Source organism: Pinus tabuliformis, chromosome 4_1 (genome assembly GCF_031772625.1).
Source record: "Pinus tabuliformis cultivar Carrire ecotype Pingquan chromosome 4_1, CPIR1, whole genome shotgun sequence".
Classification (NCBI taxonomy): domain Eukaryota; kingdom Viridiplantae; phylum Streptophyta; class Pinopsida; order Pinales; family Pinaceae; genus Pinus; species Pinus tabuliformis.
The window spans coordinates 373,422,094-373,494,182 of record NC_142303.1 but is presented as its reverse complement, the minus strand read 5'-3'; the positions used below and the strand labels follow the sequence as shown (position 1 = coordinate 373,494,182).

At 38.2% G+C, this 72,089-nt stretch overlaps 3 protein-coding genes across 4 annotated transcripts; 2 read left to right on the top strand and 1 right to left on the bottom strand.

Moving 5' to 3' along the window:
• Positions 1 to 32,268: 32,268 nt before the first annotated feature.
• Positions 32,269 to 35,796, bottom strand: LOC149175866 (putative flavin-containing monooxygenase 1). 2 transcript variants are annotated; one of them, XM_089419761.1, is made up of 5 exons: positions 35,244 to 35,796; positions 34,137 to 34,377; positions 33,861 to 34,039; positions 32,818 to 33,167; positions 32,269 to 32,680 (listed from the first exon to the last, which is right to left on the bottom strand). In XM_089419761.1, the coding sequence occupies exons 1-5, from the start codon at positions 35,739 to 35,741 to the stop codon at positions 32,341 to 32,343; spliced, it is 1,608 nt and encodes a 535-aa protein (XP_089275887.1). In that variant the 5' UTR covers positions 35,742 to 35,796; the 3' UTR covers positions 32,269 to 32,340. The 2 variants fall into 2 exon arrangements, with proteins under 2 accessions (XP_089275887.1, XP_089275888.1); XM_089419762.1 differs by having other exon boundaries at positions 33,861 to 34,036.
• Positions 35,797 to 54,863: 19,067 nt separating this feature from the next.
• LOC149175865 (uncharacterized) lies at positions 54,864 to 55,376 on the top strand. The gene has a single exon (XM_089421268.1). The coding sequence runs from the start codon at positions 54,864 to 54,866 to the stop codon at positions 55,374 to 55,376; it is 513 nt and encodes a 170-aa protein (XP_089277394.1).
• Positions 55,377 to 55,433: 57 nt separating this feature from the next.
• On the top strand, positions 55,434 to 56,243 carry LOC149175864 (uncharacterized). Its single transcript, XM_089421267.1, has one exon. It carries the CDS (start codon positions 55,434 to 55,436, stop codon positions 56,241 to 56,243), a length of 810 nt encoding a protein of 269 aa, XP_089277393.1.
• The last annotated feature ends 15,846 nt before the right edge of the window (positions 56,244 to 72,089 follow it).

The window sequence follows — 72,089 nt, the reverse complement described above, 5'->3', positions numbered from 1 at the left end:
GGTAGAAGAAAATTGTCGTTATTTATGTCTTCGTTTAGCTCTTGGTAGTCCACACAGATACTCCACTTTCCCTTTTTCTTTGGAACCAGCACTAGAGGAGACACCCACTCACTGTTCGAGATAGGGTAAATGAATCCTACATCCAACAACTTCTGTAGTTCTTCTTTGACTATATCCTTGAGGGCTGGATTCATTCTTCTTTGGGGTTGGCAGACTGGCTTGCAATCTTCTTTGATGTAAATGCGTTAAGTACACACCGAAGGGTGCACTCCCTTCATTTTTTTGTAATTCCAAGCAAAGGCATCCAAATGCTCTCTTAACATCTTACATAAATCTTCTTCTTGGTGTACAGAGAGATAGGGGTTGATTTTCAATGCTCTTTCAGGGCTGAATTCTATTGTCTTGACACGAGTAGGGTTTGAGTCAACTAAGCATAAATCAATCTGATGGTTATCCTTGGCTTCCTTCACTACTTCCTCTAGAGACATGGTCTTGGGAGTTTGATTTTGGAGGATGTGTTCAATCAAATCATCTTCATCAGGTTGTCCCCCTCCTATGGTAGTTTCTAAGGTATAGATTTGGGATGAGTAGACTTCATCTTCTTCCTCTTCTTCTAGCCATAAAGGTAAGTCATGTTCTAGGGATGGTTGAGTAGGAGGGTACAAGACCAATTGTTTGGATATATGCCCATTTTTCGTAGTCATATTTCTAGCCCTGCAGCTTATCTAGGCATCAATAGTGGATAACCAAGGCCTCCCAAGGATGAGAGGATAACCATTGAATTTGGTCTTAAGATGGAGAACTAAGAAGTCAGCAGGGTATTCCCAAGAATCAATGGAGACCATCACATCCTCAAGAATCCCCTCAAGAGCTACTGTGGATCGATCTACAAGTTGCAAGTCTGTCATGGTCTTCCTTAATGATCCTTGGAGATTCAGCTTGAGCATAGTGTCCTTAGTCATCACATTGATGGCAGCCCCAAGATCAATCAAGGTATGGGGAACAATGGTGCCATCGATGTGTACATCTACTACAGGACTCCCAGGATCTAAATACTTCGGGAAAATTACCCACCCCAACATTAAGTCAGATAGTTGTCCAATGACATTAATGGTAGGGGTGTCTCTCTTTCACCTCCCTGGATGTTTGAAACACTTCTCTTTGATCATCTTGTTGTAAATGGGGACATCTTTGATAGCTTGGAGAAGCGGGATTTTGACACACATATTTTTCAACTCACCCAGAAGTTTAGTCTCTTCTAGGGTGTGTTGGACTGGATGGGTTAACCTTTCAAGAAAGGGGGGTGGATTCATTCTAGGCACACTTTCCTCTCTTTCCTCCTCACTCTCCCTAGGTGGAGATGGAGGTTGGTTATCTGGGAGCACTCTCCCAGACCTAAGGTTAATTTCATGAATTTCCACAACATAGGTAGGGTAGGATACTTCTCCATTGTAGACCTGTTATGCCTGTCTGTTGTTCGGGTTCGGGTTTGTTTGGGCAGGCATCTAAGGTTGTTTAGGTGGAGCAGGGTGTAGGAGCTGTGGTTGAGATGGAGGTGAAGTCAATAAAGATGGAGCTTGGTTGTATAGGGGCCTCAAGCTCTGGCGTGGTGCATTCCACTGAGGTTGTGGAGGAGTATATGGCTGAAATGGTTGGTTGGCCGATTAAGAATGGTATTGAGGTGCAAAAGACCAAGGAGAAGGTGTAGACCAGGAAGGATGAGTAGGGGTCACCAAGGGGAATGTATGTGTTTTGATTAAGGTTGTAATATGAATATGATGACCCTTTCATGCCCTGCTGGCATGTTCGAGGTCCATGGGGCCTCCTTTGATTAATGCAGTAGATTTTTTCATTCACCCCTTCGGTTCGCTGATATACCTTTTAATCCAGGCAGAGAATGGAACTTGTCTGTGGAGTGGTTTTCCTAATAGACCGAGAAGATTTCTATAAGGTTCAATGGACATTCATTCCTAGGGTGCCTCCTTGTGCACTTAGGGCAGAAGATGGCTAATGCTCTCTCTGATTCCTCCTTCTTCCTTTTGATTTGCATAGTGTCTATTTGCAAAGCAAGGGTTTGCAACATTTCACTCTTAAAGTCTTCCAACATGTTCTCGATTTAACTTTTTATGGATGTATTAGAAGAGGATGAACTGACCACTGCTTGACTATCCCTACCCTTCTTTCTAGTTACCCTAGAATGATTCTTGAAAACTGTCTTGATATCATCATAGGGTAGCTGGTAGAAGTCCCCTCCTGACATCAAGTTTAGGGTTTCTAGAAGATCTTCCTTGATCCCTCTGAGAAGGAATAACTTAAGTGACTCAGGATCAAGTGTGCACCTGGCCCTTTTGTAGCTGAGCTGGAATCTTCCTCATAATCCTCTAAGGTCTCATCATGTACCAAGGTCATTCTAAAAATTTCCTCTTTGGTATCTTTGGGCCTGAAGTAGTCCCTGTACTTGTTGTTCAAAGCTTGTTCATATGAGCCCAAGTGGTGATATTATCCCCAGATAAACCCATGAACCAGTGCAGGGCTGCATCCTTGAGAGTGGATGGGAATAATTTCAACTTCTGATCATTAGAGGTGTAATCAAAAGTTTTGCGTATGACAAAAAATTCAAATGAAAAAGTATTTGGGTCTTCTAATGTCAGGCCATGGAAGTGAGGAAGAGCAGAGGGGCTTATGTTTTTCATCTTGGCATCCCCATTAGTTTCTCTGATGAGAAAAGCACCCTCAACTCTTTCCATGTCTACCATTTCATTTCTATTTTCATCTATTGTGTCAGTTGGAATGGTCTCTTCTTCTTCCCCTATAGGCTATTAAAAAATCTCTAGTTGCTCGCCTAAGAGGTCCTCCAGCTCACAACCACCGAAGAAGAGGGAAGGTTGGTTGTTTGAAGTGGTGGGGGTATTTGGCAGAAATTTTCCTAAGTTATCCCTATTCCTACGATGCATGAAATGAGTGTTTTTTTCTTTTTGATTTTAAAACTACTTACAGAATTGAAGAAAAACAAAACTAAATTGCAACTATTTACTGAATGGAACAAATTACAGAATGAAAGAGATAAGAAAAGGAAAAAATAAAGTAGAAATCACATCTACTCAGACACCTCCCCGGTAACGGCACTAAAAAGTGATGAGCACCAGTATTGCAGCAAGGATGTTGCAACTCTTAGGGCTACCGACTTTACTTCATCAACCCGGGGTTCATACAAACTTGGAAGTGACAATGTTGTATACACAAATAGATGTAATTGGTCTACTCTTTGTCACTGCTGAGCTGGGGCGATAGACCACTAGGGTTTCTCAAACCAACCTTCTATTGACTAGAAGAAGTCTAATTACCAACTTGTAGAGGGGAAATATACCATAATTGGAAGAAAATAGATGTTGTCTATTGCATGAAGGAAAGACTGAAAGAAATGCTTGCAAAATAACATAAAATCCTCTCTCTACTTGCTAACATAATTTGCTTGCAAAAGAACCCTACTTTGACAAATGTGAGGTTTTAACTAATAACAATGTAAACTTTGAAACGGGAACTGTAAACTCAAAACGAAAACCTAGCCAAAAAACCCCTTAAAAACATCAAAAACAATGCTAAAAACAAAAAATGTTGATGCTGGAATAACACTTTTTTTTTCTAGGGTAAATTTTGAACATGTTTTAAAAATGGCGGTGAAAACCAATTTTTTATGCAAAAATTGTCCCAAAAATGCCCTCAAAACAAAAAGTGTTAACGTTGGAATAACATTTTTTTTTCCCTTTTTTTTTCAAGGGTAATATTTCAACATTTCGAAATAATAGCGTAAAATATTTTATCATGACCCTGAAAAAGATTAAAATTTCAAACAAATAATGAAGACATAAAATAAAATTAAAAATAAAAAAATTAAAACAATGAAAAAACACAAAAAAAAAGTTTAAAAATTAACAAAACATAAATTAAAGCATATACTTAAAAAAAAAAAAAAAAAATATATATATATATATATATATATATATATATATATCAAGCATAAAAATGTAAAAAAAAACTAAATTAAATAACTAAAAAACAGTTAAAAATTATAAACAAATAAATAGTAAAAAAACATATTTAAAAAAAAAAAAGGGAAAAAAATAATAATAAAAATAAAAAATATCAAAAATCTGTAAACAATAAAAAAAATTGTCAAAAGAAAAGAAAAGAAAATATATATATATATATATATATATATATATATATATGGAAAAGAAAAAAATATATATATATAAACTATAAAATTTAGGTAAAAATATAAAAAATAAATAAAAAAATTAAAAAACATTAGCAAAAAACTAAAAAAAAATGAAAATTAAAAACAAACTAAATTTAATAAAAACATAGAAAATTAACAAAATAATAATAATTTAAAAACTATTAAAATTAAGATTAAAATGTTAATTACTTAAAAATATATATATATATATATATATATATATATATATTAAAAAGACAAAAAAAAAGTTAAAAGAAAAATTATCTCATAAACCATAAAAGAATTAAGAAAAAAAAAATTATATATATATATATATAATTAAGTAAATAAAAATAGAAATAAAAACATTAAAAAAACCTAGGAAAAAAAAATAAAAACAAACAGATTTAAAAATAAAAATAAAAAACATAGAAAATCCACAAAAATAAAAATAAAAAACTAGTAAAACTAACATCATAAATATTAAAAAAAAACTAAAAAATAAAAATACACTGAAATTAAAACAAAACAAAACAAAACAAAAAAATTTAAAAATATGTCTTTTCAAATTAAAAAAAAAAAAAAAAAAACAAAACAAAAAAAACAAAAACAAAAAATTTAAAATTTTAAAGAAACATTTATTTATCTATTTAAAAAATTAATTTTTTTAATACATATCGTTTTTTATATTTAAAAAAGTATATATTAAAATTTTTAAAATTAATTGATAAACAAATTTGGTTTTTTTTATTATTATTTAAAAAAAAACAATTATTAAAATAATTATTTTTTTTAAACAATGTTTTTTGTTTTTTATTTTAATATTTATAAAAAAACAATTATTAAATTTTTTTTTTAAACGGTTTTTTTATTTAAAATGTATATATTTAATTTTTTTTATTTAAAAAAAAAATTGTTAAAAAAAAAATTTCTTCGCCCCCCGGGCGGTCTGCGGCGGCGCGGCCCGGGGCGGAGGGCCTGCGTGCAGGCCTCCGCCCGGGGCCGCGCCACCGCGGCACGCAGGCCCTCCGCCCGGGCCCACACCGCCGTGGCACGCAGGCCCTGCGCCCGAGGTCGGGCTGCCCAGAGGGTAGAGAAATTTTTTTTTTTAATAATTTTTTTTAAATAAAAAAATTAAATATATTCATTTTAAATAATAATAAAAAATCGTTGTTTAAAAATATTAAATTTTTTAATAATTGTTATTTTTTTTAAATATTAAAATAAAAAACAAAAAAACGGTGTTTAAAAAAAATTAATAATTTTTTTTTTTAAATAATAAAAAAAAACAAATTTGTTTATAAATATCAAATTTGTATAAAAAAATTTATATTTTTTTTTTGGGTGTTTTAAATAAAAAAAATGTAAGTTTAAAACATTTTGAATTTTTTTTTTTTTTTTTTTTTTGTATTTAATCAATTTTGTTTTTTATTTTTTAAATAGAAAATACATAATTCTTGAAAAATTTTAATTTTTAATTTTAAATACATGTTATTTTTTAATTTTTTTTGTTTTTTAAACATATATTTCTTAAATTTCTATATTTTTATGGTTTTTTTTGGTAAATTTCAGTGTATTTTTGTTTTTTTTAGTTTTTTTTAAATATTTTTAATGTTAATTTTACTAGTTTTTTAATTTTATTTTTGTTAATTTTCTATTTTTTTTTTTAATCTAGTTTGTTTTCATTTATTTTTTATTTTTTTCTTCTTGTTTTTGTTAATGTTTTTAAAATTTTTCTATTTTGGCTTACTTAATTTTATATATATATATTTTTAATTATGTTTTTTTTTTCCAAATTCTTTTATAGTTTATGAAATAATTTTTTTTTAATTAACATTTTTATTTTGTCTTATTTTATATATATTTTTATATGACTTTCTTGAAGTAATCAATATTTAAAAAAATAAAAATAAAACAATTTAAAAATTCTTTAAGTAATCATAATTTAAAAAAAAAATGGACATAATAAATTTTAAAGTGTGAAAAATAAGTCCTCTAAGAAAAAATGTATGATATATAACGATGTTTCAAAATCAGCGTAAAAATCACTAACATTTAAAAACGAATATTTATATTTGATACATGAGAATATTTAAATTGTCAAAAATATGCTCCAAAAAATAATTATTGTATTATGCATCACCACTTTTTAAAATCGGGTCATGTTTTTACTACCTCTATGAAACGGGTAATCGTATCGGTTATTTAAGGTTATTTAAAGTGCCAAAACTATGTTCTAAAAAATGTGTATTCTCCATCACCCCTTTTTAAAATCGGGTCATGTTTTTACTACCTCTATGAAATGGGTAATCGTATCGGTTATTTAAAGTGCCAAAAACTATGTTCTAAAAAAAATATGTGTATTCTGCATCGCCCCTTTTCAAAATCGGGTCAATTTTTTGCTATCTCTACGAAATGGGTAACAGTATTAGTTCCCGTTTCAAAGTTTACATTGTTTAATCTAAGCATGAAATTTGATGTAGATAGTGTTAACTGCTGAGTGCATGAATAAATATAAAATAACTTTTTCTTTTTATCTTTTTGCTTGAAAAATGTAAATGCTAATATTGCTTGGCTCTTTGGTAGGGGAGACAAGTGTGGAGGGAAAGGAGTACAATGGCTCAAATGGCTTGGAGGGCAAGTAGAGACCTAATCCTGGCTCCTAGTGATGATTTTTCTCAATTCGAGATCAAAATAGGCTACTACAAGTTTTCCTACAGGATGTTTACATGAAGTACTAGTTTACCTACAGGATCCCCTGTTTTACTACATGAACAGGCTGAAAGCTTAGGGAGTGGTCTAAAAGGTGGGATGGAGCTTGGAAAATGTGAATAAGGAGGGAATAAAGCATGGGAGTGGTAGGAACTTACTTAGAACTCAAGCCAAAGCTTTAAGATGGTTGGATTTGCTCAACGGAGATGACAAGTTTTTCTCATAAGACAAGAATTTGAATTGAGACCTTAGTGACTTTTGGAAATCTTGGGTGGATATGGTTTGGTTGAGGCTGATGAAATGAGGTCCTCTTGCAATTTAGAAACTCCTGCAACAACACACATCATTCTTGGCATTTATACATAAATTCATCAAAAACAAGAAGGGTTTATTCAAATAGAAGAAAACAAAGTTGTCACCATTTACTTGCTAAGTTCATGCATGGAAGTGCTTGAAACCAATATGAAAGCGAGATGAGATCAGAAAATACCAATTGCAACTTATCCTATGAAACTGAAAGATAATGACCTAATTAGCAAGAAAACCCTAGATTACACAAAAAGCAAGAATTTTGTCTTTTTGGGTTGTATGAGAAGTGTTCCTCAAACCATGATCCCTGAAAGGGAGAAATGAGGTGAAAACCACTTGCTGTCAGCCTTTTTGGAATATCTTCTTATCACTACAACGCTACTATTAGAACTATCCACAAATGGAAGCAAACTAATTAAACCTTTCAATACTTTCAAATTAACAGCACCAAAATCAGTTTAGCACTAACTATGAATATAACCTAAGCATACATATACAACAAGAGGAACCTCTGTTGCTAAGGTTAGGCCCTAACACAAGAGTTTCAATCCTCTGAGTTAACTCAGTGCTAGATCAAGGGAATGCTGCTCATTTTCATTAAAGAAATCAGAAATACATAAGAGTGCTTGGTTATAATGCTTCAACTCGAAAACTGCTTATCTATCTTGAACAAAAATCTGAATCCTAATGAGGCTCTAGGCCTCTTGATTTATAAAACTGAAGTTACCAACAGCTTCCTTAAATTTAGAGAGGCCTGGCTTCGATCTCGAGATCAATTGGTCTTCAACTCCCACTGGCTTCGCTACCAATGAACTTCATGACTCGGCTGCTTGCAACTCCAATCCAATGAGATTTGATTGAGGAATCTTCGAGTGAATGAGGAGTTGAGGAGGGAGATCTTGTCTCCTAGAATCCCCCTTGCTTGTCTCCATTTGAGTTCCTGCACTTGAATTAGCCAAAATTTGCTCCAAAACCTGCAATCAATGTACATTAGACCACTAGACATGACATCTCATCTTTACTCTCCTCATTAAGCAAAAAATAATTAAAACATGTAAAGAATGATGAGAAAAGTTGATTTTAGTAAGCTAGAGGTGCATTAAGGTCCATATAATTTACCCATTGATGAGCCTCATCAGAGGCTAGGGTATATTGAACACAAAGATTCTTTGTTGGTCATTGCTCTTGAAGTCACTTTGGCAGGCATTGTTTGGTGTTGGCATATGGGGTGAGATCATTACAGGAAAATATCTAATGAGAAAACCTTTCATAGACTGGCTCAGAATGGGGGAGATTGGGAAAAGGAAGGGATCATACATCTGGTTGAGCTTCTAGAAGATTAAGCACTGGTTTTTGCAGAGAATAACATGGTCCTTTAGTAGAGGCAACAAGATTATTATAGGTCGAGAACATATAAAGGTTGTATGTAATCCCACACACCTTTCTGAAGGCACTATCGTGGTTTTACAATAGAGGGGTATTTTTTTCTTAGAGCATGTGATTAGCAGATGGAACGGGTCGCATATGATTTGGAAAGCCGCTGAGGAGATCGGTTTACTTAGACACACTATTATGGAATGGAATAGCTACATCAATGATCTCAGATAGGTTGGACTATGTGGAAATACAAGAGGAGAGACACTCACATGGACTGGGATACTCAAACATGGCTCAGCGGTGGTTGTCGACAACTACAAGGACATTATGAATATCATATTTGATTCTTCTACGCCACCATGGCTTCTTTCTATGTGGCATGGAAATCATATGCAGTGCAATCAGGGTTGTCGGTTATGGATAAAATCTCTTTGAAATTAAAGCTCTTGAAGAGCGAGGCTCGTATATAGGAATGACAAAAAAAGAACAATTTGCATAGGGAACTAAAGCCATTGGTTGAGGAAATCCGGAAAATTGGGGACGATATGATGCATACGACCCCATCTCTGCAGACTATGGAAAGGATGAAAGAATTGGAAGAGAGGAAAATATGCTTTCTTCTAATACAAGAAGCTACATGGAGATTAAAGAGTAAAGCTATATGGATCAGAGAGGGGGACAAAAATATGAAATTATTTCACCGATTTGCATGCCACAGAAAGAATATAAACACCATATGGCACATCAAGGGGTTGATGGGAACTATGTTTACTTAAACAAGGAGATCCGAAGAGAATCAATAAAGTTCTTTCAAACCCACTTCAAAGCTAGGGGAGAGGTAAATATTGAGGATCTACTCTAGGATGCGGAGGAATATCCTCTGATGTTTGATGAGGAAACAAATGGAGCACTTTATAGACTAGTATCTATAGATGAAATTCTCTCGGTGTTAAAATATTTTGCTAAGGACAAATATCCTGGCACGTATGGCTGGACAATGGATATATTTCTACATTTCTTCGATCTTATGGGACATGAATTGTTGGAAATGGTAGAGGAATCTCAAACCATAAGGCACATTTTAGGTTCCACAAACTCTACATTCATTGCACTCATACCGAAGGTATCAAATCCCTCCTCCTTCATGGATTTCAAACTGATTTCTTTATGCAATATTTACAAGCTTATCTCAAAAACTATTGCGGAATGGATCAAGGGGATTTCATCGGCTCACAGATCTAGGGAGCAGTTCGGTTTTCTCCTCAACAGGTCTATACATGACGCCATTGTCATAGCCCATGAGTGCATACACTCCATACATACCAAGAAATTGGAAGCAGTGGTGATGAAGGTTGATTTGTAGAAGGCATATGACTGCGTGGATTGGTCTTTTCTTAGAAAAATCCTCCAGAATAGTGGGCTAGAGATACACAATGTGGAGTGGATTATGGAATGCGTGACAAGGGCATGGTTCATGGTGATTATTAATGGATACCCCACATTTTTTTCGGGCGGGTAGGGGACTGAGGTAGGGGTGCTCCCTCTCACCGCTCCTTTTCATTCTTGTTATGGATGACAATAGTCGGAAGATAAACGGGGCTAAGACATTGGGGATATTTTGCAGTTTGAGAATGACACATGAGGTTAGTATTTCCCATTTATTCTTTGTCAATGACATTCTTACTTTTGGGATGATATCCAGAGCACAGTGGGAGACACTGCACTACATTTTTCACCATTATGGAGAGGCTTCGGGACTACTTACAAATGGTCATAAATCTATCCTAATATTCTCCAATGGTGACCCTTTGGAGATTGATTACATCGTTGATATCTTCGGTGTGGGTACCAAACCACTTCAGGAGGGTTTCACTTATCTGAAATTTAGGCTAAAGCCTAAAAACTACAGATCGGGGATCGGATGTGGCTACTTTCAAATTTCTAAAATAAATTTAAGGGTTGGACACATCGGTGGTTTTCTCTTGGTGGGAGATTCACCCTAATCCAAGTCGTCCTACAACAACTATCTACATATTGGACCCATTTATTTTCCCTCCCATCTCATATCATTAATAAGATTTGGTCTATATTATCCCTCTTCTTATGGTCTGGGATTGGTATGGATCGAAAAATCCACTTAGTGAATTGGGATATTGTTTCGAGACCAAAAGAATTGGGAGGTTGGATATATTGAACAAAAAAAATTTTGGTTGGTCATTTCTCTTGAAGTCACTTTGGTAGGAATTGTTTGGTGTTGGCATATGGGGGAGATCATTAAAGAAAAATATCTAAAGAGAAAACCCTTCTGGCTCAGAATGGGGGAGATTAGGAAAAGGAAGGTATCATCCATCTGGTTGAGCTTCCAAAAGATTAAGCATTGGTTTTTGCAGAGAATAACATGGTCCTTTAGTAGAGGCATCAAGATTATTATAGGTCGAGAACATATAAAGGGTGTATGTAATCCCATACACCTCTCTGAAGGCACTATCGTGGCATTATGATGGAGGGGTCCTTTTTTCTTGGAGCAAGAGATTAGCAGAAAGAAGAAAGAAATCATTTTTAACGTCCACAAGGCTAAATATAGCCTATGGGACAACTTGCTTCTTCATCTCCTTGATGTATTCGGCCCTTTTTTTGTGAAGCTTCAAAATAAATGCTCCCAGCTTCTCGACAAACCTCTCGCTAAATAGATTATCCCAAGAGCTAGCTGCCAGCGTATCTGCATAACTTTCTCTGATGTCTTTGAAAGCCTCACATTCTAAAATGAAATGTTTTTATGTTTCCACTTTTCCGGAAGAACAAAAAATGCATAGTCTTTCCTCCCACATTTCATTTGGCCTCTTTCAGCGCCCTGTTTCACAATGTAGTTGATGAGAATTAGTCCTTAACTGAGAAATAAGAATTTTGGCTCTCCAAGAGATATTGGCCTCTATGTATGCCTTTGGTTGATGATTATGAGTGGGATTAAACACTTCAATATAGTAATTTTTCTTTCTTCCTAGCTCCTTGTCCCAAATATGCTTGTGGAACTTTTCCATAACAAAAGCTTTTATCTCTTTGTTGTTTATGGGACACACGTTCAAGCAAATACCCCATTTACTAAACCATTTGTTATTTTTTTGCATCCAAGTTTTTTTGCTCTTGCACAATCTATCATTAAAGACAACCTTAGGTCATCTACCCTCTTCCATTTGCTCAATTTTTTTTAAATACCTTAAGACTCGCACCATAACAATTGCTTCAATAGGAGCGATCCTTTTTTCACTTAGCAAGATATCGTAAGGAACTGGCCTTTTAATCTTAAATTTGTTTATAATCAAACACTTCTGAATTTTTTCAATTTGTCTCCACTGCATGTCGAATGTACTACTGGCCCATAGTTCACAACCATATAGAATTACCAGAATCACTGAAAGCCCAAAAAGAGTTTGAGTGGTGTTCCAGTCCCACAACTCTGTCTTTCTAAACCTAGTTTGAAAAGTATAATATGCTTTCCAACCCCCCAAAGTTCTTTTCTTTTTACAACCATTCCAGCTTAGATTTTTGTTGAAGTCAATTCTGAGGTATTGGTAGTCCGCAACTTGTTCCAGAATGTTGCCTTCAAAGTAAAACTTATGCTGGTTATGTTATCTTTCCTTAGAGAAGACCACTACTTTTGTTTTGTTGATATTAACTTGCATCCCCACAGTTGTACAAAAATGCTCAAGGGATAGTAAGTGCTCTTGAAAACCAAGAGCCGATTTAGCAATAAGAATAAGGTTGTTTGCATACAAAAGAAGCCTAACAACAAACTTGCCCAAATAGATACCATCACCCCCTTGTGAATTTAACCACTCCTCAAGCTTGTCGATATATAAACCAAAAAGAGTAGGAGACAGTGGGCAACCTTGCTTGACCCCAATATCGCTCCTAAAACTTTCAGAAATGCCTACTGAAGTTCTAATTTTGACTCTCACCTCTTCAAATAGCCTATGCAGAGCTGCTCTCAAATGTTTAGGAACCCAAAGTTCCTCCATTCTGTGCCAAAGCTTATCCCTAGGAACCGAGTCAAACGCTTCTCTGAAATCAACAAAGCAACAGAAGACTTCTTCCTTTTTTTCCCACATTTTTTCGATGATGTGCCTTAAAGTTATACAATGATCAACTGTGGAATGTTTAGGTCTAAAACCTGCTTTCCCTTTAGCACGCTTATCTCTTTCTTTTGCCCACTTGCTATTTTTTTTCTAGCATGCTTCCAAATAGCTTTGCAAACAAAGGGTTTAACATGATGGTCCTATAATTGGAGGGATTATTGACATCACCGCTCTTAAAAAGAGGTATTTCCAGAATAGTTGTCCAATCTGTGGAGAGGCCTTATTGTATGATATTGTTGAAGATTTTTGTAATGTGAGATGCAAGAATTTTTTAGCCCAATTTTAGATATTCTACTTGGAGTTAAGCTAAGTCTTTTGCTTTTCCAACACCCAACTTCTTGATACCCATCTCTACCTCTTGTACCATGAAGAGTTCAATATCAATGTTGACCAAGGGAGGAGGATCAACCTTGGGAACCTGTTCATAGAGTTGTCTTGCATAGTGAAACCATTTAGAAGCTGTAATATTATTTCCAATTTGCATCTTTTTCGATTGGACTTCCTTCCAAAATAATTTGGGATTATTTTTCCCAAGGAAAATTAGTTCTTCCCTCCTTAAAGCTAAGAAATCAGTTTTTTTCTAGCTTAATAATTGCTTATAAGCTTTGAGCTTTATGTTATCCTTATTTGACTCTTTCCACATTCTCCTTGACTTTTTGCATTCCTCGTCAAACCAAGCATTAACCGGAAAGAAGGGTCATATGCAGAGGCACCATTATGGAATGGAATAACTACATCAATGATAACAGATAGGCTGGACTATGCAGAAACACGAGGAGAGACACTCAAATGGACTGGGAAACTCAAACATGGCTCAGCGACGGTTGCCGACAACTACAGGTACATTATTAATATCATATTTGATTCTTCTACGCCACCATGGTTTCTTTCTATGCGATCGCGGCATGCTCCTTTGGAAATAATTTTATTCATTTGGATGGTTTGGCAAAATAAAATTTTAACTTGTGATAATCACAGCAAGCGGGGCTACCATGGTCCTGGATGGTGCCCCTTGTGCAGTGGGGAAAACGAGTCTGTATCACACATGTTTCTGTACTGTAAAATCACTCTTCAGATCTGGTAACATATTCTCTCTTATTGCAAGATTCCTTTCAGGAATTTTTTTACTGTTGAACTCTGTTTACAGCGGGGGACGTCCAGAAATGGCATGCACAGATACATCCCACTGTATGTCATGTGGGAAACTTGGAAGGCACAAAATAACTACATATTTGAAGGGGTACAGATTAATTGTGTTTGTATATGCTCCAAAATCCTCACGTGGATGGAGGCACAGGAACCTCGCCTATTGGTCGGTTAATGACTCCATAGATTACTCTGTTGGCAAGCTTCTTCGACGGTGCGGCTCGGCAGGGTCAGTGTGGATGCGGGGCTTTGCTTCGTATCAGTGAAATTGCACATTACAAGTTACATTGGCATGGTGGGATGGGTACAAACTCCAAAGCATAAACTTTGGCATTGTGGGACTCCTCTGGTTTTCCAGGGAGAAGTCTATGCATGGCATCCACGTCTACAACGTGTTAGTTTGACAACTAATTAGTAACTTTGGGTAAAATGTAACTAGACAGTTTTTACAGTTTTATACCGAAATATTAGTTATGTAGCGACGGTCGATGATATAAAACTAACAAATGCCCATGAAATGTAATGTGCGGAGATTCATTGTTGAATAGCAAATTCCAATCCATTCAGTTTCTTGTCTTGGTTATTCTGTTGAAGTTTCTTTGTTTTTCTTCATTATTATGTTATTTGTACAAGTGGTAGCAGAGCTCCGAGGGAGGTGAGCCTGGGCGTGAAAGAAAGGCGGTTGTGTGAGGACCTGAAGAAAATCCAGCCTGCGTGAATCCAGAACCGGCGGCTGTGTGTGAAAGGCGACTGTGTGAGGACCAAAGAAAACTGCCTGCGTGAATCCAGGACCGGCGGCTGTGTGCGAAAGGTGGCTGTGTGAGGACCAAAGAAAACCCTGCCTGCGTATTGCCATAAATTCGCTGCTGGGAAGAAGAAAACCCTGCCTGCGTTGCCAGAAATTCGCTGCTGGGAAGAAGAAAACCCTGCCTGCGTATTGTCAAAAATTCGTTGTTGGGAAGGTGTGACTGCTCTGCGTGCAACCGAAATTTGCTGACTGCTCTGCGTGCAACGAAAACCCCTGCCTGCGTATTTTCCAGACATTCGCTGACTGTTGTGCCCGTGGCTGAGCGTGGAAGTGTGGAAAAGCGTTGAACAAATTCGCTGGGTGGTTTGGAGCGTGAAGCTGTTCTCTGCGTGGTTGAGGAAGCTGTCTTGCAGAACCGGCAAAACTATTTTCTGCGTGCTGTCAGCGCTGGTTGCTTGAAGAAAACCAGAAAAGAGGATTTCGATCAGCAAAAGAAATCCGAGTATTGATCAAAGTTTCCAGAATTGTTTATTTTCAGCAGATTTTTTTTTTTTTAAAAAGACTGAAGATTGAAATCAAGTCAAGTTGTGGTTTTTTTTGGAGAAAAAAAGGAAGGGTTTTTTCTTTGTTTGTTAAAAGAAAAAATAACAAAGGGATTTGCAAGAAAGAAATTTGTAAAATTTGTTTCTTTAAAAAAGAGGGCTCAGTTTTTTTTTAAGAAAGGGAAACAAAGTTTTTTTAAGAAAAGGATAGCTGGAAGACTGAAACCCTAGGAGAAGAATAAAATGGCCAAGATGTTGAATGCGAAATTCGAGGTGGAGAAATTCACCGGTAAGAGCAATTTTGCTCTTTGGAAACTGAAGGTTAGGGATTTGCTTGTGCAACAAGGGTTGCACAAGGCATTGGATGGGGCAACTAAGAAACCTGCAACCATGACTACTTCAGACTAGGAGGACTTGGATGCCCGAGCTCTCAGTACCATCCGGTTATGCCTAGTGGATGAAGTTCTCTTCAACATTGTTGAAGAGACTACGGCGTCAGGATTGTGGGAAAAACTTGAAAATCTCTATATGACAAAGTCATTAACCAACAGAATTTATCTGAAAAGACAGTTATACAGTCTTCGAATGAAAGAAGGTTCAAACGTTGCAGAACATTTGAATGTTTTTAATACACTAATATGTCAATTAACAGATATGGAAGTCAAAATACAAGAAGAAGATAAAGCCATAACCTTGCTGTGTTCTCTGCCTGAATCGTGGGATCACTTCATAACTTCAATCAGCTTCAGCTCTGCTGATTCTTTGAAGTTTGAATCAGTCGTGAGAGCTCTCCCGTCTGAAGAAGTAAGAAGGAAATCCAGCACTGAAACAGCTGCATCAGAAGCCATGGTCGCTAGAGGACGCTCAAAGGAAAGAGGAGAAAAACCAAGGGGGTCTTCCAGATCGAAATCGAAGGGAAAGAAGTGTAAGGCAAAATGTTGGAACTATGGTAAAGTTGGACACTTGAAGAAGGACTGTTGGAAACGAAAGGAATCCAAAAACCCGAAGAATGAAGCGAATCAGGTCGATTCAGGTATGATAGACGAAGTTTTATTTGTTGAAGAATTATGTATGATAGATGAAACTTCACTTGAATGTAATGTCTCAGAGTTTTGATAGCTGGCTGTTAGACTCTGGTGCTTCGCATCACATGTGCCCACATAGAAATTGGTTTACTTCGTATAAAAATGTAAACGGTAGTTCTGTGTTTATGGGTAACAATGTGTCATGTCAGACTGTTGGGATGGGAGATATCAGGATTAAGATGTATGATAAAACAGTTAGGACATTAACTAGTGTTAGACATGTACCTGATTTGAAGAAAAATTTAATCTCTTTGGGAGTGTTGGATTCAGATGGTTATAAGTTTACAGGTCAGGATGGCGTCTTGAAAGTCTTTAAAGGAGCCCTTGTGGTTATGAAGGCAGAAAAGGTCGGAAATCTTTATAGGTTAAAAGGAAGTACTCGGGTCAGTGAAGCAGCGGTTGCATTAGAAAAGGAAGAAGCAAGTACTCGTCTGTGGCATCAGCGATTGGGTCATATGAGCGAGAAAGGTCTTCATATACTGATGAAACGTAAATCTCTTCCCGATCTGAAATCCTTGAATTTAGATTTCTGTAAACATTGTGTGTATGGAAAACAGTGTAAACAAAGATTTAAAGTTGGAAATCATAATAGTAAAGATGTTTTAGACTACATTCATTCTGATCTGTGGGGGCCTTCCCCTGTTGTGTCATATGGAGGTGCATTGTATTTTTTAACATTCATTGATGATTACTCTCGTAAATTTTGGGTCTATATGCTAAAAAGGAAAGCTGATGTATTAAATGTCTTTAAACAATTTAAAGTAATGGTAGAGAAAAGAACAGGCGAATCTATTAAATGTCTAAGAACTGACAATGGTGGTGAGTTCACTTCTATTGAATTTGAACAATACTATAAGGATGAGGGAATTGTAAGACACAAAACTGTTGTTTATACTCCTCAACAAAATGGTGTTGCTGAGCGTATGAATTGGACTCTTATGGAAAGAGCCAGAAGCATGATCAGCAATGCTAACTTGCAAAAGGAGTTGTGGGCAGAAGCAGTATCTACTGCTTGTTATTTAGTTAACAGATCACCTTCAGTAGCAATTGATTGTAAAATTCCTGAAGAAGTTTGGACAGGTCAGTCTTGTGATTATTCACATTTGAGGATATTTGGTTGTGATGCTTATTCTCTCATTCCGAAAAATCAGCGTTCAAAATTAGATCCAAAGTCGAAATGTTATGTCTTTGTTGGGTATGACTATGCAGTGAAAGGATATAGGTTGTGGGATCCTACATTGCGGAAGATAGTCATTAGTAGAGATGTAATATTTGATGAATCCTCTCTGTTAAAATCAAATGTTGAAAGAATTGAACAGGAACAGGTATCGCCGAATAAACGAGTTCAGTTGGAGGCTAGACCTTTTGGTGACAGTCGAAAGGAAGGAGAGACTTCCGGAGAAAAAGGTGTTGAAGACACAAAGGAGACCGTTGAAGCTTCTGAACCAGTTCAGCAACCAGTCGCTCTGAGAAGGTCTACAAGGGAAAGGAAAACTCCCAAAAGGTATGAAGATTCTGCTTCATCTTTTGCTTTGATTACTGAAAATGGGGAACCTTCTTGTTATTAGGAAGCAGTAGATGATACAGATAGTGAGAAATGGAAAATGGCTATGGAAGAAGAAATGGACTCCTTAGCCAAGAACAATACCTGGGATCTTGTAGAGCTTCCTGAAGGGAGAAGTGTTGTTGGATGTAAATGGGTCTTCAAGCTGAAACGGAAAGTTGATGGAAGTATCGAAAGGTATAAGGCGCGACTGGTAGCAAAAGGGTATTCTCAGGTTGAAGGTATAGACTTTCATGAGATTTTTTCTCCAGTTGTAAAACTTGTTTCTATACGTACTGTGTTGGCACTAACTGCGTTGCTTAATCTTGAGTTAAAACAGTTAGATGTTAAAACAGTTTTTCTACATGGTGATTTGAACGAAGAGATATATATGGAACAACCAGAAGGTTTTGTACGAGGTCGCAGCAGAAGATTAGTTTGCAAGCTCAGGAAATCATTGTATGGTCTGAGGCAGTCTCCCAGACAATGGTACAAGAAGTTTGATTCCTTCATGGTGAGCCAGAACTTTATAAGAAGTGAGTATGATCATTGTGTGTACTTCAAAAGTTTCAATGGCATATTCATTATCTTAGCTTTGTATGTTGACGATATGCTTATTGCAAGCAAAAGCATGGAAGAGATCAACATGTTAAAGACTCAACTCTCTAGGACGTTTGATATGAAGGATCTTGGAGCAGCAAAACATATCTTGGGCATGGAGATACACAGAGACAGGAAAAATGGTAAGCTTTGGTTATCACAACAGAAGTATGTGGAGAAGGTACTTGAAAAGTTCTCTATGAATAATGTGAAACCTGTTAATGTTCCACTAGCTTCCCATTTTAAGCTTTCTTCGTTTTTGAGTCCTAGAGCTGATGAAGAAAAGCAGCATATGTCTCATGTACCATATGCAAACGCTGTAGGCAACTTAATGTATGCGATGGTATCTACAAGACCTGACATTTCACATGCAGTTGGAGTTGTCAGCAGGTTCATGGAAAATCCAGGTAAAGAACATTGGCAAGCAGTGAAATGGGTGCTTCGATATCTAAGAGGCACCAGTGACCATTGCATCGTCTTTAATGGTAGTGAAGGATCAGTCTGCAGATATGTAGATGCTGACTATGCAGGTGATTTGGACAAAAGAAGATCTACTACAGGTTATGTCTTTACTCTTGCAGGTGGAGCAATTAGTTGGATGTCAAAGCTTCAAGAAACAGTTGCGTTGTCCACTACCGAAGCTAAATATATAGCTGCTTCAGATGCCAGTAAAGAAGCAATCTGGTTAAAGGGTCTGCTCGATGAAATTGGAAGGACGCAAGAGAAAGTGAATGTACTTTGTGACAGTCAAAGCGCTATTCACTTGGCTAGAAATCCTGCTTATCACAGCAGAACCAAACACATTGATATAAGGTATCATTTTCTGAGACATGTGATCGATGGCGGAAAAGTAGCTCTTCAAAAGGTCCATACGCGAGAGAATTGTGCAGACATGTTCACAAAGCCAGTTACAATAGAGAAGCTGCGGTGGTGTTTAGCTTCTCTTGGCTTGCAGAAAAGATGATGAATGGGCATGGGCAAGAAATTAAGAAAATCATTGTCAAGGTGGAGTTTGTTAGTTTAACAACGAATTAGTAACTTTGGGTAAAATGTAACTAGACAGTTTTTACACTTTTATACCGAAATATTAGTTATGTAACGACGGTCGATGATATAAAACTGACAAATGCCCATGAAATGTAATGTGCGGAGATTCATTGTTGAATAGAAAATTCCAATCCATTCAGTTTCTTGTCTTGGTTATTCTGTTGAAGTTTCTTTGTTTTTCTTCATTATTATGTTATTTGTACAACACAACGACTCAAAAACTCTTATCGATGGCATTATGGGTTCTGCCACCTTTGAACCACCAGAACTTTGGGCTGGCTGAATCGTTTCAATGCTCTTATAAAGTATTTTCAGAGTTTCTTATAAAGTATTTTCAGAGTTTCTATGTTGATGCTCTTAACAAGTATTTTTAGAGTTTCTATGTTCAACATGTTTATAGGAAAGCAAATATGATTTTTTTATGCTTAATCCAAAGCGGGTCTCCAGATGCTGAAGGTACTATATTTTTCAGCTAATATATTGATGGAAAAATTATGGAAGAGGTTTTTTCCATAATGGCATCTGTTTTTTTTTTTGGAGAAATTTTGTTTACTTTATAGTGTATTGGTGAAAATGTTGCTATACCAGTTATTATCATGCCTGAACAACCTGACCTTTTTCTCTATAGAAATGGTCAAGTTTTGCATTTTTTATATAGTTTATTTTCAGTGTATAATCTTGAGAGTGAACACCCAATATGGGATGATTACCTGTTTGATGATAAAAAAATGTTGATCTTTATTGATAGACCCATATGTAACTGGTATATTTTTCTCTAATACAAATTAGACAGTTGTTTTCTTCAAAAATAAAAAAGAACTTTTTTTTGTTTTGGAGGAAGACTGGTGCCAAGCACAGAGGATGAGCTGCCTGCACAGGGATGCTGCCTAGAGTTGCTACTCTAAGGGATTGAGATCTTGCGTAAACACCGAGTGTACCAGTAGGAGAACACTACACCACAAGGCCAATGTGATTGTAACTGTTTGTACCTATTTTGGTAACTGAGCAAGAGGCCATTAGCGTGGTTCCACATTGAATCCACTATAATTTTGTTGGGTGGTGACAACCATAATAATCCAAACGTATAGCAGTTTGTTTTCTTAGTTACGAAATCCTTGGTTATCTTGATTTTATTGAATCCCACTAATTTTGCGCAATAAAAATTGGTATCTTTTCCCTGTGTCACAATTTGTTTGTCTCGTTTTTAAATCTGTACAATCTCAAGAGATGTTGATAGCAAACAACGCATATAGGAAATGGAGTAATTTTTAGAATAATAAGAAACATAGAAGAAGTTGCTCAAGACGAAAACTTATCAAATTATGTAGCTTTCTATTGTAGAAAGTGTATTAGGAAGTCCTTCCTCGCTATATGTTTCACAAGGATTTCAAATGTAAATCAACAACCAAATAGTTAATGATAATGGCTAAGTTGGAAATTATAAATCATCAATATGAATCAATAGCAATTTGAGTGAACCTTTATCTCAATATCAAGATATTCAAATCTTCCTATTTTTTGAGTTTATTTGAGGGAACCTTCAATAATTTTTTGCCACATAGGCTAACATGTCTCCAGAGAATAGAACCCAAGTGAAGAGGGAACCCAAGTGGAGATGCGATTAAACCCATTAGCTACCACTAGAGCTATTGTTCTTTAACAACTTTACTGGTGGGCTATTAAGAAAAGTGTAGTAGATATTTGTAATATCCCTAACAACAAAAATTTCAATAAACCTGACACACTTGAGTGTTCTAATTAAAAATGCATCCAACAAAACACTGAACACAAAGGGATCAAGAAAGAAAATTGCAACCCCTTATTTAACTAACTACCGCAAATAATACATGCCAGACTGATAACATGAAACCCTTGCCAATGGCATGCAAAACTTCCCGTCGAAAGAACAATGAAGACAAAGCTCACCCACGAGGTTTTCGTCCTTAGGATCAAACTAGAACTAGCCACACCAAGTTCTCAACAAAACACAATTAGATAGATAGACTTAGAATGATCTCAAGGCCTAGCTCCTATCCCCTTTTAGAGGTTTGATGGACTCTTTAGAAATCATGTTTTACTAATTTTCCTTGAGAAATGAGGCAATTACCATAGTCTAATACCATAAGTAAATACCATGGGCAGATTTCGTCCACTTTGACCATATAAAAAAAAAGGAATATTACAAATCTTCTCACCCAAAGATTGCTTGTCCTCAATCAATCCACTTAAATCCACAACAAAATCATCTGTATACTGATATCAGGATCCCATAGAAACCAATGTGTTATTCCACGCGTCTATGCTAAATGACCCTGAATGGATCCTTAGATACTTGGATCCCAAACAAGCCTCCAACCAATCTTGCCCTCAATAGATTCACCTAGATCCAAATGTGACCTAGGTCCTGAGACCTGTGGGTTATGATACCATCTCAACCCTCCATCACTATCCGTGCGTAAGGGCCTCTGTTGTGATATGCCCTTGGCGAAAAGTGTCCTCCTAAGAATCATTCCATCAATAGAGTACCAACTCGTAATCTCTTTCCAATCCATGTCATGGGAAGGATGAATACCTGCACATGGAAGAAATCTATTACGTTGATGTTGCTCGATGCCCCACTCATGTTGCTGCACCCAGTCACTCAACATGATCCATTTGGATAACTCTGCCCTACTTTCCCCGATGTATAAAGGTGAGATGGTAGTGCTACAAGCCTTATCTATGTACTCCTATAGGGGGTTGCTCTGGAACTCTCAACTATACTCTTGCTGCCTTGTGAGGGACTTGAGTTGTTCCTCAACACTAGACAACTTGGCCGCTGACTTGACACATACCCCTATGAGCTCCTCAATTTTCCTATTCTCCTGTAAGACAGTGTCTCAGACTGTCCAGACTCTCTGCTTCAACATCATAAGGTCTATCTTGAAATGCATGATCTTTTTCCGAAATTCCTCTATTAGTGTCGTGCTAAATGCCTTTGTATCTATCTATGTTGGATGCTCAACTATCATAGCTCCAGCTTGAACCTTCGACTGAATCTCTAGAAATGGCTCATCCTGCATACTATATTTTTCATGTTGTCCCTCATGATCATGCTCATCATGTCGGTTTATTACTATTGGCTCCTCACTTGAGTCCTCTTGAATGTCCTCTTCATGGCCTTCTCCACATGTGGGGACAATTTGTTGTTCACCCTCTCTAGTTGTCAAACATGGATGTACTGGTGGATTGTTACCTATACCTGATTGCCCATACTCTTTATGGATGTCCTCATGGATATCTATGGACTCAATTGTACAAGAGTCTACCACATCGTTAGGAGGAATTACCTCCTTCCTTTCTCCATGTATTTTTTCAAGCTAACTAATTATCATCAAGTTGTCCTGCAAGTCTCTCTAAAAAACATTGTGTTGCTTCTCACCATCTGTACTTGACTTCTCTGATCCTTCGTGGGTGCTCTCCTGAAAACTGATAAACCCAACTATAGATGAATCCTCATGATCTGAAGGAGTCTCCAACTGTTCTTCCCTTATTGCCTCCTTATCACCTGGACATGAATGGTTAAGTGCCCAAGATCCCTTGCAGATAAAACATAGTCCTCTCCTTCTTAGTTCATTCTTGCTGTAGGTTTTACTACCTTTGTTCTTGATTCCTCCATCAATCCTCTTCATCTCCTTCCTAGTCAACACTCTTCTGAGCAATTTTATGTTTTGCATGACCAAATTTTTTAATAGATCATGAGCAACTGATGATACAACTAGTTCCTTTCTCCAAATGATCAACAATTTGGATCTTAGTATCTTGCAGATGTCGGCATCTCCTTCTAAAAACAATGACATAATCTTTTGCATGCTTGTTTTGACACGATCTGGATGAGCTGATGTAATGCTAGTGTAAAAGTTCTGGAACACCTAAAAAATTAAGTCCTCACATCCAAGATTCAACATGAACGTGCCAAAGTTGAACTCTGCCATGAGTTCTAAGATTCTACGCCGCTTCTGAAAGGTAGGAAGCATGATGTTGTTCAACCCTTGAAGGGATTCTACTATCAACTGCAATATATCTCTCATGATATCATTATTGTAAGGCAAGAGTGGTAATGTTAAAGCTATGATCCTACTAAGACAAGAAGCAACTGTGAGCTTGACCTCTTCATAATAATGTTCCCAAAGTTTGGGTTCTATCAATGCATGCATGGATTAATTGAGAGTTCCACTGACTTTCTTCCATTATGTTTGCCCCACCTCGGAGAAACACATGTCTAATTCCTCCAATTTATGAACATATATGACTGACTTTGTTCCTTGCAATTTAGATCCAAATGTGAAGAGCTTACCTCCTCTTCCCTATCTTTCTTTCACTTCCCTTGGTTGCTTCTGCTGCAGAATGACATGGACCCTTTTTTAGAATGGTCTTCTACTTTGACCACCATTTTGGTCTATGGAGACATTGTTGCATAAAGAACCATATATCCTCACTAGTTCATCAAGTACTTTTTGGGTATTTTCCAAGGTCTCTTCAAGACTACCCATATTCACATAGCAAGGCAAGGAAATATACAGCAATATACTCTGTCTTCTCACATTTTGGCCCTGCTGAAGCTTCACTAGAAAAATAAAAAAATAATAATAATAATTTTTTTTCAAAATAATTTCATTTCATTTCATTCGCAAAACAAAAACAACAATATATAACAATATTGAGACTATCCTTCTCTACATTTGAAAGTGAAGAAACCATAAGCAAATAAGGTTGGTGCCAACAAAAGTATATAAATAACACAACCCTCTTAGAAATAATATCCAGCACTTGATTCATAGATATGTTGCCCAAATGTGAGTTGATAGCTGAGACTTCAAGCACATAATATGCTGTCACCCAATGCTCCAGTCATCGTCCCCTTTTGATAAATAGACTCAGCCACACGCACAAGACAATATTCTGATTTCAATGTATGTGTGAACTCATCCTATGATGGCAGAAAGACAGACTTTAGGATGTCCAAAAATGATACACTATGAAGGAATACGCTCAACAACAGTCTATCAAAAACTCCGGTTTTTTAATTAATGCAGCTCGAACCTTCAAAAAAAAAAAAAAAAAGCTTCTACAGAAATGATAACTTTGGGAAAAATCGAGCCTGAGATAGCCCATATGTGGCAACTTCGACCGCAGGAAGGATACGCTGCCCGGATTTAAGAATACGACCCAAAAGGTTGCTATCTTGTGTCCAGAATATGTACAAGTAGAAATAGAATCCACATACAACAGTGGTAATGACTCTGGCCAATATGAAACTCGTCCCACTGGAGGGTGAACTCGACCTTGGCTGCTACGAGCTCGGATCTAGGGCCTAGCAAATGGCTTGAACTGTAGAGATCTCGTGGAACACAAACCGTCGAACCACTTGAGAATGAAATGCGGCCTTAAGTTGTGGAAATGATTTCAATGGATACTCGATCTGGTTCAATGTCAATTCGATCAGTTTCCTTATCTTTATCTCCCGCTTCGACCTCCTAAACTTGTAGCTCGCTTTTGGCTTGAGAAAATTTTCGGCCCACTAGAAGTAAGTCTCGACCTCAGGGAAAATGCGCTCCTTCTCTGGCTGACAACACGCCCATATTTGCACACGTACTTCGAAACGAGCCGTGCCATACCTCTTGTGAAAATATTAATAAAGTCCCCAGCGTTTAGCATATATCTTATTGGAGTTGTCTATAATGCGACTTTTTGGAGATTTCGGTGACGGAATCCGGGGGAAGAAATTGAGGTTAAATCTTGATTTGTTGCAGTTAAAATGGTTTTTTAACTGCATATTTGGATTCAACACCGTGGAAAACCTTTGGGACGCTTTGATTGTGCAGAAACTAGCTATCAAACTTGCGATTCCAATAAATTGCTGCCAGATTTTGACCAAAAAAACCCACCTGAAAAGCTTCCAAAAAATCGCATTATAGACAACTGCTATCTTATTTAACCATATAGAACAAATGAATGGCTGTTTCCCAGCTTTTTACATCAATTGCAAACATATTTGTTAATTATTGGCATGTTATATGCCATAAAATTTGGCAGAAAACGTGTGGCTTGAGAAAAGCTTTTTGCAATCTAAGGAATAAACTTCGGATTTTACTCAGCATTGCTCGGATATATCAAAATAAGAAGAGAGTGGCTTCCAACAGTGGGCATATTTTGACCTCTTTGACACTTGTTCTCGACTCTCTTCAGAAAAATGGACCTCCAAAATATGATCTACAAGAAATCGGCCCTTAACTAAAGATTAAAATCAACCTTCAATATGAAGCTTCGGTCCTCTGTCAATAAACATTATCAGTCCCCTAATCTGGAATGTAGCAATCAATATTTGTTTGCAAAATAATAACTCTCAAACCACTGCAGAAAATTCTCCTTTCAATAAACTGAAAAATAAAACCAATTAGGGTGATATGGGTGATACGGAATCCCACAGGAGATGGAAAAATGCCGGCTAGAGTGAGAATAAATCCCACTGAAGTTCCCTGCATGAAACTTTCAGGCTGAGAGGATGCACAGCTCTCACTCATGCCACTGTAAAATCCCTAACAACAAAAATTTTAATAAACCTGGCACACTTGAGTGTTCTAATTAAAAAAATTTCCAACAAAACACTGAACACAAAAGGATCTAAAAAGAAAATTGCAGCCCCTTGTTTAATTTTTGCTATGCAAATGGATCCTATGCGATCTCGAACAGGGTAAAAACAGCCAGACATATATATGTATCTTAGCTCTTTTTTGTAATATGCTCTGATACAGCACCCTGCGAGGTGAATTTTGTATGAACATCACAGCAATGCCAAAGGCATCTACTATATGTAATTTTCTGAACTTAATGAAAATTACTGATTTTTCCAGTGGAAAAAAAATACTGCAAATAATACATGCCAGACTGATAAAATAAAAACCCTGGCCAATGGCATGCAAGACTGCCCATCAAAAGAGAAATCAAGACACTGAAGAACAATTGTGGATCCTGGATGGATCCACCAGACAAATCTCACCCACAGGGTTTTCGTCGCTGGGATCAAACTGGAACTTGTTAGAGTGACAACGAATTAGTAACTCTAGGTAAAATGTAAATAGACAGTTTTGTACCAAAAAATTAGTTATGTAACGATAGTTGGTGATATAAAACTATCAGATGTTCATGAAATAAAACACGGAGATTCATTGTTAATTCCAATTCAGTTTATTATTCAGTTTCGTGTCTTGGCTGTTGAGTTTCTTGTTTTCTTCATTATTTCACTTATTCTTCCTACAAGTGGTATCAGAGCCTAACAGGGCCGAGCGATTGGGCGTGAAGACTCTGCCTGCGTGAAGAAAAGAGTCCAGAACCCGCATTGAAGAAACGGCAATCAGCCTGCGTGAGAGCAGTTTGATGACTCTGCCTGCGTGAAGAAGAGTCCAGAACCCGACTCTGCCTGTTGAAGAACCTGCGTGGTGGTTTTTTATTTGCTGTGTAACTGGGACGCAGAGGAATACGCACTGACTGGATCGACAGAATGGGTGGAGCAGAACTATGATTTACTGTTCTCATCCGCGGTGGCATATCTCAATGTTGATGTGGCTGTCAGCGATCTTATTCAGGATATAGCTAAGGAGAGTTTTGCTGGTGCTACGTGAAGGTTTGGAGGCATTGAAGTGCGCCAAGACTTTCTGTTGCGCCAAACCCTCTGCGTGAAGCTGTTTTGCTTGCAAGAGGCGTGAGAGGTGATTTGAAGCTGCGTGTCCTGCGTGAAGGAGAGGAGGAGCCTGCTTGCTGCCAGAAGCCTGGCGTGTGTCCTGCGTGAAGGAGAGGAGGAGCCTGCTTGCTGCCAGAAGCCTGGCGTGTGGAACCGGGTAAATTTTTTTTTTTTTGAGAATTTTTCCTCAGAAATTTGCATTTGGAGGACAGCAAATCATAGAAATACAAGAATTATTTTTCCAGAAACTCAGAAATTTGAATTTGGAGGAAAACAAGAATTATTTTTTCCTAGAAACTCAGAAATTTGAATTTGGAGGAAAGCAAGAATTATTTTTCCCAGAAACTCAAAATTTGAATTTGGAGGAAAGCAAGAATTATTTTTCCCAGTCAAAAATTTGAATTTGGAGGAAAGCAAGAATTATTTTTCCCAGAAATTTCACAGAAATTTAAATTTTTTTTTTTTAAAACAAAGGGTGAAAGGAAACAAAGGATTTGAAATTTGTTTTTCTGTTTGAATTGGGGAAGTTATTTTTTTTCCTAGAAAGTCTGAAGCCCTAGGAAGGAGGAAAAATGGCCAAGATGTCGAATGCAAGATTCGAGGTGGAGAAATTCACCGGAAAGAGCAATTTTGCTCTTTGGAAACTGAAGGTTAAGGATCTGCTTGTGCAACAAGGGTTGCACAAGGCATTGGATGGGGTAACTAAGAAACCTACAACCATGACTACTTCAGACTAGGAGGACTTGGATGCCCGAGCTCTCAGTACCATCCGGTTATGCCTAGCGGATGAAGTTCTCTTCAACATTGTTGAAGAAACTACGGCGTCAGGATTGTCGGAAAAACTTGAAAACCTCTATATGACAAAATCATTAACCAACAGAATTTATCTGAAACGACAGTTATACAGTGTTCGAATGAAAGAAGGTTCAAACGTTGCAGAACATTTGAATGTTTTTAATACACTAATTTGTCAATTAACAGATATGGAAGTCAAGATACAGAAAGAAGATAAAGCCATAACCTTGCTGTGTTCTCTGCCTGAATCATGGGATTACTTCGTAACTTCAATCAGCTTCAGCTTTGGTGATTCTTTGAAGTTTGAATCAGTCGTGGGAGCTCTTCTGTCTTAAGAAGTACGAAGGAAATCCAGCACTGAAACAGCTGCATCAAAAGCCATGGTCACTAGAGGACGCTCAAAGGAAAGAGGAGAAAAACCAAGGGGGTCTTCCAGGTCGAAATCGAGGGGCAAGAAGTGTAAGGCAAAATGTTGGAACTGCGGTAAAGTTGGACACTTGAAAAAGGATTGTTGGAAACGGAAGGAATCTGAAAACCCGAAGAACGAAGCGAATCAAGTTGATTCAGGTATGGTAGACGAAGTTTTATCTGCTGAAGAATTGTGTATGATAGATGAAACTTCACCTGAATGTAATGTCTCTCAAAGTTTTGATAGCTGGCGGTTAGACTTTGGTGCTTCGCATCACATGTGCCCACATAGAAATTGGTTTACTTCGTATGAAAATGTAAACGGTAGTTCTGTGTTTATGGGTAACAATATGTCATGTCAGATTGTTGGGATGGGAGATATCAGGATTAAGATGTATGATAACACAGTTAGAACATTAACTAGTGTTAGACATGTACCTGATTTGAAGAAAAATTTAATCTCTTTGGGAGTGTTGGATTCAGATGGTTATAAGTTTACAGGTCAGGATGGCGTCTTGAAAGTCTTCAAAGGTGCTCTTATGGTTATGAAGGCAGAAAAGGTCGAAAATCTTTACAGGATAAAAGGAAGTACTCAGGTCGGTGAAGCAGCGGTTGCGTCAGAAAAGGAAAAAGCAGGTACTCGTCTGTGGCATCAGCGTTTGGGTCATATGAGCGAGAAAGGTCTTCACATACTGATGAAACGTAAATCTCTTCCCGGTCTGAAATCCTTGAATTTAGATTTCTATAAACATTGTGTGTATGGAAAACAGTGTAAACAGAGATTTAAAGTTGGCAATCATAATAGTAAAGATGTTTTAGACTACATTCATTCTGATCTGTGGGGGCCTTCCCCTGTTATGTCATATGGAGGTGCATTGTATTTTTTAACATTCATTGATGATTACTCTCGTAGAGTTTGGGTCTATATGCTAAAAAGGAAAGCTGATGTATTAAATGCCTTTAAACAATTTAAAGTAATGGTAGAGAAAAGAACAGGCAAATCTATTAAATGTCTAAGAACTGACAATGGTGGTGAGTTCACTTCTGTTGAATTTGAACAATACTGTAAGGATGAGGGCATTGTTAGACACAAAACTGTTGTTTATACTCCTCAGCGAAATGGTGTTGCTGAGCGTATGAATCGGACTCTTATGGAAAGAGCCAGAAGCATGATCAGCAATGCTAACTTGCAAAAGGAGTTGTGGGCAGAAGCAGTATCTACTGCTTGTTATTTAGTTAACAGATCACCTTCAGTAGCAATTGATTGTAAAATTCCTGAAGAAGTTTGGACAGGTCAGTCTTGTGACTATTCTCATTTGAGGATATTTGGCTGTGATGCTTATTCTCTTATTCCGAAAAATCAGCGTTCAAAATTAGATCCAAAGTCGAAATGTTATGTCTTTGTTGGGTATGACTATGCAGTGAAAGGATATAGGTTGTGGGATCCTACATTGCAGAAGATAGTCATTAGTAGAGATGTAACATTTGATGAATCCTCTTTGTTAAAATCAAATGTTGAAAGAATTGAACAGGAACAGGTATCGCCGAGTCAACGAGTTCAGTTGGAGGCTACATCTTTCGGTGACAGTCGAAAGGAAGGAGAGACTTCTGGAGACAAAGGTGTTGAAGACACAAAGGAAGCCGTTGAAGCTTCTGAACCAGTGCAAGTTTCTGAACCAGTTCAGCAACCAGTCGCTCTGAGAAGGTCTACAAGGGAAAGGAAAACTCCCAAAAGATATGAAGATTCTGCTTCATTTGTTGCTTTGGTTACTGAAGATGGGGAACCTTCTTGTTATTAGGAAGCAGTAGATGATACAGATAGCGAGAAATGGAAAATGGCTATGGAAGAAGAAATGGACTCCTTAGCCAAAAACAATACCTGGGATCTTGTAGAGCTTCCTGAAGGGAGAAGTGTTGTTGGATGTAAATGGGTCTTCAAGCTGAAACGGAAAGTTGATGGTAGTATTGAAAGGTATAAGGCGCGACTGGTAGCAAAAGGGTATTCTCAGGTTGAAGGTATAGACTTTCATGAGATTTTTTCTCCAGTTGTAAAACTTGTTTCTGTACGTACTGTGTTGGCACTAACTGCGTTGCTTAATCTTGAGTTAGAACAGTTAGATGTTAAAACAGCTTTTCTACATGGTGATTTGAACGAAGAGATATATATGGAACAACCAGAAGGTTTTGTACGAGGTCGCAGCAGAAGATTAGTTTGCAAGCTCAGGAAATCATTGTATGGTCTGAGGAAGCCTCCCAGACAATGGTACAAGAAGTTTGATTCCTTCATGGTGAGCCAGAACTTTATAAGAAGTGAGTATGATCATTGTGTGTACTTCAAAAGTTTCAATGGCATATTCATTATCTTAGCTTTGTATGTTGACGATATGCTTATTGCAAGCAAAAGCATGGAAGAGATCAACAGGTTAAAGACTCAACTCTCTAGGACGTTTGATATGGATCTTGGAGCAGCAAAACATATCTTGGGCATGGAGAGACACAGAGACAGGAAAAATGGTAAGCTTTGGTTGTCACAGCAGAAGCATGTGGAGAAGGTACTTGAAAAGTTCTCTATGAATAATGTGAAACCTGTTAATGTTCCTTTAGCTTCCCATTTTAAGCTTTCTTCGGTTTTGAGTCCTAGAGATGATGAAGAAAAGCAGTATATGTCTCATGTACCATATGCAAACGCTGTAGGCAACTTAATGTATGCGATGGTATCTACAAGACCTGACATTTCACATGCAGTTGGAGTTGTCAGCAGGTTCATGGCAAATCCAGTTAAAGAACATTGGCAAGCAGTGAAATGGGTGCTTCGATATCTAAGAGGCACAAGTGATCATTGCATCGTTTTTAATGGTAGTGAAGGATCAGTCTGCAGATATGTAGATGTTGACTATGCAGGTGATTTGGACAAAAGAAGATCTACTACAGGTTACGTCTTTACTCTTGCAGGTGGAGCAATTAGTTGGATGTCAAAGCTTCAAGACACGGTTACATTGTCCACTACCGAAGCTGAATATATAGCTGCTTCAGATGCCAGTAAAGAAGCAATCTGGTTAAAGGGTCTGCTCGATGAGATTGGAAGGATGCAAGAGAAAGTGAATGTACTTTGTGACAGTCAAAGCGCTATTCACTTGGCTACAAACCCTGCCTATCATAGCAGAACCAAGCACATTGATGTAAGGTATCATTTTCTGAGACATGTGATCGATGGCGGAAAAGTAGCTCTTAAAAAGGTCCATACACGAGAAAATTGTGCAGACATATTCACAAAACCAGTTATAGTAGAGAAGCTGCGGTGGTGTTTAGCTTCTCTTGGCTTGCAGGAAAGATGATGAATGGTAAAATTGTTGTCAAGGTGGAGTTTGTTAGATTGACAACGAATTAGTAACTCTAGGTAAAATGTAAATAGACAGTTTTGTACCGAAAAATTAGTTATGTTACGATAGTTGGTGATATAAAACTATCAGATGTTCATGAAATAAAACACGGAGATTCATTGTTAATTCCAATTCAGTTTCGTGTCTTGGCTGTTGAGTTTCTTGTTTTCTTCATTATTTCACTTATTCTTCCTACAGAACTTGGATCCTGGATGGATCCACCAGAGAAATCTCACCCACGGGGTTTTCGTCCCTGGGATCAAACTGGGACTTGCCACACCAAATTCTCAACAAAACACAATTAGATAGATAGACTCAAGATGATCTCAAGGCCAAGCTCCTATCCCCTTTTATAGGTTTGATGGACTCTTTAGAAATCATATTTTACTATTTTTCCTTGAGAAACAAGCCATGCACTGATGCCATGGGAAAATACCACTGTAAATATCATGGGCAGATTTCGTCCACTTTGACCATATAAAAAAAAGGGAATATTACAATATCGGAGAAATAGCAGCAATTTGTGTGAACTGCTGGCCTGGCCTTATTAGTTTGTTGAGCCTTGTCCAATATGTTCTACATCTCACGATAATCAAGATTACTGTAGGGAGCAAATAGCTCGTAAAACCAATTCTTCTTTCGCATTGGATTCCATCCCATGTCCCTGCAAAGATTATCATTGTCCCAAATATGAAAAGCTCCATGGCAGGATTTCCAATAGAAGAGTGAAATTCTCTTCCAATGCTTGTAGTGGTTGTCTATATCAGTCAACATTTCCTTCATACTGGGAAGGACAAATTTGCCAGACAGAAAATGAGACAGCCATCGAGAACGCATTTCAGAAGAATACACATTTGATAAGCTTTCCGAATAGCCAAGAATTGTCATATGAGGAATATGTGGATGGATGAGCCCCCTGTTTGTTCATTCTCAGCCAATGAAAAGTGATTTAGGTTTTGAGAGTGATATGAGCTTATGACTTATTATGAAATTATCTTTCAGTTAACACAAGGAAAATGCAGAGAAGAGAACAAAAAGCAGAAGTAACCAGACCTGTATAAAGGAATTATACCAGTTGAGTCCTCAAGAACACCTGCAAAAGGTCCTGGAAGTAGGGTCTTGAGTTTCTTTTCAGCATCGAAACCGGTAGCAAATACCACAAGATCAGCTTCCACCTCTGTTCCATCATCTAGTACAACCCCCTTACTCGAGAAACTCCAATTAGGAGATTTTCGAAAAAGTATGCTGCCTTCATCTGCTCTTGAAAACAAATCGCCATGATATACTGAAACAGTGCAAGCAGATAACTCCTCAACAAAGCTCTGATCTGGAACAAGACCATATTTTCGCAAGGGAAGATTCCTGCATAGGTAAAGCTCAAAGAACTTGAAGATCGCCCATCTCTGCATTAAAAGTGAAAGAAAAATTGTAACAAACACTGACATTTATAATGCATTTACATTATTGCATTCAGAAGAGCATTCTGTTGTTCAATATGGAAAATATGGAATAAATTGTTGTGAATAAATAATTGTTAGAGTCTATGGAGATGTACATGTTCAGTAGATTCAAACTGTATTCTATTATGAATCAAGCACTATTACATAGGTTTGAGTTCGGTCTTTTTTGGTAATGAATATGAATTAGCACAACCTTTTATCAAAAAGAGAAAATAATGTGTATTAGTCCCTTACATATTACTCTGGAGTCTGAATTATATGTACCACAAAAATCATTTGGAAGAATAGTAAAAAGATACAGAAACAAACTGTATTTCTTGGAAATATTCCTTTAACGAATTCCCATGGAACATTTGTGGTAAATGGAATTTTCCGTCCCACCTTTACTGAAAAATAAACAGAGAGCCATTTATGCGAATTTTCGATTTCATTGGTTTATATCCCTCACAAAATTGAGACATCTTTGGCAGATTTATGTTGTCATAAATAACAAAACTTCAGCTACATTACTACTTTTTAAGAGTTAGATCTCCAAGTCTGGGGCAAGAAGCTTTAGCAACAAGTCTAAATTCTATCCACGATATTTTATTCGTGCTTTAAAATTCAAATCTTTCAATAAGATAGGTTAAAATATACCAGCGGTCTAAATAGGCGCGATAGTACGCTGTGCAGAAAACCCTGAGCTGGCCTTTCTAGTAAGAACTGTGCAAAACGTGTATTATAAAAGAGTTGTATGGGCAATCCGTAGAGCTCGAAAGAAATAAGCGCCCAGTGCGCTCTTCTGAAGACCACTGTACAAGGATGGCCGTCTTCTTCTACCAGGATTCAGAGAGAACCCATTAATAGCCCTATAAAAGTTGAATTTAAAGAATGGAAACACAACTTGTATAATATCTGTAATGTATAGCATACCTCGATTCGCCTCAGCACATTCCACAGCAAAATCCAATGCTGATTTCTGGCATCCAATAACTACAACTCTCTTTCCTTTGATCAGATCATAAGCACTTTTTTCATCCAAGCGTGCGTAGTCCATGGTATGTAAAACTTTTCCTTGAAATACTTCTGGTCCTTTATTTGGCGGAAACGATGGGATATGGGGCAGATCCCCATATTTACCAATGCACAAGACTAAGAAATCAAAACGATGCCACTGGAAGATAAACCAACACAAACAAACACCAGTCAGTATAGACCTCTACTGGATTAACAAAAATCAAAATTTTGTGGGGATGGGGGCATTCATCAAGACTTTGTTAAGTTCCTGTGCAGTGCAATGGTTTATTGAATCTTGATGGGGGTGAACTAAATATAAACATCAGCAGAGAGCCCTGTAAATCCAGGTTTAGTTATGCAGCTGCCTTGTTTACACATGGATTTTGTTTTAGTAGTTTTTAAGTGGATTTTTTTGGAATTTTTAAAAGATTTTTGGTTAGGCAAAAAAATTTATGGTCAGATCTTGAGTTGTGTTGTTTAAACTGGTTTTTTGACTGCATATATAGATTCATCAACACAATCACAAACTTTTGGGGCACTTCCATTGTGAAAAGTTCTCCTATCAAACTTGTGATTCTAATAGATCCCTATCAAACTTAGTGATTCTAATAAATCCCTACAAGCTAAACAGATTAAATAAAAAAATAAACTAGAAAACTTTAAAAAAAAAATCACACTAAAAAACTACTATTTTTTTCCTAATTAGTCAAATAAATATATTATTATAATGCCCCCGCCATAAAAGCTTCACTATAAATGCATACCTGAGATATTGTGTCCGGCCGTCATCAAATCCTGACTAGCTATTTTCCCACCCATGTCAGAAAAGTTTATTTGCTTTAAAAATCATACTTACCCATTTGCAATAAGGTCACTTTCCTATGGGAGCAGGGTTTACATTAATATGTCAACATTGACTAGAACTGATACTTATGCTAGAATATATGCATAATGCTTGGAGCCTGGACATGTCAGAAAAGAACAAAAAGCAAACCTATTAATTTATAGGTATTTTTTCTCTACCTCTATGGATTCTCCATTGACTTTACGCACACCCACATCCCAAACTACACTATGGGCATATGGACCTCCATTCTGACCCCATAACCCAGCATGTTCCAGACTGTTTTCACAATATTCTTGGCCAATATATCGAATCTCCACCACTTTGGAATTGAAGTGAATGTAATCAAGCAATCCAAAATGCATGGCATAGCTCTGGAAGTAGTCCAACACCTCAGAGTGCGTTGGGAATTGGTTAGTTACATGGCTTGGCCATGGAAAATCAGTGAATTGATATTCATGGCGAAGAGTCTGGACCCTTGTGCACCCAAATGTTTCCCTCCACACTCCTCCCATTCCTTGTTTTACTTCAAATACAACGGGATCCATGTTCAGATTGAGTAAATATTTGGTTGCGAGGAGGCCACTCATACCTGCTCCTATGATGCACACCCTTCTTTTCCTGAATCCGTTCTCAGTCTCACACTCCATCGACATATTAGCACTGCCTGTAGCCATGAATGAAACACGGTCCTGAGAAGCTAATGTTAGCAGGCCGTAAACGCGTTTTATCTACTATAGATAGATTATAGGTTATTGACAGCTTACGTGACCAATAAGTCAACCTCCAAAATTATTCTACCAATAAGTCAATCTCAAAAATTATTCTAGGTTATGATTGACAGCTTATCTGAACATTAAGTCAATCTCAAAAATTATTCTATGGAAGAGATTATATTATTGCTGAAAATAATTAGCTTGCCAATGGGATTAAATAAACAGGGTTTTATATATTCACCGTTGGATTTTGGCAGGGCAGTTATCCAACTGATTGACAGCTTACCTGACTATTAAGTCAACCTCAAAAATTATTCTGGAGAAGAGACTATATTATGTTTGAAAATAACTAGCTTGCCAATGGTATTAAATGAGTGGGGGATGTATATACCTATTTTTGGATTTTTGGATTTTGGCAGGTCAGTGATCCAATTGATTTAGAGCTTACATGACCATTAAGTCAACCTCAAAATTTATTCTAGAGACTATATTATCCCGGAAAATAACTAGCTTGCCAATGGTATTAAATGAGCGGGGCTATATATACCTACTATTGGATTTTGGCAGACCAGTTATCCAATGGCAGACATATACAGCCCTACTCATTTAATGCCCATTAGCAAACTGCATATTTGTTGCCCTATATTATCACCTTTATACCCAAAAAAAAAGCCAGAAATAGTTCGAGGTCCACTTTGTGCATGTCTCTTCAGGGATTTTTTGCAAGCTAATTATTAGAATTGATTGGGAATGTTGTCACATAGATCATAAGATATTTTAATTAATGCAAATTGTATCACCATTATCGCTCCAGAGATTTGTGCAGTTTTCTTTGTATTATATGCTAGGTGTAAGGACTTTATTGGGAATGGCATCACACAAGGTGCATTGAGCATAATTGACACATACACACACACACACACACACATATATATATATATTATTTATTTATTATTATTTTTTTCTCTCTCGGTGTTTGTGTAAAGAGTGGGCTTAATGGTTAAGAGCATGTGTTTCCTCCTAAGAAGTCACATGTTCAAAACCAGAGAGGGGTAGAGTATGTATGCCTTCTTAGACTTAGCACTCAAATCGTTGCGCGGAGGTGGGTCCCTTGTCTCCACACCAATTTGGTGTCTAGCTTGGCCATGACCTTAAAATTGGATAACAATAATATAAAATATAATGTAACATGTAAAATTTATATAAATAAAAATCATGATTCCATAGCTTTATTTAAATTTAATTAATAAGCACATAAAAACTTAATACTTATAATATGCCAATATTTTTAATCATGTATATTCATTCTCACTTTGCATATTAACTTGTAAATAGGTTTTGTTACAATACCATGACTTATCAATACTAGATACCCAAAAATCATATTTAAATTTAATTAATAAGCACATAGAAACTTAATATTTACAGTAAACTTACAATATAACAAGATTTTAACCATGGATATTCACCCCTAGTTTACCATAAATATTATTAACTTGTAAATATCCTTTGTTACAATATCCTGGCTTATCAATAAACCCAAATACCATAACTAATTTGAAAATCAAAATAATTTAATTTTATAACATGCCCAAATAACATAACTCTTCTTTTGCTAAAGCAAGAGACGGTCCTTCTATTAACTTAGAAAAAAAATACAAATTTTTCACAGGATACAACAAACTCCCACAAAGGGAAAGTGTAAACACAGAGGCTCAGACTTCCACGAAGGGAGAGTGGAGATACTCCAAGAACTGAAAAAATCTCCAAAAAAACAAACCAAAACAAAGTCAGAACTGGCCAAGAACCAAAAGCAGGCAGCCCAAAACTCACTGAAAAACTGACACCTAACGACCCCGCAATCAAAAGTCAACCTGCGCAGAGTCCAAGCCCACGGAAAACCTCAAGATGCACGATCAAAACTGACCGTTGATCTAAAACTTCAGATCCAACGGCTGGTGGTCAAATCGCACGGCTTAAAAGCCCGCAGAATAACGCGCGATGAAGGCGGTTTACATTTCCAGTCCTCCGCCACGTGTAGCAACCTGAGTGGAATCACTGGCTTTTGGAAAAAACCGACTTTGGAATAAAAAGCACCTAATGAAGGTGGTAAACCACTGGTGGTTTTGTCCTTTCGGGCCCACCAACATGCACACCAAAAGGTGGCCATAGATCTGCCTCCTCCGGATCTGACGACCACAAAACAAATCAGACCGCACATCCACTCACGGAATACCCAGCAAAGAAGGCAGTAAACACTGTTCTCCCCCCTCCACGCGTCGTAAGTTGAATGGCATCGCTTGTCATCCAAGAAAACCACAGAGGGCGCCCTGAGCAGGTGGTGTATTCCAAGCAGTTATTGACCCCAGTAATTTCTTCCACTGACCTTTGCCACATTCAACGAGGAAGACCTGACCGGAAGGGAGGCCTCCTACAAGGAATTCCATAAGAGTGGAGTTGACGGTTTGTGGCACTTGTCTCACAAGGAATCCCTTATCCTGAGAGAAGATAACTACTTTCACAATTTCTGCCTTTTTTTTTGCCTCTGATAAACTGTTCGAAGTGAACTTATTCATCGTTGACATGAGATAAAATACCGTCTCTTGAATTTTCCTGAAACTGTTGTCTGTCACTGAGGGCCCGGGATGAGCATTCCTTCTTCATCCTGTCATTTGTTACCTCCTCCCACCAGCAACACAAGTCAATATGTTTGTTTCGAACCCCCTCATTGGCAAGCCAGTATGCAACATTGTTGGCTTCCCTACGGACATGCACCAACCTAAGAGTACGTAACACTCTTAGGTGTGATTGGATTCTTTGGTAGACTTGTAGAAGCCGCCAATGGCCTGAGATTTTCTCAGGTGCAGTGCCAACATTAACCCTCTTCACCGAATTAATGACTAGTTCCAAGTCAACCTCAATGATGACATTGTGAATGCTGTACTTGAGCAGAATTTCCAAGCATAGTTCCATCGCCATGAGCTCAGCCATATTGTTGGTGGCTTTTCCTAGATTACTGTAGAAGATGACTAGAATGTTGCCTTCCTCATCCCTCAAGACCCCTCCATAACCTAATTCACCCAGATTCCCTTTAGAGGCCCCATCAATGTTAAATTTTAAAAAACCATGAGAAGGGGTTTGCCAAGAAGCTTTTTCAGTAGAGATATTCTTGTTGATCTGTATAGAACACTGAGGGAGATGGACATTGAGCTCTAACTTTTCCAGGATTCTAGCCTCTCTTTGTCCTATGAGTTTTCCAGTATCAACACCTCCCAGGATGCGCACAGACTCTCTGAGTTGTTTAAGGATTAGCTTTAGAATGCTGCTCACCGAGCTCGCCTTATCCTTGAAAATCTTGTTATTGCGCTCCTTCCAAACATTCTAGATTAAGAACCCTGGGGTCAGCGCCCAGGCAAAGGTTATTATCTCATTCTCCAAAAAAAAATTCCTCCAGTTTATCAATGTAGCAATGATGTCATTTACATTTTTGTCTGTCTGCTCAAAGACATCACCAACCCAGTGCCAAAGTATTGTGGTGAATGAGCATCTGTTCAGGAGATGATTAGTGGTTTCTTCCTGTTGTCCACATAGGTGACATCTTGAGGGGCCAACAAAGCCTCTTTTTCTTAGGTTATCCCATGTTAGAATCTTGCCCTGTAGAACTAGCCACTTGAACAGTTTGACTTTCATCCAATGAGGATTATCCCAGAGTTCTTTCCACTTTTTATCAGTGTTTGGATAGTTAAGTCCTGTGTCTATCCTTTTGGCCTCCTTAAGGGTGAAGAGACCTGTCTTATTCTTTCCCCATCTTAATTGATCTTCCAAGGTTGAGGTAAAGATTTGCCTCTTTTCCAAAAGACCATTAAGGGCTATAGCTTGAGTATGCATCCTGCCCGTATCTCTATACTCTGGAAGTTTCCATATTCTCCATTTCTCATTGTTCCTTGAGTGATCCCAATAGTCCCTTACCCTCCTTAAACCTTTGTTGATGGTATCTGTGTGAATGTCTGCTAAATCTTCACTGCGGAGATTTTCCTCTTGCTGCCAATTATCCTCCCAGAACCAAGCCAGATTTCCATTTCTGATCTCCTAGAAACTATGATTTTGGACTAGGGCCCTATTCTCCCATGCTCTATTCCAAATTGAAGAACCTTTTACTTGTCCTGTCATTCTTATGAGGTTCTTCTCCTGCCAATCTCTTGCATACTTTTGCTTCCACAGTTTTGCCCAGGGGGCTTGAATTTCCTTTAGCCATCTCCACTAGATTTTGGCTCCTAGAACTTTGTTAAGAGTTCCTGGGTCATGAAGACCCAAGCCACCATGGGACTTTGGTTTGCATACCCATTTCTTCTTTTCTTCACCTTTCCCCCAAAGAAAGTCTCTTTGAATGTTTCTTATATTAGTAATAACACCAGATGGTGCCGGAATGGCCAAAAGCATATAGATAGGGATGCTTTGGAGGATAGCCTTAGTTAGAATCAGTCTCCCAGCTAGATTTAGGGCTCTATTTATCCATTTGCTAATCTTATCTTTTAGCTTATTTAGAACAGGCTCCCAGATTTCCTTGTGTAACGGTTTGTCAGTGAGGGGAACTCCCAGGTACTTGGCGGGCAATGACTCTCTTTAAAAGCCCAAAATTTTGGAAAGATTTCTCTGAATCGAAATATCTGTATTGGAAAAGAAAATCTTTGATTTAGTGAGACTTACCTCTATGATTGCTGCCAAGGAAAACTCACTCAGAATCTGCTTAAATGCTCTAGCCTCCTTCACTGTGGGTGTGCCTTGAAGCATAGTGTCATCTACAAATTGCTGATGTATCACCATGTCCCCACCTTAAGTGAGTCTCAGACCCTGAATTCTCCCTTCCTCCTTAGCAACTTTGGTTGCTCTCCCTAACCCTTCCATCATTAGAATGAAAAGGAAAGGAGAGAGAGGATCCCCTTGCCTGAGTCCTCTCGTAGGCTTGAAGATTTTGGAGGGAGAGCCATTGAGAAGAATTGAACAGCTGGTTGTGGAAACTAGTGCCATGACCCCCTTAATCCAATTGTGATCAAAGCCATAGGCTTTTAGTACTACTCTTATGTATGACCAACTGAGTTTGTCATAGACCTTTGCTATGTCTTGTTGAATTATCATCACTGCCTGTTTATTAGTATTAAGTGAATGAACCACTTCATGTGCTTGAATAATGTTATTTAGAATTTGTCTTCCTTCCACATAGCCCGTTTGCTCCTCTGACACTAGGGTAGGGAGGAGTGGTTTGAGATGATTGGAAATTACTTTGGATATAATTTTGTACACCACATTGCATAATGCTATAGGTCTAAAGTTGTCTAGAGAGGTGGCCTTTTCCTGTTTGGGGATTAAGGCTATGAAAGATTCATTGAGCGCCTTTAAGACCGTCTTAAATTTTCGAGAGTCTTCCACAACCTCCAAAATATCTTGTTTTACTATCCTCCAACATGCTTTGAAAAAGTCCACATTGAAGCCATTCAGGCCTAGTGCTTTCCCATTGTGCATCTCTGTAATGACTTCCTCAATTTCTTCCTCTATTACTAGTCTGTCGAGATTGTAATTGTCATCTCTAGAAACCAATTTAGGAATGTATTGAGTAAATCTCTTCGTAAATTGATATCTATCTTCCGAGGTTTCCTCTACAATTCTTTGAAAATGTTGGACTAGAACTTCTTCCATATCTTCATGAGTGTTTCTTTCTATTCCGTGCTGATGTGTGAGTTTCATAATTCTGTTGTTGTTTCTATGAGCTATGGTTGATCTATGGAAGAATTTGGTGTTTCTCTCCCCTTCCTTAATCCATTTTACTCTAGATTTCTGTTTCCAGAATATTTCCTCTTTTAGGCATCTGTTTTCCCAATCATGCTGAAGTGACTCTGCCATCTCTTTCCTTTCATCTGTATAGCCTTCTGTGATAAGAATTTGGTTTATTTCCTTTAGTTTCTTTTCCACATCTCCTTTGGCTTTGAAGATATTGCCAAATTCCTTTCTATTCCACTCTTTGAGTCTACCTTTTATATGCTTGAGCCTACTATGAAGAAGGAACATCTTTGTACCATAAATGTGTAGCTCTTCCTTCCACCATTTTTCGATGTTTGTGAGGAAGTTTGAGTGTGTGAGCCAAGCATTCTCAAACCTGAAGGGGGAGTTCTTCAGTTTACCAAATAGAGAAGCTTCTAATTTAATAGGCCAGTGGTCAGAACCTCCAAAAGGTAGGATGAGTGCATTCAAGCTACTTCCCATGAGAAGAAGTTCCTCCGAGATAATGAATCTGTCTAATCTTGAGGTTACTTGGGTAGGGCCGCCCCTTTGGTTATTCCTTTTGAAGATTCCATTGTTGGTTTCCATGTCAACCAATTTCATATTGGTGATGAAGTTCTGGAAGGCAACAGAATCCCTACCAAGAGTTCTAGTACCTCCTTTCTTCTCCATGAGTGATTTTGTCATGTTAAAATCACCTCCTAGAATCCAGGGTAGAGCTAGGTATCTTTTCTTCATATCCTCCAGAGTGGTGAGGAGTCAAAGTTTTTCCTCCATTGGTTGAGGACCGTAGACATTGGTGATCATGTAACATTGCCTATCACCCACCGGTTGGAAAATCAGAGAGAGGTGATGTCTGGAAGCCTCCGCATCAATCACACCAAATTTTTGTGGATCCCATAGGGTGAGAATGCCAACAACATATTTATTTGCTTTAACTTCAAGGTATTCATATCTATTTAACCATTTGCTATATTTTTCTCTGATCTTCTCCACTGAGCATTTTGTTTCTTGTAAGAATACTATGTTAGGTTTTTCCTCTTTGATCTTGTTACTTAGATTCCTCTGTTTTTTTTTGCTCCCAAGTCCTCCAATATTCTAGGTTGTGATTTTCATTGAGATGGGGTTGTAAAGGAGTAACTGGAAAGGTCTTTCATCCTTCCAGAGTCAATGATGAGTTTGCCACACTTCATCAGTAGTTCTTTCTGTCTTTTTCTTCCCCTCTTCTTTCCTGGGTTTTTTGTTAATTTTCCTGTTATTCGTCCTATTGTGGAATTCCATTTATTTTCCTGGTTATCATGTCCTCATTTCACTCCTGCAGCTGTTTGATGTGACTTGTTAAGGAATAGCTGTTGTACCTTGTCAACATCCTCCTGAGGTGTAGAGTTTATTCCCATGTGCCATCCTCATTCAAGAAACTTTTCCAGCTCTGGGTTCTCCCTTTCCAAGATCTCCTGTAAGTCTTGGTCCTCTGTGCCACTTTCACTTTGAGTCGTATCATGGTCTTTTTCTATTTCCATGTTACACAAAGGGTCCATCGTGTATTAATTATGTTCTTGAGTGAAATCCATGCTGGTCTCTTTTCCTTTCCCCCTTGCTGTCTAATTCTCTGTCCTCTTTTGATCACCTCCATCTGCATCTTCTTCTCCTAAGATCTCAAAATTGTTGTTCCTTCTTGTTTTGTTCTCCTTCTCAGTAGGGTTCTTATGTGTCTTCCTTCACCCTCCTTTTCCTTTTCCTCCGACTTTGGTGAAACCTGTCTGATCTTTCCCTTTACTGGTGTTTAGATCTTCCTCCCTTCTATTAAGAGGACAGTCTCTAGATAGGTGCCCATGTTCATGACATTTGTGACATCTAAACGGGATATGTTCATAGTTAACTATTTGAACCCATTCCTCGTCATAGACTTCTAGAATGACCTCATCTGGAAGGGCTCCTGATAGGTCCATCTTCACATAGATATGAGCATAGGAGGTATATTTTCCTCGTAGAGTAGCCTTAGAAATATTTAAGAAATGACCTAATTTATTGCCTATAGCTTTTAAAGATTCTGGCATCTAGTAATCTAAAGGTAAGGAGTAGAGTCTAATCCATACCAGTACCGAAGTGAAGGTTTCTCGTTCTGGCACAAAGTTCATCATCCATGGCCGCATATAGAGTCCAGCAGCTGCAAAGAAGTATGGTCCTCCTTCAAAAATCTTGTCTTTGTCCTTTGTGTTCGTGAATACCACTGTAAAAGAACCCTTGGATCCAAGATGTATATTTAACTCCCCCTTTGGTTTCCAGTTGTATTTTATCCAAGTGTACAACGCCTTCTTTGATGGCTAGATACCCATAAATTTGCATATAATGGCATAGTTTTCCATGTGATCCTTGTGCTCTTGCAGAGTTGGATCATTTAAAATAACCTGCAGTTTGGTTGTCGTCTTGGGTTTATAGGGCCCCAACTTGGATCTGTTCCTTGTCTCCTGACCTCTGTCTTCCGCTTTCTTCTCCTGTCAGTTCTCTTCATGGGTCCCTTGTTCTGCATGGGTATTGTTGCCTTCTGCCTTCTGAGTTTCTGTGTTTTTTGTCTTGACCTCCAAGGGTTGTGGAGGCTTGTTCTTATTCCTTGCTCTTCCTCTGCTTGCAACCATGTTACTATAGGAGGGAGAAGAGCTCCCTCCTCCCTGTGCTTCCATGGGTACCTGTTACCCTTTGTCACTCCCTTTGTTGAACCCTAGAGCCTTGATCACCTCCCCTCAGCAAGTTTCGGATTTATTTTTCATTCAAGATCACCAGCGTGTCGTGACAATCCGACCATCTCTCGAGAGACCGCCTAAATAACATAACTCATTTGACAATAAAAAATAATTTAATTTTATAACTTTTTTTAAGAAAAAAAGGTTATAATTACTTTTGAGGTATATGTAAACCTTTTATCCTTGCCACTACTAAAAATATTTCATGGATATTCTAGAGGGAGAGAACGAGAGAGGGAGAGATGGAGTTGAAGGGGGGAGAGAGAGAGGGAAGAACAAAGACATAAAGAGACAGAGGTGGAGAGAGAGGGGGAGTGACATGGTTGAGATGGAGAGAGGGTGAGGGAGAGAGGAGGGAAGAGAGAGAGGGAGGTGAGACAGAAAGGGAGAGAGAGGAAGGAAGAGAGAGAGGACTTGGGAGAGAGGGAAGAGAGGGGTTACTTTTAGATGTAAAGTATATAATTTATTTGAGCCTTAAGCAATTCAAGCCTCAAGTGAAGTGACATGATTACCACTAGCAAGAGTTGCTACATGGACACATCATAATATTCACACACATATATAGAGGATACACGTGGAAAATTAGGTTTATGATGCTAGGTAATCATGCGGCAAGTGCACAATAATGTATATGATGAATGATTTAGTGGTAAATTATAAGCAAATTCGAAGTTGGAATAAATAACATTTAACTTGGTTATCTTTTTTTAATGTGTTTATGTATTTATGGTAAAACTAAAAACTGACAATCACTTAGAGGGATCAAATCCCTTGAGGTGCAAACCTCTTTTAGAGTGAAAAATGGTTTGATTCCTCTCAGCGCTTGGTAGATCCAAAGTTAAGATGGATCTATGCTAGTTAATATGTTTGGTGAATCACTTGCACATTGTAGTCATACACTGGTTAGGACTATTTACTAGCTTGTAGGTTAGGAGATGTTGAAATGCAATAAGAAAATCCTAATCTAATTTTGTCCTTGAATTAAATTGTAATTCCAATTCTCATAGCAACTTGTAATAGCTAATTAAGTTAATTTGAATTAGTTGGCTCAATTAATTTGAGTTTGGAGTCTATCTAGAGTCATGTAAAGTGGTTCATAATTTTTTAGGGGCCCAGGTTGAGTTTATTTTGAGTGGTAATTATTTAATTCAGTTTAACTAAATTAAATTCAGTTAAACTAGTTCCAACTGATGGAGGAATTAGTGGGAGATCTAGTGGTTTGGTGTAATTTGCAGTAGTGGGGTGTAATCGACACTGCTCAACCAGTAAATTGAAGTTCACTCATAATTAACTCATGCATGTCAGATCATAGAAAGACCCAGTTGAGATTGGAGTTCAGGGACAATGTACTATTAGTTGTATAATCATTTGAATTGTACAGGTGGTGCATGCAATTAGAGGAAGGCGTATGATGGATTGTGCAATTATGGATGAGGAATTTCCCAATTAAATATGGGCTAATTCCCTAGGAAACTACACAAGGAAATAGGAGCTTGGTAGGTAGCAAATTTGGCTAAGTATTGGCTGGAGCTTGTTTGTGAAGTAGTGAGATATATTGAGATAGTGCAGAGGTTACTCGGGCTTGAGCAAAGCATTACAACTTTCTCATATTTTCTTATTAATGTAATATACAGATAGCAGGGGTTTTTAGCTATGGCTTTCCACAGATAATTATTGTGTTATGTGTGATTGAATTCTCTCTTTTATGCTTCGTGATTTCATCGATCCTTTATTGTTTCCGTTGATGAGTAGAGTAGATTCAAGTCAATTGTTTTAGCATATTATGATATGTAGTTTGAATCTACAAGGAATTTCTACATGGTATCAGAGTTGAAATCACTATAAAAGAGGAGAATATGAGTTTGTCTTTTGCAGTATCATACTTCAGAGCGAACAGAATGTCATTCTACAAATTGAGACTCGAATATGCCCTTGAGAGTAGTTTGAAATATATTGCTTGGAAGGATAGGATGGAGGCAGTGTTGGAAGACAACAGACTTAAGGAATTCATAGACAAAGACATTCCTAAGCCAATTGGTGCTCGTGATCTGGCAAAGTGGAGAAAGTGTGTGGAAAAGGTGAGAAGGATTATCCTAAAAGGAGTTAGAGATCATATTGTATAACCTCCATGGTAAGGAAACTGCATTTGCAATGTGGAAGGCCTTGACAGACCTGTTTCAAAACATCCGTGACCACAAGAAGCTATCACTGAAGGACAAACTTAGAAAGATCAAAATGGAGAAGGAAAACACAATAGCAAAGTACTTGCCCAAGTTAATCCAATGTCGGGATGAGCTTGGAAGTGTCGGTGTTATCATTGCTAAAGATGATCTAGTGAGCCTAGCACTTCTATGACTTCCCAAGAGTTGGCACAACAACTAGGACTCAGTTAATGGGAGGGAGAAGCTACCAGAGTGGGAGCAATTGTGGTTTGACTTGGTACAATAAGAGATTCGGGGAAACACCAAAGACGGATTCTCATCCAAGCATGATGAGGAGGAGAACTGTGCCTTAGTTGGAAGGTAAAGAGAGGGAAGGGGAAGTCATCCCATTTCAAATCAAATTCCAGTTAGGGCAGAAGAAGAAGGACATGTCGAAGATTAAATGTTTTCATTGTTACGAGCTTGGACACCATACTACAAAGTGTCCGCACAAGAAAGTCAGTAAGAAACCCTCCGGAGGAGAGGCAAGTGAAGCTCTTGCTTCACAATTTGAACTGGATTTCACCCTCATCACTTGCATGGTGACATTGGTGATGGGTAGTGTGTGGTACCTAGATAGTGGAGCCTCTTTCCATATGACTGACAACAAAGAGTTCTTCAGTAACTTGAAGGAGAAGGACCTCCAAATTCACATCGAGATGGGAGCTGATGGAAGGCATAGCATGATCGACATTGGTACTGTTACCTTTTAGAGGGAGTCTAGTACTCCTCTCACATTAAAAGATGTCATGTATGTTCCAGGTTTGAATAAGAATTGGTTTCAATTGCCATATTGGAGGACCATGGCTATAATGTGATATTTAGCAAGGTAAAGGCTTTCCTTCATCACATGGCCTTAGGATAGGTGAAGCATATCGGGGATCGGGTGAAGAACCTTTGCAAATTGGATGTAGAAGATTGTGCTGCTTTTAGCACAAAATAAGAGAAGGTGAAAAGTCGATACATCGGTGAGTTGTGGCATAGAAGATTGGGTCACTTGCACCACGGAGGTTTGAAGATCATGCAAAAAATTTCTGCAGGACTTCCCAAGGGTACACTAGAGTAGAGAGACACATGCAAAGGTTGTACATTGGGGAAGTACACCAAATATTTCTTTCATGATAAAGAAATTTGAGCGCAAGCGATCCTTGATCGAGTTCACACAAATGTGTATGGATCGTTCTCGATAGCATCCACGACTAAGGACGGGTATTATGTAATATTTGTTGATGATTTTTCTCGTAAGTGCTGAATTTTCTTCATGAATAAGATAGATCAGACGTTCGCTAAATTTTGTGAATTTAATGCACTTGTTGAGAAATCCTACTAGCAGGAAAGTTAAACCTATCAGAAGCGATAATGGTGGAGAATATGTGTCGAATGAATTCAAGAAATTTTGTGCATCAGAAGGCATTCGATGGGAGTTAATAGCACCTCATAACCCACAGTAGAATGGGGTGGATGAAAGGAAGAACATAAGTATTGTGGGAGCGACACAAGCGATTTTACATGATCAGGGCCTACCGTTTCACTTGTGGGTTGAAGCATGCAACACAGTTATTTATTTGCATAACATAAGCCCTCATCGAATTCTCTAGATGAGTACGCCAAAAGACACTTTTTCAGGTAAGAAACTATATGTGACACACTTCAGTATCTTTGGTTCATCAATCTACTGTCATGTTACCAAGGATGCACAAAAAAGCTGGAGCCAACAACTTAGTTGGTCATATTTGTGGGGTACACTGATACACCTCACAACTATTGGGTGTACCTGCCATCCAACAGGATGATAGTGGTTCGTAGAGATGTGAAGTTCGATGAAGAGAAGGCCATGAGATATTCCCTTGAGAGAGATCTTCAGTTACATGCAGATGAGGATATTTTAGCTCCAAAGGAGGAACCTCAGGATGATGTGGAGCAACCACATTCAGAGGAGCAGAGAATGGAAGCACCCACTCATCCAGAGACTTCCATAGATGGAAGGAAATGCACCAGAGAGGCTGACATATTGCATGATGCTAAAGAGAATGTGGGAGCACCCACATCATAATGCAGGCAGAGGAGGTCACCACATCGGTACACTGACTACATGGTTTTGATGAGTGAGAGTGTAGAGATTGAGCCATCCTCATTTGAGGAAGCAATGCAAAAACTAGTATGAGATGATGCCATGGTTGAGGAGTATGACTCCATTATCATAAATAGTGTTTGGGAAGTGGTCCCAAGGCTAGCAGACAAGTTAGTTGTGAGTTCTAGATGGATTTACAAGGTAAAGCAAGCAACAGATGGGAGTGTGGAGAAACACAAGGCCAGATTTTTGGCCAGAGGATTCTCTCATGTGGAGGGAATTGATTACGAGGAGACCTTTTCTCCAGTAGCAAGGTACTCATCAATCATATCTATTCTAGCACTATCAGTGCAAATGGGATGGAAGATACATTAAATGGATGTGAAGACAACATTCCTCAATGATATGATTGAGGAAGAGGTGTATATTGAGCAGCCGAAAGGATTTGAGACCTTCAACAAAGAGTCGCATGTGTGTAGACTCAAGTGAGCATTGTATGGACTAAAACAAGCACCCTGTGCTTGGTACACCAGGATTGATAGTTATTTCACCATGCTAGGCTTCAAGAAAAGTGAAGTAAATGCGAACCTTTACCATATTGTGGTTGAAGGTAATTTTTTTATTATAGTATTATATGTCAATGATTTGATTCTAACAGGTGATGAGAAGTTGATAAAATCTTGCAAAGAGGATCTTGCAAGAGAATTCGAGATGAAGGACCTGGGGATCATGCATTACTTTCTTACTATGAATGTATGGCAAAGAGATGAGGAAATTTTTGTCTCTCAGGGCAAGTATGCCAACGAAATACTGAAAAGGTTCCACATGGAGAGAAGCAAACCCATGGAGACTCCTCTGGCAGGTAACTGGAGGAATGGGGATGCTACTTTAGGTGAAGTAGTGGAGGCTACTATTTATAGATAGCTTGTGGGTTCACTTATGTATTTGGTGAAAACATGACCAAACATGTGTTTTGCAGCTAACCAGCTTAGTCAAGCCATGGTTAAGCTAACCAAACTTTATTACAAGGCAACTAAACATGTGTTGAGATACCTCGGAGGCACCACTCAGTTTGGTCTTTGGACAGAGGGAGTGAATCTTCAAGGATTCATAGATGCAGATTGGGTAGGGAGTCCATCTGAGAAGAAGAGAACATCAGGGGGAAATTTCAGTATTGGGTGAGCGACAGTTTCTTGGTACAATAGGAAGCAGAGATCAATTGCACTCAGTTCAGCATAAGCAGAGTACATGGTTGCTAGTCAAGCAACTTGTGAGGCTATCTAGATGAGGAAGATCCTTGTTGGGTTATTGTTCAATAGATGGATCCTACAGTGATTTACTATGACAATCAGAGTTGTATCAAACTCTCCAGGAATCTAGTTTTTCATGATCGATCCAATCATATCGACATTCGGTATCACCATCTACAAGATTATGTGCAGAGGAGCTGGAATACATTCCTACAGAGGAGCATGATGCAAATATTTTGAAAAAGGAATTGTCAAGATGCAAATTGAGTTTCACAGAGGTAAGATTGGGGTAGCACATAATCCCTTTCTTGTTGAGAGAAAATCTTGAAAATGCAACAAGAAAATCCTAATTTAATTTTGCCTTTGAATTAAATTGTAATTCCAATTCTCATAGCAACTTGTAATAGTTCACTACGTTAATTTGACATAGTTGGATTAGTTAATTCGAGTTGGGAGTCTATCTAAAGTCATGTAGAGTGGTTCCTAAATTTTAGGGGCCGAGGTTGAGTTTATTTTGAGTTGTAATTATTTAATTAAATTTATCTGAGTTAAATTTAGTTAAACTAGTTTATGGGCTTAGGGATAAGAGGTTATTGTTTAGAAACTTGTTCTGCGCAAGCTGCTGTGGATCGGATTGAATCCCGCAGAGGGCTTCCTTGGCGCCTGCAGCCCGGGCGCTGGCCATTGTCACAGAGGCCAAGAAGGCGTCGAACCCTCAGACCGAGGCTACTGTCAATCTCTCGCAGGAAGACAACGACAAAAATATTAGTATTTGGATCAGGTCAAAATTTTATTTGGCTAGAACCGCGCCCCCGCATGGAGGCGCTACTACTGACCTAGCAGTGCCAAGCTAGCTCTTCTCACTTCGTGCGCTTTAGACATGGATCCTGATGGGGACTCTGTGGCTTCCCCCCCATTACCTCCAGAACTAGAAGCGTTCAGATCCCTAGTTGCAGCATCTGGGAAACGGACGACTGGCTCTCAGTCCAAGTTTGTCAAAAAACTAGGAAGTATTCCCACGGTGACACTGCCGGTGGAAGAAACATGTAGAACAGCGCTGAATCTCGCTGAAAGAGGCGTCATCTGTCAGTTCACAGGGTTATGGCCATCCCCGAAAGCTGTTGAGGAATGGGTAAGGTGAAACTGGACACCCCTGGTCAGAGAAGGTATAAAAAGTCATTTTGTTGGCAAAGGTTTCTTTGTGTTTGTGTTCGAAAATGCGGAGGATAGAAGCCTGATATTTAGAAATGGACCATACTTCATGGGTCCTCAAGGGCTCTATCTGAACAAATGGACTCCTGACTTTGATCCAGCTCAGGATGTGCCCACGACGGTACCTGTCTGGGTATGCCTTCCACATCTCTCTCTCCACTGCTGGAGTCAGAACTCACTACAATCCATAGATAATGCTCTTGGCAGATACATAAATCAAGCACCGAGGAAGGATCAATACTCCTGTGCTCGCATTTGCGTGGAGGTCGATCTTGAAGTTGGTTTACCCGAAGCCATCAAACTCTCAGTAGCGGACTGGACCCATATCCAAGAGCTTGATTATGAGCAGTTGCCTTTTAAGTGCCGACACTACCATGAATATGGGCACTTTTCAAGATATTGCAAGAAAAAAACAAGGAAACTGCAGAGAAAGAAAAAGGAGAGCAATGGAAACAGGTAAAGAAACGAGCAAACAACAGGCAGAACAACAAAAACAAAGGCAAGGAGACAGGAAACAAAGCAGGGCAAGAAAACGAAAGCACTCAAAACTCTGGAAGAAAGGAAACCATCAGCATAGAGGAGGACAAAAATCCTTTTGAATCTCTCAACCCACCCTCAGATCCTCCAGAGGCAGAAAGGGAAGAACCTCCCCAGCAGAACAACATCGAACCATCAGATCCAGGTAATACCTCAAATCCGAACCCATGCAATATTTCATCCCCCTCATATGCTGATATAATCAAACAAAATAAGAAGAATGTCGAAAATGAGGGCTCATCGGATGAAGAGACCCAAGAAAGGACATCAAAGCGAGCTAGAAGGAAATCAAACATAGAAACTAGGGAGGAAGAATCAGAAAGACAAAAAACCTTGGGAAGCCAAGCCACTATAGAAATGACTCTCGGAAGGAACACCAGACCAAGGGTCCCCAAGGGAGGTGGACCTACCCCAACAAGTCATAAATGATGCAACTGGTCTCTTGGAACTGCAGGGGTCTGGGGAATCCCACTAAGGCAGAGGCTATTAGAGATTTACTGAAGATGGAAACCACAGACATACTCATGCTCCAAGAGACAAAAATAGAAGGGGAAACCCTTCTTAACACAAGCAATACAAGATGGAAATTTGATTCAGGAAAGGTAGTCAGCGCAAGAGGTTCGGCGGGAGGAATAGGCACATTCTGGTCCAAAAACTTCTTCTCTTTAGAAAGCTCCCATGTGACCCAGCATTGGATATATACAGAACTGTGCCACATAGCAAGTAATTTTAAGCTAGCCCTGTTTAATATGTATGTACCTGTGCATTATGATGAGAAGAAAGATTGCTGGAAAACTCTCTTGGACTATTTGGAATTGCATAATCCTTTGAATATAGTCATAGGAGGAGATCTGAATATAATCTTAGACCCCAAAGAAAAGAGAGGAGGGACCAACTTGAGAGATCCCTTCCTCACCACAGTGGAAAATCTCATCCAACAATGGGACATAGTAGATTTCAAACCAGTAAAAGGAGAATACACCTGGACTAATAATAGAACAGGGGAACACCACATCTCAACAAGGCTGGACAGATTTCTCACCAGTAGTTCTATTATGCTGAATAAAAGAATAGTTTTCTCTAAGATTCTTCCGAAATTAACCTCAGATCATAAACCAATCTTATTATGTCTAAAGGAAGAAGAAGATCTCGGCCCTCTTCCATTTCGTTTCAGTCCTCTTTGGGCAGAAAGGGAAGGGTTCCACGAAACGGTCCAAACTGCATGGAGAATAGAAGTATCAGGCTCCCCAAGTTACGTTTGGGAACAAAAAATGAAAAACACAAAGAAGGCATTAAAAGAATGGATAAAGAAAGTCACAGTCACTCCCACTAGCCAGAGAAAAGATGCAGTCAACCAGTTGGAAGATCTCCAAGTGGAAATGGAAGAGAAAGATATCTCATCCATGGATCTAGATAATGAAAAAATTGCACAAAGGAAAACATACAACTCTTTTAGAATCGAGGAAGAATATTGGCGCATCAAGTCACGCAGCTTGTGGCTCAAAGCTGGGGACAAAAATACTAAGTATTTTCACAGACAATACAGGGCTCGTCTGTCGAGAAATCACATTGCAGAAATCATCACAACTAGGGGTCAGGTATGCAGAGGATTTGATCAAATCAAGGAGGCCGCTGTGAATCACTTCCAAAACCTACTCAGCGCAGATAAGGACGGGAGTGAGGAGGATGTTGAAGAATTCCTCACAAATATTCCACAGCTTGTCAGCGCAGAGGACAATAACATTCTTTTGAGCCCCGTCACAGAGGAGGAGATTGCAAACATTGTCTGGTCCATGGAGCCAGATAAAGCACCTGGGCCAGATGGTTTTTCAATCCACTTCTACAGAAAATGTTGGGATCTAATTAAAACTGATCTCATCAGAATGGTTCACGGTTTCATGAGGAAGGCAAAGATTGGAGGAGGCATAAATTCTACCTTCCTTGCCCTAATTCCAAAGGAAGCAAGCCCAAGCTCTTTTGACAGATACAGGCCAATCTCCCTGTGTAATTCGTCCTATAAGATTGTGGCCAAATTGTTGGCAAATAAAATCAAACCTCTTCTACAAAATTTAATTTCTCCTGCCCAAGGGGGGTTTGTGAAAGGAAGGCACATTTTGGACAATGTCATTCAAGTCCAGGAAGCTCTACACTCTAGCCACTCACGCAAAGAACAAGGTATGCTCATAAAACTTGATATGTGCAATGCATTTGACAGAGTGAATTGTTCCTATTTGTACATGGTACTTTCATCATTTGGCTTCAGTCAGGACTTCATCAATCTTATCAAGGCATGCCTGGAGAAGATTTGGATTGCGCCCATGATAAACGGTAGACCTGCTAACTTCTTTATGGCCACCAGGGGTTTGAGACAGGGCTGCCCCCTCTCACCATTTCTCTACATTCTGATGGTAGATTCCCTAAGCAGAAAACTGACCCTGGAAAAACAAAATGGGGGTCTACCAGGGATCAGAATTGTGAAAGGCATAGACCCGGTGAATCATGCCCTTTTCGCCGACGATTCACTATTGCTTGGAGGGGCCTCTCCAAGAATAGCTAAATCCTTCAAAATCATACTTCAGAAATATTGCAGCATATCGGGAGCACTGGTAAGTGAGAGGAAAAGTGTCGTGTATGGGTGGAACACAAAGCAGCACAAGATTGAGACAATTGCAAACGAGTTGGGGTACATAGGACATGCAGATTGGGAAAAAATAAAATATTTGGGCCTTTCAATAACACTGGGATCCAATAGAAATCAAGTGTGGGAGGAAGTTATCTCGAAATTCAAAAGGAAGATCACTGCGTGGGGAGGCTTTTGGCTAACCACAGGGGGCAAATTGACGCTCATCAAATCAGTCCTCTCTGCTCTACCCATGTTCCAAGCGTCTCTCATGCTGGCTCCAAAACTAATTTCAGACCAAATTTCCATACTCATGCACAATTTCCTATGGAACGGTGGGAGAGGAAACGCAAATAGATTTCATTTAGTAAGCTGGGATATGGTGAAACGCCCGTTGGCAGAAGGTGGACTTCAAATCCACGACCCAGTCCACGCAAATTTAGCTCTGGGCTGTAAGCTGTTATGGCAGCTCCACACAGAGTTGTCTCATCCAGTCAGTTAGATCTTCAAACTGAAATACTTGAATAATCAGTCATTAAAAACATACAATATTGAGAAATCCCCAAAAGGAATGCAGGTCTGGAAGCTGTGTAACAGAAGCATCGATTTTTTCAGATCCCACTTGTATCGAATCCCAGGTAATGGTAAAAACACAAAGCTTTGGAGAGACAGTGTTATGGGACATCGCCCTCTCGCAGAAAACCATGAGATCGCAGAAGTAAGAGTCTGGCTACAGTCTAAAGGTATAAGGAAAATAGAGGATATCTCCAGTTGGGACAGAAAAGGGAACTGGCGATGTTGGACTTTCCCCAGAATTCCAGAACATTTAAACGCTCAGTTAGACGCTCTTCAAGCCGCAATCTCTGATTTTGCCCCAGTTCACAAAGAAGACGAAGATGTTTGGGGCTGGGGTAAGACCGGGGAATACACAGCTAGCCAAGGATATTATCAGATGCAGAGCAAAAAGGATTCACCACACCCGGAATCCGTGTGGAAGCAGATTTGGGACAGCTTCGGCATCCCCAAAATCAACTTCTTTTTCTGGACATTGTTCCACAACAAAATTTTGACAGGAGATAATTTGTGTAAAAGGAACATAGCTGGACCACATAGATGCGTCCTCTGCAAAAGAGACTCGGAAACAACAAATCATCTGTTTTTAGCCTGCAATTTTGCAAAGGCAGTCTAGTCCTTCTTTCTCACCAAGCTGAGTGTGTCTCCTCCTTCTCAAAACACTATTGACACCATGTTCTCCTCCTGGATTGACAGTTACCCCTACAGTATAGTCAGCAAATCACTTTGGAAAAAGGTGTGGATAGCTGTACCAAAGTATGTTTGTTGGAAACTTTGGTTAGCTCGGAATGAAACAATATTTAACAACACAGAATTGCCCGCAACAAAAGTGGTGGAACAGGCAAAGAACCTCCTCTTAGAAACATTGAACCACTCCTCTGTCAAAGACGACAACTCCTTGCGAACCGAAGAGAGGGAGTGGTTGGATGCTTATACAGGAAAGGCTAACCTACCAGCACCCAACCGCACATTGCACAAAGGAAAATGGCAGATTCGAGAATCAGAGGACAACTTCCAGCAATGGTGGAAATCACAGGCCAAGTGCACCATTTTATTCAATGGAGCCTCAAAAGGCAATCCAGGGAGGTCCGGAGCAGGAGGAGCGATCTTCTTCCAAGATGGGAAAAAAGACGACTTCAGTTGGGGCCTTGGAATGAAAACCAACAATCAAGCTGAAATTCTCAGCCTTTTGAAAGCTTGCCAAATGGCCAAAAAAGGAAATCCACAAGAAATTCTAATCTTTGGTGACTCTGAACTGCTGATCAAAACGATGGTAGATAAGAAAAGACTCAAGGACCCAGTGCTAAACAAACAACTTTCAAGAGTGACCAGAATTCTGAAAGAATTTCAATCAGTCCAATTCTTCCACATTCTCAGAGGATTAAACAAGGAAGCAGACAGATTGGCAAATATTGGATGCACTTTACAGGAAGGAATGATCAGCATAAATGCAGAAATAGCGACCATGGATATCATCCCTTAAGCAGAAAGAAATTCAATGTAAATTCTAAATACTGTAATGGTTGATTAGGCTCTGCCCAACCTGTTATCTATTAATAAAACATAACCGTTTCAGTTAAAAAAAATAAATAGTTAAACTAGTTCCAACTGATGGAGGAATTAGTGGGAGATCTAGTAGTAGGGTGTCACCTGTAGTAGTGAGGTGTAACTAGCATTGCTCAACCAGTAAACTGAAGATTCAGTCATAACTAACTCATGCATGTCAGATCAGAGAAAGACCCATTTGAGATTGGAGTTCAAGGACAATGTACTATCAGTTGTATAATCATCTGAATTATGCAGGTGGTGCATGAAATCAGAGGAAGGCCTATGCCGGATTGCATAGTTATGGATGAGGAATTTCTGAATTAAATATGGGTTAATTCCGTAGGAAATTGCGTAAGGAAATAAGAGCTTGGCAAGCAACAAATTTTTCTAAGTATTGGCTGGAGCTTGTTTGTGAAGGAGTGAGATAGATTGAGATAGTGTAGAGGTTGCTTAGGCTTGAGCAAAGCATTATAATCTTTAAAGAAGGATGATTCAGATTTTCCACATTATAGTTTGAACTTTGTCAATGTTTCGAATCCCAATAGGGATCCATCTTTAGGATCCATCACTCATTAATTCAATGTCTTGAAGATGGATCCCCGTTGGGATTCGAAACGTCGACAAAGTTCAAACTATACTGTGGAAAATCTGAATCATCATTCTCTAAACAAAGACCACAGAAATTTGAAATCTATCATTGTAATCTTTTCATATTTTTTATTAATGTAATATACAGATAGAAGGTGTTTTCAATTGTGGCTTTCCCCAGAAAATTATTGTGTTATGTGTGATTGAATTCTCTCTTTTATGCTTCATCGATCATTTATTGTTTCCACTAATGAGTAGAGTAGATTCAAGTCAATTTTTTTAGCATATTACAATCTACAGTTTGAATCTACAAGGAATTTCTACATGGTATCAGAGTTGAAATCACTATAGAAGAGGAGAATATGAGTTTGTCTTTTGCAGGAGAAATCGAATTTGCAGTATCATACTTCAGAGCCAGCAAGATGTTGTTCTACGGATTGAGACTCAAATATGCCCTTGAGGGTAGTTCAAACTATATTGCTTGGAAGGACAGGATGGAGGCAGTGTTGGAAGACAACAGGCTTAAGGAATTCATAGACAAAGACATTACTAAGCCAGATGATGCTCAAGATCTAGTAGAGTGGAGAAAGTATGTGGAAAAGGTGAGAAAGATTATCTCAGAAGGATTTCGAGATCATATTGTCTTGAACCTCCATGGTAAGGAAACTCCATTTGCAATGTGGAAGGCCTTGAAAAACCTGTTTCAGAACAGTAGTGACCACAAGAAACTGGCATTGAAGGATAATTTCAGAAAGATAAATATGGAGAAGGGCGACACAATACTGAAGTACTTAACCAAGTTCACCTAGTGTTAGGATGAGATTGGAAGTGTCAGTGTTATAGTTTTTGAAGACGATCATGTGAGCCTAACACTTCTAGGATTTACCAAGAGCTAGCACAACTACGAGGACTCAGTTAATGGGAGGGAGAAGCTACCAGAGTGGGAGCCGTTGTGGTCCGACTTGGTACAAGAAGAGTGATGGGCCTCTAAATTTGACATAACTTAAGATGCATGCCTCTAATTTAAAACATAAATTAAGGCCTATGACCATCCTTCAACACATTAAACCTCTCTTTTTGCATTAGATAATTTATTTTTAACTTTAATATATACATTAGGAAGGTTTAGGAATAATTGAATATTTGTGCCTAATATTATTTATTTTTTGTGGAATATTATGAGAATATTGGGCAGATTATGAAGAGTTGGAGGAGGAGATAATTTAGAGACTTGTTCCCTACTACTTGAGGATTAATAATAAATAATAAGTCAACAAGATATTATGGAAATATGACACAAATTGTGGAACTCCAATGATTGAGAAAATCTAGGAATGTGTTCCACTAATCAAGGGAGCAGATCCACTAATCAAGAGATTTCGATGGGGAAAGATTCCTCCATTCATGGGGAATGATTCTTAATCATTTTGCATAAGTATCAAGTCGAATTTTCCTCTAGGGAATGATTGAGAAAATCTAGGAACGTGTTCCCTGCCATTTAATGCAAATTCCTAGCATTGGGGACTAGATCCACTAATCAAGGGATTTTGGTGAGGAAAAATTCCTCCATTCATTGGGAATGATTCCTAATCATTTTTTATAAGTACTAAGTCAAATTTGCCTCTAGAGGAGATTTTCATTAGTGTTATTGTGGAGAGAGCTTGTATTTTTGCAGCTCCATTGTATTTTCTTGCAGGGATGTAATTCTATAGATGAAAATAATGAAGATTGGTGTCATGTTCAGCTTCTAAATATTGTCTTCCTCCATAGATCTCTGATTTTCCTTGGGCTTGGCCATCCCAAGAACCTCAGAGCCCTTTTGTATCATTTTTTTTTTCCTTCTTTTCACTGCTTATTCACATGCATCTTTAGTTTTTATTTCTTTCTATTTCTGCATTTAGTATTAATGATTCCTTGTTGTAGGATTGAGTTAAATGGTTGATGTAAGTTCTTTTGCAGGATCAAAATCATTATTTCATCCTTGAAAAGGCTTTGGAAGTTCATAGTAATAATTGAGCTACTTGGATTAATCTTCTTATTCCAAAATCTAGATTGTTGGACCTCCTTTTTAGCAAAGAGCAGTAAATTTCTGCTATTTTTTAGAGCATGCTAACGAGCTTCAATCAACTTGATTCCACTTGCATTAGATCACAAAAAAATTATAGTTCATAAAAAAAATTACCCCATTGAATTTTCACTTGATTTTGTTGGGCATTTTTTGGATTTACTAGCTCACTAGTTCTCGAATTCCTAGATTTTTGACTAGTAATGTTTTTTATTTTTTTAGCATGGGTTAACAAAGGTATTTTTAAGTGATTCCACTTGGAATGGGGACCTAAGACATCTTATTTAATAACATAATTTGTCCCATCCAATTTGGATTTGATTTTCTTGGTCATTCGATGAATTATAGTGAATCTGTACATCCTGTAGGAAACTTCTCCAAGTTTTTTGAGCAAATCCATCCATCTACTAACTTTGATTTTGAGTTCTGAGTGATCCTAGGAATTTTCTCTCTCCATTCCACCCATCTACCACCTTCCCTAAGCCTTCCATCACCCCCAACACCTTCCATTTTGCTCTCGGCTGTATCCTGTAGGTTTAGAGGGGATCCTGCAGGTTTTCCTGAAATGGCCTGTTTTGAGGCCAAATTGAGAGAAAACCTCTAGGAAGTCACCAAAAGCCTCCCAAGGGTCTCCCACACCATCCAAACATCTCCTAACCCTTCCATCCATCCTCCAACATCCTTAATTCACTTGCCACATCACCAAAAGACATTAGTTTGCATACTTGATTTTGCATGAAAAGACAAAAAGACAAAAAGACAAAAACATATTTTATTTCAGTCCCTTTACTTGCACATTAGTGATGTTTGATGCTTCTTACTTCCATTCTTAGATAGTAGCATTTGGTTCATGATAATTTAACATTATTGTGAAGCGTAGTTTCTTGGCAGTTAATTAGGAAATGGTGTGATTTAGCATTGAATTTTTGTCTCTTTCCTTGTACTTTCTTTCTTGCAATAGGTTAAGGTTCCATTTTGAACATTTCATTTTCTGCAATTAGTTTAGGATTTGACTTCAGTACATGCACTCCATTACATCATGACAAAAATGAATGACACATTGTATGCCGCACATATAGTGGTGATACCTCTTAAGTTTGTACGAACCCTGGGTTGATAAGTAAAGTCGGTAGCCTTGGGAGTTGCAACATTCTTGTTACAATACCGAGGCTCATCAAAGAGATTGATGGAACACCATATATGGATCCTAATACAAGAATTATGATGAGAAGAAATGTGGCTTAGCTGGAAAGGTGAAGAAAGGGAAGGGGAAGTCATCGCATTCCAAATTAGATTCCAGTCAGGGCGACAAGAAGAAGGACATGTCAAATATTAAATGTTTTCACTGTCACGAGATGGGACACTATGCTACAAAGTTTCCGCAATGATAATTCCGGTAAGAAGTCCTCAGAAGGAGAAGAAGGTGAAGCTCTTGCTTCACAATTCGAACTGGATTTCACCCATATCACTTGCATGGTGACATCGATGATGGGTAGTGTGTGGTACCTAGATAGTGGAGCCTCATTCCATATGACCTGAAAAAGGAGTTCTTCAGTAACTTGGAGGAGAAAGACCTCTAGATGCACATCAATATGGGAGATGATGGGAGGTATAGCGCGATCGACATCGATACTATTACCTTTCAAAGGGACTCTGATACTCTTCTCACATTAAAAGATGTCATGTATGTTCTGGGTTTGAAGAATAATTTGGTTTCAGTTGCCATGTTGGAGGACCATGGCTATAATGTGATATTTAGCAAGGGAAAGGCTTTCCTTCATCATATAGCCTTAGAACAGGTGAAGTGGATCGAGGTTCGGGTGAAGAAACTCTACAAATTGGATGTAGAAGACTGCACCTCTTTGAGCACAAAAGTAGAGAAGATGCAGAGCCGAGACATCGGTGAGTTGTGGCATAGAAGATTGGGTCACTTGAACCACAGAGCTTTGAAGATCATGTAGCAAATTTCTACAGGATTTCCCAAGGGTACACTAGAGAAGAGAGACACATGCAAAGAGTGTACATTATGGAAGTACACCAAAGCTTCCTTTCACGATAAAGACAGTCGAGTGTAAGAAATCCTTGATTGGGTTCACTCAGATGTGTGTGGACCGTTCGTGATCGCATCCATGACCAAGCACAAGTATTATGTAATATTTGTTGATGATTTTTATCGTAAGTGCTTGATTTTCTTCATGCAGAAGAAAGGTCAGATGTTTGCTAAATTTTTTGAATTTAAAGAACTTGTGGAGAAAGATACTGGTAAGAAAGTTAAAGTTCTCATAAGCGATAATGGTGGAGAATATGTGTCGAATGAATTCAACGGGAGTTAATAACACCTCATAATCCAAAGTAGAATGGGGTGGATGAAAGGAATAATAGAAGTATTGTGGGAGCAGCATGGGCGATGTTACATGATCAGGGCCTACTGTTGCACTTTTGGGCTGAAGCGTGCAACACAACTATTTATTTGCAGAACAAAATACCTCATCGAATTCTCAGGATGAGTACACCAGAAGAAGTTTTTTCAGGTAAGAAACCAGATGTGGCACACTTCAGGATATTTGGTTCATCATACTATTATCATGTTACCAAGGATGCATGAAAACATCTAGAGCCAACAAATGAGTTGGGCATATTTGTGGGGTACATTGATACACCTCACAACTGTTGGGTGTACCTTCTAGCCAACAAGATGACATTGATTCACTGAGATGTGAAGTTCGATGAAGAGAAGGCCATGAGATTTTCCCTTGAGAGGGAGCTTCAGTTACATGCAGATGAGGAGCTTTGAGTTCCAAAGGAGGAACCTTAGGATGATGTGGAGCAGCCACATACATAAGAGCAGAGAGTGGAAGCACCCACTCATGCATAGAGTTTCAGAGATGGAAGGAAGTGCACTAGAGAGGCTGACGGATTGATGCATGGTGCTAGAGAGAATGTGGGAGCACCCACATCACAACGCAGGAAGAGGATGCCACCAAATCGGTACACTAGCTACATGGCTATGATAAGCGAGAGTGTAGAGGTTAAGCCATCCTCATTCGAGGAAGCAGTGCAACAACCGGTATGGGTTGATGCCATGGTTGAGGAGTATGACTCCATTATCATAAATAGTGTTTGGGAAGTGGTCCCAAGACTAGTAGCCAAGTTAGTTGTGAGTTCTAGATGGCTTTATAAGGTAAAGCAAGCAACATATGGTAGTGTGGAGAAACACAAGGCCAGATTTGTGGCTAGAGGATTCTCTCAGGTAGAGGGAATTGATTACGAGGAGACCTTTGCTCCAATAGTAAGGTACTCGTCAATCAAATTTGTTCTAGCATTGTCAGTGCAGATGGGATGGAAGATACATCAGATGAATGTGAAGACAACATTCCCCAATGGGATGATTGAGGAAGAGGTGTATATTAAGCAGCCAAAATGATTTGAGACCTTCAATAGAGAGTCACATGTGTGCAGGCTCGAGCAAGCACTGCATCAACTATAACAAGCACCTCGTGCTTGGTGCACTAGGATTGATAGCTATTTCATCGAGTTGGGCTTCACCAAAAGTGAAGCAGATGGGAAGCTTTACCATATTGTGGTTGAAGGTAAACTGTTGATTATAATATTATATGTCGATGATTTGATTCTAACAGGTGATGAGAAGCTGACAAAATCATGAAAAAAGGATCTTGTAAGAGAATTCGAGATGAAGGACCTGGGGCTCATGCATTACTTTTTTGGTATGGAAATATGATAAGGAGATGAGGAATTGATTGTCTCTCAGGGAAAGTATGCTAATGATATACTGAAGTTCCACATGGACAACAACAAACCCATGGAGACTCCTCTAGTAGGTAACTCGATGAAGGAGGAAGCTACTTCAAGTGAAGTAGTGGAGGTTACTATTTATAGATAACTTGTGGCTTCACTTATGTATTTGGTGAACACATGATTGGGCATGTGTTTAGTAGTTAACCATCTTAGTCAAGCCATGGTTAAGCCAAACAAACTTTATTAGAAGGCATCTAAACATGTGTTGAGATACCTCAAAGGTACCACTCAGTTTGGTGTTTGGTACAAACAAGTAGAGGGAGTGAAGCTTCAAGGCTTCACAAACGTAGATTGGGCAAGGAGTCCATCCGACAGGAAGAGAACATCAAAGGGAATCTTCAGTATTGGGTCAGCAACAACTTCTTGGTACAACTGGAAGTAGATTTCAGTTGCACTCAGTTCAACAAAAGCATAGTACATGGTTTCTAGTCAAGTAGCTTGTGAGGTTATCTAGATGAGGAAGATCCTTGTTGGGTTATTTGGTTAGTAAATGGATCCTACAACGATTTACTGTGACAATCAGAGTTGTATCAAACTCTTTGAGAATCTTGTTTTTCATGACTAGTCCAAGCATATCAACATCCAGTATCACCATCTACGAGATTGTGTGCAGAGAATAATCATGTTGCTTGAATACATTCCTACAGAGGAGCAAGATATAAATATTTTGACAAAGGCATTGTCAAGATGAAAATTCGAGTTTCACAGAGGCAGGATCGTGGTAGCAGATAATCCCTTTCTTGCTGAGAGGGAGTGTTGAAAATGCAACAAGAAAATCCTAATTTAAATTTATCTTTGAATTAAATTAGGAATTAAATTGTAATTCCAATTCTCATAGCAACTTGTAATAGTTAACTAAGTTAATTTGACTTAGTTGGCTTAGTTAATTCGAGTTAGGAGTCTATCTGTAGTCATGTAGAGTGGTTCCTAAATTTTAGGGGCCTAGGTTGAGTTTATTTTGAGTTGTAATTATTTAATTCAGTTAAACTGGTTCCAACTGATGGAGTAATTAATGGGAGTTCGAGTAGTGGGGTGTAACTAGCACTGCTCAACCAGTAAACTGAAGATTCACTCATAATTAACTCATGCATGTCAGATCAAAGAAATACCTAGTTGAGAATGGAGTTCAGGTATTGTGTACTATCAATTGTATAATAATTAGAATTATATAAGTGGTGCATGCAATCAGAGGAAGGCTTATGATGGATTACGCAGTTATGGATGAAGAATTTCCCAATTAAATATGGGCTAATTCCCTAGGAAACTGCGCAAAGAAATATGAGCTTGGCAGGAAACAAATTTGGATAAGTATTGGTTGGACCTTGTTTGTGAAGTAGTGAGATAGATTGAGATAGTGCAGAGGTTGCTCGAGCTTAAGCAAAAGCATTGTAATCTTATCATATTTTCTTATTAATGCAATATACAGATAGCAGGGGTTTTTAGTTGTGGCTTTCTCCATAAAATTATTGTGTTATGTGTGATTGAATTCTTTCTCTTTTATGCTTCGTGATTTCATCGACCATTTATGGTTTCCCCTGATGAGTAAATAGATTCAAGTCAATTGTTTTAGCATATTACAATATGCAGTTTGAATCTACAAGGAATTTCTATAGGAGAACCAAAGAGGAAGATGGATAACTAATAAGGATGGTGTACTAGATTGTAAGTTAGGGGGGAAAGAGTAAAAAGAAGATTGAATTGGTATTGCAAGGAAAATTTTCATCAAGGATGACACAACTTAGCAGTGTGAGATTATGTGTGCATTATCCTTGGTAAGGTAACCATTTATGCATCAAATATATATGAACTTCTAATGAAGAAGGGACATGATCTTCATGGACTATCATTTGTTGGCTTGGATGGATGACAACGTAGTTTCATGTTGGCTAGTGGTTTGTTCAAGTATGCTTTCCTTGGGGAGGAAATTGTTGATTTCCTGCGGTTGGGTTGTTATGTTGCAACATTACATATGGTCAAACAAGCACTCTAAAATTCTGCATAGTTGAAGGTGCCTAGCTTAGGTTTGATTAGGACAATAAATTAAGCATATTATGGATGATATGAGTAGTTGATGGTATGCCCAATCAACAAGATCATGCAAATGTTGACTGGAGATTAGGCTTGTTGAGTAGTATGATGCTAAAGTGGAAGGACGAGTGTAGCCTCTTGACATCATGTTTTTATCAGTGTCCATGTAAATAATTAAGCATTCATTTTTCAATCAAGGTGAGTAGTCTTCACATGTAAATTGGTTCCTTTTTTGTGGTTTAGAATAATTTTGTAGAATTCATTTTTGATTGATGAAATGACATCTAATATATTTTATTATTATATAATTTAATTGTAATAAGAGTATTAGAGGATGTTGGATCCATTTCTTCATTAAAAAGGACAATTTCAATCCAAAATTACGATTTCTATAGTTTTTGTTGAATAGACGCTAATGCTAACAAACTAGAAAATGCCAAGTGCTTAACATTATTTTAATTATTTTAGCCCATCAGGCGTTGGATTGATGGTGAATGGGTATATTGTTAAGGCATTCCATGCAAAAAGGCCATCGGTTCAAAGTCCCTCATGGGTGTTTATCCCACAAAAATCCTTATTGTTAATTAATTCAACATAAAAGTTTATGTTATTGTTAATTCCTTTAAAAGTTTATCTCATATGTAGCTCATCTTTGGTAAAGTTAATCTTCTTGTAAAGAGATGCTTTTTTGTTTGTTTGTTATAAATTTGATTTTTTTTTAATGAAAATATTAATTATAAGCATAGGTTTATCATGATGTGAGATATATGTATGGTGAAACAATATATTTAAGGATTTTGTCCAATTTTGAATTGCTTAAATCTTCAAAAATCCCACAAAATTCCAAGTCATTTTCTTAATTACATTGTAAGGGATTTGTGTATCTTATGTTTTTCCATCAACATTTAGTTTTCTCACGTCCATTAGATTGGTTCAAAAACCATGGATCCCATCTCAAGCATCCATGTTTGGAATAACTAGCTTAACTTGCCCCTACATTGTTATTCCTCCTTTAATGTGGTATATATATAATTACCTATGATGTTGCCCAATCTTCCCTTATGTGTCAACCATGACTAGGTGGTGCTTTGCAACCCCAAACAAAAATAATGAAATGATTACATAGTTTGAGGTAAGCTTGTACTAGATACAAAAGCCTTCCCACTTCCCTAAGTCTATGAACTCAACTTGCTTTAACCATTTAATGTTCACTTGCATGCTCAAATTACTTGAAGCCAACAAGCCACACATTTTTCTGTTACTTTCTTATTATTTCCAATTATAGAATTAGATGAATTGTTACACTAAGTTTCATCATGGTAAAGAAAACATATTTATAAGCTTTATCCTAAAGAAAGGTTAAATGTTACTAAGGGATGCCATGAAAATATGTCTAAAACATGTAATGCGATAATCAATTTGTTTGAGGGTTGATTGAAGGTGATCCAAAATAGATCATTATATGATTTTTTATATATCTTGCTACTTTCTGGGTGGAAATATTGGAGGAATAGGCTTGCAAGGCCCATTTTAGTGGCAAGTCCCAGTTTGGAAATTTGGGGTTTAGAGCCTTCCTAAGCCATTTTGAGTTATCAAATGACACATTTTAGGGTCAAAACTTCATGGGAATAGTTCTATCCCCTCAATGCAATTCTACACACTACGACCTTTCCATTAATGCAAAATCACCTCAATTAGAGTTGATATGCAGAAGTTATGCCTCCCACAAATTGAACTCACTTGTCGACTACCATGGTACAAATGGTTGCCACATTAGCTTCCATTAATTACACGTGGGGAAATCCAGTGTGGACCTTCAAGAAGATTCTATAAGGTCCAAAACCTCGACACTAATTGAGTATTAAGGATGCAAAAAAACTAACCCTATACAATTATCTTTCTATGTCAAATACCATACCACTAGGAGGAGAAAGGGTTCCATTCTTTAGCATTGTACTTAATCCATAGTTGAGAAACACATCTAAGAGTGTTATTTGAGAGCATAACTAAGGAAGAAAAGGTTTTCTAATGGACATCTAGGTCATAATGCTGAAGGCAACTCCATAGTGAGTGTCTATTTCTTTGCATTTTCATTTTCATAAATGAAGAAAAGAGAGCAAGCATTAATCTTACCTTCTAGTTTGGTTTTATCTTATATTGAACTTCCTGGGATATATATTGTACTCATTTATGTGAATGGTGAATTCTTTTGTTGATTTCTTTCATTTTATATTTTAGTTATTCCTAAATTCAACCAATAAGGTAATAATAATTAATTTATGATATAAGGACATGAATTACATAATATAATATTTTTGAAATATTATAAGATATGTAGTGATGAATTGTTGTAGTGGAATATCCGTGGTAGTTTATAGATCATATTGGTATCAAAGCACAGTTTTTTGGTCATCTGTGAATGGTTGCAAGATCTAGGAATTCACTTAAGAAGGAAGTCATATAACCCTAGCCATGGTGGATAAGTTTTCTATAACCATCCTCAGGATGTAATCGAAGAAATATTCACAAGATTAGAGGAGAAATTTGTTGACATCCATCACAACATTACCCTCCTCATGTCCAGTCTAATAAGTAAGTTCAACCCTTTCAGTGAGGTTGGTGGTTCTAACTTAGAATCTAGACCTAAAGAGAAACTAGGAGATATTGAATACTTAGAAAAGGAGTCAGGAAAAGAACCCAAGAAAGAGTAATAAATATCTAGTGCCATCACTCCTTCATAATCTCTGTTCAAAATGGAAGTGAAATTGGATATCAAACCCTCTCAAGGTGATATCAATGTCGTTAACTTGAATCATTTGTTGTAATAGTTAGAAATGTATTCGGGATCCATAATATATATGAAGAGTAGACATTTTATTTTATCTACTAAAACTAGAAGGCCTTATGCTAACTTGGTGGAAATGCCATGCAGAGACACTTAGGCTAGAATATGATCCACTAGTTATTAAGTGGGAGGATTTAAAAATCCTTATCAAGTTCTAATTCTAGCCTATTGAGTATGTAAAGCACCAATGGATCCATTGTTATTACGTTAAGTAGAGGCAAGGGTAGAGTGTGTAAGAGTACACCATCAAATTCAAGAAGATTGCAATCAATTTGGGTATCTCTCCAAAGCACCCAAACGTTCTCCTAAAGTATTTACGGAATCTACATAGTCATTTGCAAAAACAAGTGACGCTCTTCAAACCCAAGACCATTGATGAGGACTATTGTTACACAGTATTTTGTCACACCTCCTGCACTTCCTTGTTTCATATCCCGGAGTGAAAAAACCTTGACAACTATGCAGTGTACCCATTATGATATGTAGTCAAGATCCTCCCTGAATAATTAATGAAAAGTTTCCTTGAGCCCTCCTGAGAAAAGTGAGCTCAAAACCCTAATTTCTGGGTAAGCGTGACTGTGACACTGTAGTCTCGTGTTGATGGCAGGTTGCACCATATGAGCCTCGCACTACCAGTGCAACTTTTGCCTATATATTCGTGCTAAACCCTAAAAGGCAAGTTTTCCCAAAGTGGAGGAGAAGCTTCATGATCTAGAGGCTTCCAAAACGACGAGCTGGATGATGTTTGTTGTGGATGTGGTCGAATTCTCCCAATATTACCCTTTGATCTTATCTCTATGAGCTTCCTCCTTGAGATGAGGACCTTCCCCTATCTTTGGTGAGATCCTAACTCCCTCTCCCTCCCTATAAATTCATTCCCTTCCATTCCCAAATGGTTGATCTCTGATTATTTGCACCCTTATGCTAAGATGGTGCCTACATGCTATCCATTTTGGCTTAGAGAACGAGTTCTTCGAGAGCTTGAGCTTGGACTTGGATATTCACTCAAGGAGGGCTACTAACATCAAGGCCTGGGTTGTATGCTTCCTCTTTTGTTTATTAATATATACAACTGCTGGTTCACTTTCCATAAATGCTTGTGTTAATGCTTCATTTATCTTAATGCTCCTTGATATGTTAAGTGGATTACATTTGATTATGCTTGTTGCACTTTTATGCTTTGTCATGTCTTTGGTCTCTTGTGCAGGTATTCAAATGATATGAGCAATAAGGACTGAGCATGAGGAGCAAGTGATCAAGATCTTCAACAAGGGAGTGCATTATAACATCAGAGCGAGGTAGGTCTCCTTCCTCTTCTCTTATTTCGATTGTAATCTAGGAAAGTGCCTTGTAGATTGTCTTGTTTGTTGTTAGACCCACTCATTGGGCGAGAGGGATCGTATCTTTCCGCAGAGAGGATTTATGTACACAAAAAAATGGCAACTCCGCTGGGGAAACTATAACATTTCCATCCATTTCTTCAATCTGATCCTTTGTTTATTTTGACCAACTGTTGAATTCTCAGCTTATGTGCATCAGTGTAGGTTTATACAATCATTGATTACTGCCTTAGAGTGCTCATTCTGGATTGTTTTTTGAAATATCTTTTTGTTTTTTCCCATATTCCTCGCTCAGCGCGAGTTTTATTAGTGACAGTTGCACTGTCAGTGCTTGTTTTTACCTATACAGTAGTGCTAAAAACCTTGTTTTCCACTATTTGTTCGTGTTGAAAATCAGCACGGGCTTTTCTATGTAAAGTAGTGTTGATGACCCCGACCAATGTGGGTTTTGCTATAAAAAGTACTACTAATGACCCTATCAGCATGGGTTTAGCTATATAAAGTAGCGTTGATCCTTGAAAGTGAGAATTTTTAGGGTTTCTGCCTTAGAATCTAGTGTGTCTTGGCACCTAAGGTATTTTCCCATCCTATATGCTTGGATTTGTCAGTTTTTTGATTGATTGTCTTAATTAATTTGCAAAATTTATCTCATTGGCTTTGAAGTGAAATATGATTGAGTTCTAGGGTTTCTAGTCAATTGGTCATCGCTTGCTACTTGTTGGTATCATTGAGATGTTGGTTTTGTTGATTGATTGAGTGTTGTTTTCTGTGGAAATCATTGAAACATCATTTTGCATTTGTTTTAGCTTGTCTTTCAAAATTTACTTTTCGTGAAAATGCATTAGATTAGTTGCATTGAAAAGTTATTTTTTGAGATTCATCATTGAAAATAGATCACATTTTTCGGTGATTGAAAGCTAAAGACTATATTATGTGCATCAAATCATTCAAAACGAAAATAAAATCACAATTCATATAAGTGCATCTTAGTAAAGTCAAAATCATTTTGCTTTCGAAAAGTTGCATTTAGGATAGTGAAAAGTGAAAATCTTTTTTACTTTTGGCATTGCATTTGGAAGACGAAAGTGAAAGTTAGTGGAAGGCATGTTGTTTGATGCATTATTGATTGAGTTTCTTCCCTTGGTTAGTCTAGCTTTCATTGAAGTGGAAAATTTCCTTTTCTCATATAGATGCATTGTAGGGATTTAGGTGACATTTTTGAGCCCAAAACTGAAACATAATTGAAGATAAAAAATAAAATTTACCTCAATTAACCTAAGGAGCATTTGGAGCTTAACGAAAACATTTAGAGGTCTAGGCTAGAGACGTGTTCCAGCGTCTATAAACCTAGAAGCTGTCATTAATTTCCTGCATTGTATTTCGAGGCTAAAATCTCGTTCCAGTATAGAAGTATATAGGAGGTTCTCTAGTACTTTCGAGTATATCGGAGGCACTTCAGTATGGCAAGTATATGGGAATGCTCTCATCGAACGGTTATGCATTAGACAATGCTAAAACGGACTTGTGCTCCCTATACTGTCGAGTATATATTGGGAGACCCCACTAGGTTGCTATCCTTTAGCCACAGGTAACTGAGTCAGCCGCCTTATAAACGTGATACACTGAAAACAACATTCAAAGAGATTGGCCGTCGTACGTTAAGTCCTTGGTTTCAGCTAAGGTCTATATAGCGGTTCACGGATACTTGGTAAAACCTTTTTCCTAGATTACCCCTTTTTTATTTATTTTTGTTAAAGTTCTAAAATCAATTAATTGACCGCAGAAAAACATCCTTCCTATGGAAATAATCCTTAGTAAATATTAGGTTGATACCAATGGAAACATTTCCTGAGCCCACTAGTCAAGGGAACCCCTTTGATGGGAATCCTAGTTATTTTCCTTCTTTTGGAAATACTAGTGCTCCCTATATGGAAACGTTGTCCCTTCCTTGATTGACCATTGGTTTGCCAGTTTGGTTATTTCAACCTCGGTGATTCCGAGTGTCCAAACTGCTTTTCAACCGAGTTCTCCTCCACTTGAACAACATCAACCTCGATTTGATATTAAAGTTGACCCTTTACCTTCTTCACCTATTTCTTCACCCCGTTCTTCCTCTTCACCTGCTGAAAGTCTGGATTCTAGTAACCAGGAAGCTAAGAAGAAGAAGAAGAGGACGAAGAAGAAGAAGCAAAACAAGCAAGGGGGAAACCAGGCAGCCATTGCTACGGAGACAACTAATGTAGAAAAATCTTCCAACCAACCCCACAAAGTAAAATTCCTTTGCATGTTATGTAAGGTGACCACCTTCTTCAGAATTTTCCTGGTATTCCCAAGGTCTTAGAAGTGTGGTCCATAGGTTCACATCAACCTTTGTCGTTAGCCTATAGCAATCATGTTGGTGATAAACCTTCAACCAGTAATAATAAGGTCAATGGGAAAAAGGGAAAAGTAAAATTTCCCTGTGAGTTGTATGAAGGTAATCATCCCATTCACCTTTGTCCTCTTCTGGATGAAGCTTCCAAAGAGTTTGAAAACCTTACAGCTTCCCAGTCTTGTCTTCCAATTAGTTATCATAATCTTTCCCCTGATCCTTCTCTAGTTGATATAGTGATTGATCAGAAGTCATCTTTGGTCAACCCCACTCTCTCTAAAAGAGAGTCTCGTGAGTCCATTCTCGACCAACCATTGGTTGAGAAAACGGTATATCTGACTCCATGTTCAGTTAACCATATCTTTCAGGTATAAAGTGAACCTCATACTGCTCAGGTTCTTTTGGTTTCTTTAGTTTCAAATGAACTGGAGGGAAATACTCTCATTCTCGAGGTGCATGAGAGCAATTCTCATGTTCCCATAGTGTAAGAGGTCATCTCTCACATTCCTACGACATCCCCCCAAGTAGTTTAGTCACTTCTTTTGATTGGATTCGACTAGTAGGATATTGCCTTCCATCTTATGTTCCATTCTAGATTATAGTACATGCTTACCATATGGTCGTACCTGGCACAATCATAGACGAGGGTGCATTTGTTAGTATTCTAACCTCAACTACTTGGCAAGCTTTAGGTTCTTCGTAGCTTTTCCCCATCACGCAAAATCTGT

Coding starts and splice junctions, on each gene's coding strand:
- LOC149175866 (XM_089419761.1), bottom strand. CDS start 35,741: ATGGCTACAGGCAGTGCTAATATGTCGATGGAGTGTGAGACTGAGAAC. Junction 34,040..34,136: donor ATGTGCTGAGGCGAATCGAG/GTATGCTATACA, acceptor GAATCCTGGTAG/AAGAAGACGGCCATCCTTGT. Junction 33,168..33,860: donor CGCGCCTATTTAGACCGCTG/GTATATTTTAAC, acceptor CTTTTAATGCAG/AGATGGGCGATCTTCAAGTT.
- LOC149175864 (XM_089421267.1), top strand. CDS start 55,434: ATGTTCTCCTCCTGGATTGACAGTTACCCCTACAGTATAGTCAGCAAA.
- LOC149175865 (XM_089421268.1), top strand. CDS start 54,864: ATGGGACATCGCCCTCTCGCAGAAAACCATGAGATCGCAGAAGTAAGA.